Below are 72,089 nucleotides of genomic sequence, written 5' to 3'. Positions count from 1 at the left end.
GTGTGGCTGTGTCCATTTTCATCCCTGTGGCCGTAATCATAATCATCATCTTGTCAATATATTTCTACTTTTCAAGGTAAGTTGCAAAAATGTCTTAAAGTTTTTACATTTATTTTAAACTTTAAGTATATGTGAAGAATACATATCGCAAGTATGACTATTTATTTTTGTAATATGTTACAATTAAGGCCCCGTTTACACTAATACGTTTTAGTTTTAAAACGGCGTTTTAGAATGAAAACGATCCGCGTCCACACTAGCGTTTCACCTAGCATTTCTGAACAACTCTCCGTCTATATTACACAGCTGAAAACGCACCTCACGTGACCACATACACACACACTCTGACATACACTGCAGCGTGCTTTGAGCACATCTACCCATATGAGAGCTGTGCACCTCGGACCGTTCATCAAGGATCTACCACTTGATCTAATTTCATTATATTTGTTAAATGTGATATTTAATTCATCTTATTGTCTATATCTACTGACATATTCCCCACTTTGGTTTTTTGAATATATTACTTGTTCTCAGGTAACGAGTTTTGGCTGACTGCAAAGATAAGTTAATATATTAATTAATGTAACCTTTAATTAATGTAACCACATACACAGATTCTGTACATTTGATTAATTGCTTGCCTTTATTTTCTATATTGTATAAACTTACTGTACGGTATACATTTATAATGGCCGTTATTGATTATTAAAACTGATATTCAGTGAAAGGGTATGTTTCGTATTTTCAATGAAAATTAAAGAAGGCAGTGATGTTATAGGCTCCGTTTTGTTATAAATATGCATGAAGATGACGGTCATATAAATATGTAGATACATGATCCCTCAACATTTTTGGTGTCTGTTAAGTTGCTAATATCAAAATTAAAATAGGCAGTTCCTTATATCATGTTATCATTTTATTGTTAAGGTAGTGAAGCAACTTAGCCAGGGTATGTGAATGAGGTTAGAAAATACACTGTTCCCTTTGAAGTTTTACTGACGTGTCCTCCGGAGTTTGTTTTCCATATCAAACTTGCGAAGTCTGAACTTACAAGGAAAGGATGCAAGACTGAACTGTGTGTAGACTACTTAATATTGAGGAAAAAGCCCCAATCAGATAGGCGAATTTTCTGCAGCCCTGCCTCCGTTTTCAGATGTCTCCGTTTTCCTCATCCACACTGAGACAGAGCAGCAGCATTTTAGAATGAAAACGGCCTCTTCCGCATTTTCAAAACTCTCCGTTTTCGGTGTTAGTGTGGACAGATGGCATAACCGTAGCAAAACGTATGTGTTTTAAAACAAAAATGTATTAGTGTAAACGGGGCCTAAAGGGCCATGAAAACCCTCCTGTCTCAGCAGGGTGTTTTCACACCTCTAGTTTAAAAAAAGTCAAGAAAGTGGGTGGGTCCAGCTTTGTTTAGGTGGGAGTGTCGAGTGACGAAAGAGGCAAGGGTTTGCATGAAAGGGGGAGTTTCATTACGTGCACTACAGCTGATTTTCACACTGGCAACACAAACACAGACACAGGGGAGATAGACAGTGATTCGGAGAGCAGCATTTACAGTGGATCTGAGCGCTGTGTGGAATTGGAGGATTTTCAGTCCACAATATTGTAGTGATATTACTGTAAACTTAGTAACTAAACCACTTTGATTAAGGTATACCTGTAAGAGCTGAAAGAGTACTGCTGACGATACTAAGTAACTTTGGCATCTGAATAAACATAAACAAAGAACACTGACCACACTCTCACCAAATCTGTACACACCGGACAATCGACACAAACTACGTCTTCGGATTCGGATTTCACCATTTCCAGATTTGAAAAGCTCTCGGATACATTTTTTTCCTTACAAACATATTTTTGTCGCATGTTAGCAGACCACTCGAATCCACACATGTAAGTCCACACACAAGCTGTGCTCTCATAGCGGGGATATGGAAACAAAACCTTTGTTGCGGCACATTTAAAAACGCAACACTGACGATCCATGTCTCCGAGCATTTCTTTTTCCACTGCTTGTTTGAACTACGGTTGACAACACAACGTGGCGTCTCTCTGAACACAGGGAAAATAGGGGGGGTCTTCAGAGCTATAAGGGTCTTCGAAGCTATATCATGCATATTAATGAAGTTGCATCTCGTTCACACGCTGATTGGTTTGAACTAAGTCTTTCTCATGAATTAATAAACAGATGTGCTGAAAACTCAATGAAGTCACTTTGTACCGGCTGGTAGAGACAGCCAATCTCCACGCTGGAATTTACACAATAATCTCATCACTGTGACGTAGCTACTTTTTAAACCGGAAGAACAAATTTTCTCTAAACAATGCAAAAACAACCAATTTTCACTTTTTAGTCTTTTTAGTCTCATCTGTGTCTTAATAGTGTTTTTAGCAGCGTGGGACATATGAATGACTGTTAACATCTCAAAAAATGTGATTTGGTGTTTTGTGACCCTTTAAGTTGTTAAACATTTCTATAGATAATTCTGAGAGCGCAAATAAAAATAATGTTACAAAATATTTCTTAATTGTTTATTAATAGTTTGACCTTTTTATGTTTTGAGTTTTCATTTTTCTTCAGTTTTTTTTATGTTTTTTGGTTAATTATTCTATTTAACTTATTTATATTCAAATGTGCATACACTATAAAAAAAAAAGTATATATATATATGTGTGTGTGTGTGTGTGCGTGCGTGCGTGCGTGCGTGCGTGCGTGCGTGCGTGCGTGCGTGCGTGCGTGCGTGCGCGCGCGCGTGTGTGTGTGTGTGTGTGTGTGTGTGTGTGTGTATATATATTAAAGTATGAATACATGCATTTTACAATATTACTGTTTTTACTGTGTTTTTAATCAAATAAGTTCAGCCTAAAAATTTATATAAAAAAACTGCTTTCTCATTACATAAACCAATTAAATAATATATTGTATATATCTGCATTATATTAAAAAATATAAAACAAAATGGGACTTTTCACACTTTGTAAGTCAAAAATATTTGGACTTACAAAATTTGATCTCAAGTGTGAATTTAAGAGGAACTGAATTCATCTGTCCATTAAAAAAGTAGTCAGAAAAATGACATTAGCAATGACAAAATGTCGAATATTATTAATTTGCAAGTGCCTTGTGGCTTGACATTTTATTAAGGAATGCAGTGACATTTGTGACACTGGCCAATTGTGAAGATTACTTTAAATCTTTGTCCTCCAGTTGTAACCAAAGCAGATGAATTGCTGTTGTATGTTTGCTCTCAGGGTGCAGGGAAAGTCTCTCCGGATGTCCATGTCCACGTCGCCACAGTACGATCACATCAGAGGAGAGTCTGCTTTCGAAAACCCTATTTACGAGACCACGGTGAGTAAAGCAGCCTCCTCCTCACTTAAAAATAGTGCTGTTAGTTAATTAAAAAGATATCTTCAATAACTTCAATTTCAATAAATAAAGAAGCAACAAAGACAATATAATGTTTATAATATATGTTCATCTTTTTAATGACTGAAGGCCAGCAGCACTGATACTGATAATATCTCTTGGAAGAAAAGGGGATCTTTTTCTAATATTTAACTGCATTGACCATAGCTATTCAACATTATAGGCGAATTGAGAGCTATCAGTTTTAACATTTATTAGACTTAAATTAAAATAACAACAACTAATTCTGTAACACTTTATTTTGATGGCCCATTTGAGTATTAGTAGACTGTCTGCTTAATATCTGTTGATACTGCTCCTTCAACAGACATTTAACTGACCATAAGAAACTTTGCAAGTACATGTCAACTTACACTAACCCTAATCCCAACCTAACACTCTACTTATAATCTAATGAGAATTAATTGGCATGTAGATGCAATGTAACTTAAATTCAACAAACGGACCATCAAAATAAAGTGTGACCACTAATTCAAGTGAACTGTAAAAAATCTTGACAAAAACCCATTAAAATAAATCATATATACCTGTGCCCTTCAGCAAGTGAAACATATACAGAAATTAAAGGTTTTTAAAATGTGAGGCATATATACCAAGTACGTATATACATGCACAGTTTTAAAGCGTTTTTTTAAGCATCTTTGATATGAAATTTGGTAACTGACATAACAAAAAATGTTGTTATAATTTATAGTAAATAAGTTTTTATAGCATACTATAGTAAACTACTTGAATTAAAGGTCTCCTGAAGTGCATTGAAATGTGCATTATTATTGGATGCTTGACGTAATCTCAACTGAAACATTAATAACACAGAGTAACATAGAGTAGACCCTCCCCTTTAAAAAAACAGCCAATAGCATTTTGTTTTATCACAGCTCTGCCAGTGAGTTTTTTTTTACTCAAGTGCATCAAATGAAAAACAACTGAGAAATGTTTTGAAGGGAGCGTGACATGTCAGATTTTAGAGAGCATTTGATTGGTCAGGATTTGATGAGAAAGATTTGATGAGAAACTGAAGTTTGACGTGAAAATGAAAATCTGATCCATGGATGTTTATATCCGTTTATATCTTCTAGAGCAATGGTCTCAAACTCAATTCCTGGAGGGCCACAGCTTTGCACAGTAGCTCCAAAATTGTCTCCTTAAATGTCTCTAGTAGTCTTGAACAGCTTGATTAGTTGGATCAGCTGTGTTTGATTTTATAGATGTTATGAAAATGCAAAAATCGTAATATAAACAAATCACCCAATACTGTACTAGCATTTCTACAACTACCATATATGTATTATGTAAAGGATAAAGTACATCCAGGCAGTTGCTATCGTAGAATAGAGCCCGACAAGCTAATTATATAAGCTCATATTGAGTAAGAACAACCAACTGGATGTACTTTATCCTGTTTATTATACATCTACATGCCATAAAACATAAAAATTAGACACCAATATTGTTCTTTGCCATAATACTTTATTAATTCTTCAATTAAATGCTAGGCTGACAGAAACAAAAATGGTTAAATGCAGCAAATAAGCAGCAAATCAGTCATTTATTGAGCTAAAAGTCTTAGTTAATTAATAGTGGTTAGTTAATAGGTTAGTTAAAATTGAGAATTGTACCTTAAAATAAAATGTAATCAAAACAAATATCTAATTTTGATTGCACTTCTTATAACTGAGTCATATTCCCAGCAATGGCATCCATTTGTGGTGATATTTCATGGCAGGACTGAGAGGTACTGATGTGTTCAGTCTTACAGGTGCACATCTGCACTTTGAGCACCATCTGCGCTGCCATATTGTGGGTTCATTTCTGCTATCTAATTAGCTGTAAAGTGGCATTCTGGAGTTGAAATGAAGTGGCGCACAGAGCCACGCCCTCATCATCTCATCATTAGCAATCACAGGATTAAAAACCAGAGAGGAAGTGACACGCTTAACCTCATTATCGTAGAGTCTGTTGGCGTATCACCTGTCGTGTCTACTTTACCTGCTCTCATTGTTCTATATTCACTTTCTGCTCAAAGTGGTGCTTCACCGACATCTTCATATTTGCTCACTTTCATGTCAGTCCAAAGACATGCGGTACAGGTGAATTGATAGGCTAAATTTTCCGTAGTGAATGAGTGTGGATGTATCCCAGAGACGGGTTGCGGATGGAAGGGCATCTGCTGCATAAAACATGTGCTGGATAAGTTGGTGGTTCATTCCGCCGTGCTGACCCCAGATTATTAAAGGGACTAAGCCGAAAGGAAAATGAATGAATGAATGTTTTCTACTTATTTTTAAATATTCTTAAATAAATCAAAAAATTATTCATGGAAAATATATATTTCCATTCGGCGCGCTAGCCTTAATCAAGTTTGGTTTTTGGCCCTTCATAAGAAACAATTTTGTGCACCCCTGCTCTGTATTCACTGAAATTTGAAAAAAAAAATCATTTTCAAAGGGGGAGGGGGGGGGGGGGGTACTTATTTATGTTGAGCACTTTGATAACAAAATGTGCATTTTGGAGGGCTTTGAACTATCCTGGAATTGATCTAACACTTTTTAACCAACATTATCTTGCGTACTCACTTACATTTGCACTTTCCCTTTGTCTCTTTGCATCCCTGAAGAACAATGAGGTGAGATTTTGCCTGTCAATACTTTTACACTGATACATGGTCTTTTTTCCCCAGCCAGCTGTGTCTAGCATGTGTTACACACACATTATTCACACCTCTTATGTGCTGTGCTGGTGTCCCTCCAGATCTCATAACTCTCATAACCCATTCACTGCCTGCATGTACTAAACTGCTCAATAACAGTTATATCCTTCAGGAATGAGTGTGTGTGAGTGTGCGTGCGTGCGTGCGTGCGTGCGTCTTCTTCTATTAATACCCTGAACTCATGTTCTTGCATTAAGTGCGTTGAGGATGATTCAAACAGAGGATCACAAGTCTTGGTCTTCTTAAGACTGTGTTTACTAAAAGCAGAGCCTCAGAGTATTGTGCTGTGGGTATTTCATTTTAGGATTTTTTTTTTATTTCTTTTTCTTATTGACATTGTCTTGGCATTGTCTTTTTCCTTAAACATTAAATGGCTTGATAATACCCAGTTCATGTTCTGTGGATGCCCAAATCAGCTGAAAAAATGAAGGAAAGAACGGACAAATGAATGAATGACCTTAAGTTTCATATACATTTTTTGTTCATTTTTAAAAATTTGTAGTCAATTCAATTTATTTTCTATTTGTTCTTTTAGTTTTTATTTATTTGCATTAAAAACTATGAAAATAATTTGTAAAAATGTAAATAAATATATGTGGGAATAAATGCAAAAAGTAATTAAACTCATAATAAAACACATATAAAAGTTTAAAAAAATAAAACAATTTATTTAAAATAAATAAAGGGGATTCATGGAAAAATACTTTTAAGAATAAATTATTTATTTACTTATTTAGATTAATATAATCACATAATCCAAATGCAGGCAGTTAAATTCAGTTGTCTATTAACCTTTATCACTTATGTATAATTTTATTCTGTGCACAAATACACACTTTACCAAATTATGTGTGACAACCGCATTCAACTGAAGTAGACACATTTACAAAATTCTACGTGTGTGTGGGATCGAACTAATCAAACAATTAGCTGTCAATGATGTATTTAAATGTGTATCCGAAATATGTCTCACTTCAATGTGTGGAATAAAACCACAGTGAATAAGGTATTGTACAAAACATCACTCGTTCAGATCTTCATAGAAAAACAGTAAACAAAAAAAGCCTGTAATAACCCCCCAAAAACCTAAATACTTTACGTGGATACCAAGACACAACTTTCACCTGTTTTAATAGCTCTGTAATGAGCAAATAGTAAACAACAAACCCAAAAATGTCTGATATAAGAGGACATGGCAACCTCTCAAGAAAGTTTGCTCTGCAAAAACCACCTCTGTCAATAGTGGTTTTATTAAGGTTGCAGAACATGGAGTTCTTAGTACATGTAATGAATGGAAAAAACAAACTAAACTTTTAAGCCAGTTAAACCAGTTGCTGGTCAGATATAATGAAAAACATGCACTAAAACACTTAAAACTGTAAACCATATTGCATAATGCAATTCAAAAGTGGTCCAACAGCAGTAAATAAGAAGTATCTGAATAATATGTGTTCTTTTATCAGTTATTATTCTACACTTTAAAAATACGTTTATTCTTTAAGCTATGTATTTAAAATGAGCTGAAACAACACAATTCTTGAGGGTTTTTTGGAACAACATAATTGTTTTATGTTCAATCCACTTCAGTTTGTCAAAACTAATAAGTTAACTTAATTCCTTTATGTTGTCCCAACACAAATCGATTTTTTACAGTGCATATAAAAATATTCTTTTACATTTTTGGTAAACGTTTTGGTTTGACTGAGATTATTACTGGCAAATTATTGGTATTTCATGATGTGATGTAATCATGTAACTTTGGCAGTTAGAAATTAAAAATGTACTCACCCTCAAATGTCACGAACCTATAAGATTTTAATTTTCTGTTCAACACAAAAGAAGATATTTTGAAGAATGTCGCAATCCAGTAGCCATTGACATTCATATAACACTTTACAATAAGGTTGAATTAGTTCATGTTAGATAATGCATTTATTAACATGATCAAACAATGTGTAATTTATTATCTACACTGAAAAAAATTATTCAAAGATGATTCCTTGGATTTACTCAATTTTTTTAGGTTAAGTGGTTGTAAACAATTTATTTAGGCTGAATTTAAACAAACAAATTAAGTTGAACATTGCTCAATTTAATTTATTTGTTTACACTCAACACAAATCAATTGTTTGCAACAGTTTTGCATGCAACACTTTTTTCAGTGTAGTATTTATTGTCTTTATTATCCAGTATATATTATCTTTGTTGATGTTAGTTCATGAAAACACAGTTTGTTGTACTTCATGTTCAACAGTGCATTACATAATGTTAACAAGCATGAATTTAAGATTTTCTTTTCAATAATAGATATATTTTTCTTTTTGGATAGTTAGGGTAGAAATTGGGCCAATAGTATAGGTTGTTTTGCTTTATTTATTTCTATTGTTTGAACATCTCATCTCTCCATCTCTCCCATCTACTTGTTTAAACATTTTGTGTCCCGTTTGTTGTCTGTGATTTTCAATATATTTTTGTAAATATTGATTGCTCTATATATACACATATTTTTGCTCTTATTATCACTATTTTATTTGTAAATAAAACTCACTTTATTGCATTGTGGTATTTTGTCCCTCACTCATTTATATTGTGTGTTCGCTTATGTGTTTTATCCTAAATTAATGTTACTCTCCTCCCCCTTGACTGACCACCTTTAAGATTGTAATAAATGCAAGAATAAAAGTGTTATTTATTAATGTATTATTAAATAAATATAATTAATATTGTTAATACAGTTGCAATCAGACTTATTAAACCCCCTTTGAATTTTTTTCTTTTTTAAATATTTCCCAAATGATGATTAACAGACCAAGGAAATTTTCACAGTATGACTGACAATATTTTGTCTTCTGGATAAAGTCTTATTTGATTTATTTCGGCTAGAATAAAAGCAGTTTTAAATTTTTTTTAAAAGCATTTTAAGGTCAAAATTTGAAGCCCCTTTAAGCTATATATTTTTTGATAGTCTACAGAACAAACCATCGATATACAATAACTTGCCTAATTACCCTAATCTGCCTAGTTAACCTAATTAACCTAGTTAAGCCTTTAAATGTCACTTTAAGCTGTATAGAAGTGTTTTGACAAATATCTAGTCAAATATCATTTACTGTCATCATGGCAAAGATAAAATAAATCAGTTATTAGAAATGAGTTATTAAAACTATCATGTTTAGAAATGTGTAGTAAAAATCTTCTCTCCATTAAACAGAAATTGGAGGAAAAATAAACAGGGGGGCTAATAATTCAGGGGGTTAATAATTCTGATTGCAACTGTAAATGATGTACTATTATTATTATACATTAACTGACTTAACCTAATTCTAAACTGTGACCAGTGCTTTAAATAAAATGGTTATAAATAAAAAATAATGACTGCCAAACGTTGACATGAGAATTTAGGGAATTAACTCCAGGATTTAAATGCTGTTATCACTCCTGCAACTTTATGATTTCCAATGTCATATCCTAAATGACACTTCTTCTTTTTTTAAATCAGACTTTTCCTTTTTTTTTCACCAAAACCACCCAATGTTTTTTTCCCCCACCCTCCATCATGTTTCCATTGCTGATATTCATTTTATTTTAAGTTATTTTCATGCTTAAGCTGCATGGTATTTTTGATTTGTACAGAGACCTATGATTCAAAGCAGCCACCAGAGGTTCTCTCTAGGATTCTGTTGTAAAGAAAGAGCCTGTAAGGAGAGTTGATCAGCATGGACAAAGGCAAGAAGGTCTGAACCGCTGGATTTAGAGCACCTCCATCTTTAGCGTCTCTCTTTTGTGTTTTTGTTTCCAACATGCACTGGTTTTGTTACAGTACAATACATAATCCCACCTGGCACAAAATGCAATTAAATATAAACACGTGAATTTCTTGAAAATGTGAAAATGTGTTTTTTGTTTGTCTGATCCGCAGGATACGAGAGAATACGAAGTCTCCATTTAAATCAAACCACGCTTGTTTTAGCATGGAGGACCGCAAGCCTTTCTCTGCCCTGTGGAAGATCTCAGTTCCTCACACATCTTGTGTAGCCAACTCTGCTCTTAATCTCACCTACCTTCTCATCTTTTTCCCCCATCTGCTGTAAATAGCACCTCGCTTCTGAGGACTTCCACAAGCCAAGAGTGTGGACAACATGATATTATTTTTGTAGAGCTTCAATAGCCATGGCCTAGCAGACTTGCTTGTACAGTTTTTACCCGTAATTGAGCCAAATTCAATAAGGAATTGGAAAAAATGACAGGCAATAGGGGAAACCATGATATTTATGTGACTGATGTCTCTCTTTAAACACATTTTTGTCTTTTTTTACTTGACATTTTTTGACTTACAACAGCCCGAGTTGATTTGTGAGATTGAAAAAAAGTTGGAATTTGAGAAATGGCTGCAGTTGTGAAATATAAACTAAATGATGTCCATTCTTATTGAAAATGAAGCATTTGCACGATAAACAGTCACAGTTATGAAAAATATAACATTTCATTTTCTAGCGATAATGTTCTTCCATTATAATGGTATACACTACCATTCAAATGTTTGGTGTTTATATGATTATTTAAAGATGCAGTAGGTGATCTGCCAAAATGCTAACCATAAGCATAATATCCTTGAAACACAGTCCCTTTCCTGCCATCCAAAGCCATCCCTCCTTAAATCACGAACATACATTGTAAAGATGACAGCGGACAACCCACTAGATCATGTCATTCGCCAGTTAGAAAACTTTATAGTACTTTATAGTACCGAACAAAAAACTGTATTATATCTAGCACATTTTCAGTTGTGTTGCAAGCAAAACTTGTCATAATGTGCAATATTTTATGCATACAAGGATCGCTGGTTTCACTCTCTCACACGCTTTGTCCTAAAGCTACTATTGTTTGTTATTGTATGCTGGCAGCATGCAGAATTTACACTTATTACTAAGCCATACTTACATGCTATTTCAGAGCGAATATTCAAAGTAGCATGGTAAACAATATAGGGAACACGTCACAGGCTGTCATTGTTCAAAAATGAACCAATGTAAGTTCACCTCAGTAAAGCAGGCTAGGCGGAATAGGGCTATTTACTTAAGTTTTGTTGTTTAACTAAATAAACATTTTCGTTACCGATGCTGTAAAAGGTCCCTTATGAAATTGAAAATAGTCACATCAATCGTTCGCCAGAAGATTTCAGTGGCTGAACAACACTATTGTGCATATAGCCAATTCATAACACAACACAATCTACATAAGCTTTGCGTGACTATGTTTTAAAACATTAAATTATCTGTCTAAAAGAAATCCTTCAGCCATGGTATCATGCTTCCTCCAGCATGCAAATGTAACTCCAATATTGATTCAGGATTTTTAAAAGTTTTGATTCAGCATTTGGTTTTACTGCTGTCACTTTCTCTCGCTCATGGGCACATGAACTCGGCGGATCTGCATGAACAGGGTGCCCAGATGTACAAATATACATTTGTAGACAGACAGTTTGGGCTACTTATCAGAATTACGGGAATTTTCAGCCTAACCTTTTTTTTAGTTTTATGCCTTACCCAGATTATAAAAATACATAGAAATACATTTAGATCATTTACTTTAATCATTATTATTGGAATGTGAACAGACTTTCAACCAGCACAATAAAAATATTTCTGAAGTTAATCACCTACTGCACCTTTAATGTTTTTGGGGAGGAAGGTGTGTTATAAAGGGATAGTTCAACCAAAAAATGGAAATTTGCTGACTATTTACTCACCCTTAAGTGGTTTCAAACCTTTAGTAGTTTCTATTTTCTGTTGAGCACAAAAAAAATGTAATGTGAAGAAAGCTGAAAAACTGTGACCACTGACTTTCATAGTAGGAAAAACCGATAATGTTTGATGAAATTATGGTAATAATAACATTGCATGAATACAGCTGCAGTAATTTTTTTGTAAATACCTATATTTATTTATTTATATACATCAGTTTTTCTGTTGTTGCTGTCTTTTTGATGAATACAAAGTTTAAAGCAACAGCATTTATTTGAAATGAAAATCTTTTGCAGCACAATGAAAGTCTTTATTCTTATGTTAGGTCCATTTTTTAAAAACAATCCCTTTAAAAAGTATACATTTTGCACCAAACTTTTGAGTGGTAATGTATGTGGAGATTTTATTCAATTGCCATACATGTACTTAATATTCACCCTTTAATGAAACATTAAACCTAAGCATGGTCTACATTTCTTTTTTCATTTTTCAGAATTTGCACATCATGAAAATGAGATGTTTTATAAAAGCTGCCCAAAAACCCTCAGCCAATTTTATGAAGTGTTGTTATTTGCATGGCAGCTGGTACATCTGTATTCAGTGATTTGTAGTGGGTCCCTATTTCAATTGGTTGGTTTATAGTTACCTTATGACTCGCTTCTGTGTACAGTAACAAAAGAAAGACTGCTAGGGAAGAAATTTGACAGTAAAATTAATGTACAGTATGTTCTTGTAAATCATCCCTTCTTCACTCAATTGGCTCAGTTGTTTTTATTATTATTATTTGCTTTCAATTTATTTTTGTATGTTTTTATACATATTACAGAACAAAATAACAATACTCTTTCAGCAGGCACTCTTAATATATAAATAAGAATGTACATAAAATTTGTATTAGATATGCTTAAATGTATGTATATATAAGGTTTATCTATTATAGAATAGATCTTTGTTCATCATTTCACACTGTCAGTTAATATCAATGAAGACGGATCACTTAAAACAGTTCTGTACTTGGTCTCCATATGAATGTTGTCTGTATTATGGATTGAAATATTGTCATTTCAATGTAATTAGCAAAAGCTGCCAAAAACATCACAACTGGTCACTTGACAGACTTGCATCGTGAGTGTATGTTTCAGTGTGTCACTGTCTCTGAGTTTTCGGAAACCTAAGAAACAACATTTAATGAACGTCAAGGAACTCTATTTTGTCCGGACAACATTAATAAATCTGAAATAGTTGCAGATATTACATTCATATTTATTGAATTATAACATGAGCAGTTCTGTAATATGGAAGCGCTGAAATTTCAGAGTGGAAGACAGTAATTTATTTATTTATTTTTTGTTTGTTTGTTTGTTTTGTTTTTTTTTATGTTCAGGGCCCAGTTTTTCAAAAGTAATCCAGTAGGATTTTGCATCACGGATTGGATCAAATCTTGGAAATGGCTTTTTCAAAAGTAACAGAGGTATTTTGAATTAAGATCAGACCATGTACTCCAATCTTGCATTTGACTTGGATCAAACCTGTCCTTTGGGATATTCAAAACTTTGAACTCAGATTGGAATCTATTTGATCCCAAAAAAACATGCTTATCCTGATCCCAACCTAAGGGTGGATTCAGTTGTGATTTTTTTTAACCAAATAAAATAAAAAGGTTTTATTTTTTAAGTGAATAATCACAAACTTAGTGGTTACTGATGATATACAGTTGAAGTAAGAATTATTAAACCCCCTGAATTATTAGCCCCACTTTTTATTTTTTACCCCAATTTCTGTATAACGGAGAGAAGATTTTTCAACACATTTCTAAACATAATAGTTTTAATAACTCATTTCTAATAACTGATTTATTTTATCTTTGTCATGATGACAGCACATAATATTTTACTAGATATTTTTCAAGACTAGATTACTAGATATTTGTCTATACAGCTCAAAATGACATTTAACGGCTTAACTAGGTTAATTAGGCTAAATAGGCAGGTTAGAGTAATTAGGCAAGCTATTGTATAACGATGGTTTGTTCTGTAGACTATCAAAAAAATATATGGATTAAAGGGGCTAACAATTTTAACCTTATAATGTTTTTTAATATGAAAAAATGTTTTTAATCTAGCCGAAATAAAACAAATAAGACTTTCTCCAGAAGAAAAACTATTGTCAGACATACTGTGTAAATTTCCTTGCTCTATTAGACATCATTTGGGAAATATTTTAAAAAAGAAAAAAATTCAAAATGAGGCTAATAATTCTGACTTCAACTGTAGAAATTACTTCATAATTGAAGCAAGTCACACCTAATGAGATATGGTAAACAACAACAAAATAATATCAAAGCAGTTTTGTGTTAGAACAAACTAAACAATGTAAAATGTTTGTTGATTGCAGTGTTTCTGTTTCTTAGCATTGAAACAAACAATGGCTGTTTGTGGCCGCTAGTATTTTGACTGCCTGTTGTTTTTTGCTAAGCCAGTAGGCTACACTGTTGGTTCCATTTAAGCAGAGATGCCCAAACTATGGCCCGCGGGCTAAAGTTGGCCTATGGTAACTTTTGATTTGGCCCACCATCCCATCTGAGATTAGAGGAAGAATGATGGGGATGGTTTAGAGACTGTCATTTCAAATCTAATGTAACGTTTGTTTGTTTGTTTGTTTGTTTGTTTGTTTGTTTGTTTGTTTGTTTGTTTGTTTGTTTGTTTGTTTGTTTGTTTGTTTGTTTTATTGCTAAACGCTAACTGAGATTAAATGTTTCAATTAAATTTTGCAAATTAATCAAATTTAGTTTAAATGTCCATACTGTCACCTGACAGATAGAGGACAATGCAGAAATTGTGGTAAATCAAGGCAAAGGCAGATTCTTGACAAGTGTATTCAGCATTGAACCCCATTTTTCACTTTTGTTTTTATTGCAATCATTTTAAAAGTTATATTGCATCAGTTATTGCAATTTAAAGTAATGTTTTTTGTTCATTTTTAAATATAAATAAGTAAAGTTAAGAAATTACCCATGGCAACTGTAATGTAATATAGTTTGGCATATTTACCTTTGGCCCACAGCTCATACTGATATTTGGTTTTTGGCCCTTTATACAAAAAAGTTTGGGCACCCCTGCATTTAAGGCTCTGGTAAATAGGATTTGGTAATCCTGAAATTTGGTATTTGGATCACAATGATCCAATGTTCCTTTACAAGACTGTCATAAAAGAAAGATAGGTCAGTTAATCCCGGATAGCAAAACATGGGATTTCCAAATCTGGACCAATTTGATCCAGATTAATTTTTTTTGGAAAAACTGGGCCCAGATGACAGATATTAAGACTCCTCTTGAAAATACTCGTTTTTTTTTATTTACTAAAGTTTTGAGTTAAATCTTAATATTTTTTCTATAAAGGTCTGATAACATTTCTTACAAATTTCAAATACAAATATTGTCATTTGCTGCATTATTATTATTATTATTATTATTTTGAAATAAAATTACAGTGGGTCACAAAAGCAAATGTTTTCATTTGTTGCGTTTGAATCAGGGTTATATTTCAGATTTAGATTTCTTAACTCTTCAGATTAAAACATTGGTGTCTTGTGTTATATTATACAGGGTGAGAAACATTTGAAAGATTTGTCATCAAATTTGGAAGAAATGTCATTACTACAGGATAAAACATTAAGTAATTAAACTCAAATGCATAATTTTCAGCATTTTTGCTCTAAATGACAAAACAAACGTATATATTTTGATTCTTTTATTCAGTCATTGGATCACTGAATATTTCTGTCAGGCTCTTTGTGATTATCACAATTCTAAATAATGTATTTTATTTTTATTTACTTTGTCGCACTGTACTGTAATTATTACCACAGCATTGTCAGAGCATATCTCCAATTAAAAATGATATTCCATCACATACGCTGCTGTCGTATTTGTTCTTCACAAATCTTTATGGTTCCCTTTCTAAAAAAAAACCTCCACTGTGAGAAAACATGTCCTGCAGGCTCCAAGATCTGCTGTTAATCTGCCAAACTAACGCTAGGTGGCAGCCTTCTCCTCTCTGACTTTACGCGCATGCTCAGATTTCATTCCAACCCCACTAGAGTCGAGTCAGAGGAGGGCAACGCCAGCAGTTAGCATAGCTACTAGCAATGGCTTTTCATAACAACACCTCTGCTCTTCGCCGCTGTCATCTGAACACCATCTATGAGTTTTTCCGCGCATGAAGACATAATCGCCGACAATCAACCCAGCGGACGTGCTTTGCGACAGAGAGCGCTTTTTTCGCCAGTATGCGATGGGGACAGACAGCTGTGGATTTCTACACGCATCTTTGCTGGCGGCGGCTGCTGAAGCGGAGGATGCTGCTAGGCTAGCGAGCTAGGCCTTCACATCCCAACAGAAATCCTTCAATACCGACCCAGACAGCAACTTGCATTCAAAAAACGGGAACGATATTTGCACTTAAATGAGAGTTTGAGCATTTCTCCAGCTCTCGTTGTATACCGGAGCTTCGGCGACCTGTGCGCTTTTGTTTGTTGATAGCCGCTAGCTAGCCGAACATCGAGCAGCGGATCCGCTATCTTGCTTGATTATCGAGCAGTTTATTTTCTCCAGTACGGTTTTTAGGACAGCGGGTGAACCCCCCGAGTGGGTTCTGGGGAAAGCTAGGACGACTTCAGGGTTGTGTGTTCATGATACAGTTCGGCAGTGTGAATGTGGGACAAAATGGAGACCCCGAAGATTCTGTACGATTTGGACACGTCTGGGGGCCTAATGGAGGTAAGCCTGTCTGCCCTTCAGCTGTGCCTCAAATCACTGCATTATGAGACTTGCTTATTCCCGGACAAGGGATTAAATGGCTCGAAATCAAAATAAGTTGTAGAATGGAAATGAGGCAGAAATAAGTGTGCACCTTGTTGAGTTTATGTAGAGCTGGCCTGTTGAAATCTGACTGACTGCATAAGTAGAAACAAGGACAGAACTAAATATATGGATGCAGCTATTAAATGAGTAGATATAACATGGATTGATATCGAAAGTTTGGAAACAGTAACATTGGGTAATCTGTTTGAAAGAAGCATTTTCTATTCCCCAAGTCTGTAAGTTATTTGTGTAGTTAAAATAATTTGGTTTTAAGTAACTTTGTATGTGAATAAAATTTCTGTTTTTAATTAGTTTGATTTAAAAGCTGCATTGTCAGCCTCACTAGTACATTCTTCAGTGTCAAACAATTCTTCAGAAATCAGTTTAGTATGCAGATCAAGAAACAATCCTTAATATATATATATTTTTTATTGTGGGCCTAGCGTTATTGTGAGAAACATATCCTAGTACCGTCCAAAGGTACTATTAAATCTTTTTTAGTAATATATTTGTCTATTACTAATATCTTTATTTTCATTATTTTATTGTTTATCTTTTTCAATCTGTAAATGATTATTAAATTTTTTTATTAAATATTCTCTCTCTCTCTCTCTCTCTCTCTCTCTCTCTATATATATGTATATATTTGTATGTGTATATGTATATATGTATATATATGTATATATGTATATATATGTATATGTATATATATATATATATATATGTATATATATATATATATATATATATATATATGTATATATATATATATATATATATATATATATATATATATACATATATATATATATATATATATATATATAAAATACATAAAAACTGTACCAATGCTACTATGAATAATAAAATTCATAATCTAGCAGCGAATCGGCATGGGCCAGTATAAAATTCTGACAGTATGATGACCTTGGATTAAAATATCACAATTTCACGGTATTGTGATTACTGCTCTAAAATATATTCTTTTTAAATGTCTTGATAAACTACTTTTTTCTCCCTTTGAACACTGTTTTAAGAAACATTTAAAATATTTTGGAGCGGTAAACATACCAGGCTAAATAATTCAAATGAATCATTGACTTCTGCTGTCTTCATTAGTTTCTAAAACACAGATTTCTTTGTAATTTAAAACAACATCTTTAGATATCTTTTCTGCTGGAGATACTGTTGTCCCAAATAAAAATAAATAAAAAATCGTACACGTATTGTAGCAATGGTGTAATTTTAAAACCTTGACTTTTCCAAACCACGGTATACTTTAAAAATGGTTATCGTCCCATGACTAGCTGCGAATCATCATTGCAGAATTATTTTTGAACGGAATCATCAATGTGACATCAACGACTAGTAATAATATCTGGTGAAAATTCAGCTTTTCGTCACAGGGAATGCATTTTGTTTTAAAATAAGTCTGACATTAAGAGTATGCTGTGTTTAGGCATGGGCCAGTATAAGTTCCTGGCGGTATGATAACCTTGGATAAAAACATCATGGTATTGTGATTACTGCTCTAATATATATTCTTTTTAAATATCTGGGTAAAAAACAACAACTGTTTACCTTTTTATACACTATTTTATTTTAAGAAACATTTAAAATATTTTGAAGCAGTAAACATGTCAGGCTAAATCAATAAAATGAATTATTGACTTCATCAGTCTTTATCAGTTTCAGATTTCTGTACAATTTAAAATGCCATCATTGGATATATTTTGTGCTGGAGGTACTGTTTGGCTAAAAAACTTTTTTTTTTTTTAATCTTGCACGAACCTCAGGATTGGTATAGCAAAACATTTGGGTAGTTTTAAAACCTTGACTTTTCCAAACCACTGTAAACAGTTGAAACGGTTCTCGTCCCATGCCTAGCTGTGTTATGGTTGGAAACACCAGTTGAATGTGTGAAGGCACTTTTAGACTTTCTGTTTTCTGATCTCTCTCATTTCAGGATTTATTTCTGCAACTACATTCATGCATGTATTTGTAAATAAAAACTATTTTTGCCAATCTGTTCCAGCAAATTCAACAGCTCCTCGCACCTCCACGCTCCGAGGATGGAGAAAAGAGACGCAAACCCGAGAGGGAAACTAGAAGAGGAGGCCGAGCCACGAATCATGACACCTGTGACAGCTGCCGTGAGGGAGGAGATCTGCTCTGCTGTGATCACTGTCCCGCTGCCTTTCACTTGCAGTGCTGGTATGTTTTCAGCGTGTTTTCATAGCATTTGGACTTAACAATAATGGTCCAGGCCAGTTGACTAAACTATGTAAACAAATACATTTATGTATGCATGTGTGTTTATGCTGCTGGTTCGTAAATGGATAGTTCACCCAAAAATGATTACAAGAGTTTTGAATTTCCTCCTAATGTTGAACACAAAAATGTTGACGAAAGCTAAAAAATCTGTAACATTGCCATCTACAATAGGGAAAACAAATACTATGCATGTCAATGATGACAGGTTTTTGAATTATTTTTAAAAATATCTTTGTTTGTGAAAGAAACTTCTAAAGGTTTGAAATAAGTATAGTGAGTAAATTGTGAGAACTAACCCTTCAAAAGGCGCAATAGCAGTTATTAGTTTGGCTGTGTTTAACTTTTCCTTGTCCTCCCAGGAGTCAGAGGCTGTTTGATGATTTTAACTGTATCTGCTGAAATGGATTAAGATGCTGATCTGGAAACAGTAGTTTACTGTTTAATCATGGATTTATGCTGCAGTACTTTTTTATAATTTTCTAGCAATTTAAAGCTGTCAATTTGTAATGTAACTTTAAATAAAAGCAACATGCGTTACCATTAAAATGTTAAAGAATTTTTAACTTTCTTTTTGGGCTATATGTATTTTTTATATATATATATCTTAGATGAAAAATATAAATATTTGTATAGTAAGTGTTGTTACTTTGATCAGTGTAATGTGTCTTGCTGAAAAACAGCAATAATTATTATTTATTATTATTATGCATTAATTTATTATTATTATTTATTGTGAGAATGCCAGTGAAAATATTATATTCAATATAATAGTACACATGCTAAAAGCATTTTAATCAGGGGTTGTCGAGAGTATAGACCTCTAGGGGGTGCTATTGAAGATGTTGAGAGAAAAATCACAATATAAAAAAATTATTCTACATAGTTTAATAAAAAAATTATTAGAAATAGCAGTTAAACAGCATTATAGCTGATTATTTATACTGTTACATTGTCAGAGTATAAATAAATCCTTCATACCAGAAACCATATATAGGCGTGTATTCGTTTTAGGATGGGGGTCTATTTGGGGTTCTGTGGCATCTAGATGATTTAAAACCACCGCTTTAAAGAACAAAATTGTAGTACATAATTGCTGTACATTTTATGACTCTTAACTGTACTTTTTTTTTTATCCACATCACCACCAACTTGTCCAAGAAAAAGTAGTTTTTTTCTCTCTACTGCTTAACACTGGCTGCCTGAGCTTGAGCTGAAGTATTACCACACATTTATTCTTCTAATGGAGATTTTGGTTGATGGAATTACTCCTGCCTCATTTCATTTGATAGCTGTTTAATGTTTGTTTTCTGCCATCTCCTATTAAGCAGACTTTTACTGCTGTTGTCCTATGTTCATCACTAAAGGGGATGTAAATGTATTGTTGTTCAACAATTCGGTCCTGAGGGGAGATTTGTTTGCTTGTGCTTCGCATTAAATCGATCCAGCCTTTCTCTTGGCTGATGCAATATAGAGCTAGTTTACACTGAAACAAAAAAGAATCGCTGTTGCTTCTATTGTGGCATATCAGTAGCATTGCATCATTTGTGCCATGCAACCTAAATATTGCAATAAGTCCTTCTGGTTCAGCCTGTTTTAACTGGAAAATTTGATAAACTATGCATTGAGACGTTTACAGTTTTTGTGTGTGTGTGTGCGTGCGTGCGTGCGTGCGTGCGATTGCGCCATTGTGGTTTTCTTTGCATGTGGCTTATAAAGGGAATATTTAAGCTTTCACTATATTTTTGCAAGTAGAAATTGCTAAAGTATTTTACAGGAATTTTAAATGTGTGTTTCTTAGCATTAACTATTATGAAAAATTGATTTGATTCTTCACAGTAATCCACCTTTGAGCAGAGAGATGTTGCCCCCTGGTGACTGGATGTGTCATCGCTGCAGTGTGCGCAAGAAGGTTGGTCAAGTTTGCCCTTGATGTGCATTTCATTTGGAACCATACTATTCTGTCCTCTGTTTAACTATGTATTTCTTATGGGGTCGTTCAGTAAGTATTCATTATTCTATCATCAGTTAAACACCCTCATGTCAACCAACTCCAATAGCAATTGAATAAAACCTGAGAGGTTTCTGTGAAGTAAACAAAACTAACATTTACCACCAAAAAGATAAATAAATCGTCATAAAATCAATAAACCTCAATCAAGCTGGTTTTAAGTTTCAACACAAATAAACAACAACTCTAAAGTAAACCAGAGGGATAAGAAAATTACAAAACTCTATTCCCATAACACCCTACCCACCTTGGGGATCATGCCACAAACTTAAATTATGCAATTAAGATAATGACGATGGGGAACCAAATCTTATCAAAATGATCCGGTGTCCTGAGATTTTAATCTGCCTTTCCAATTGTCCTACCACAACTTCTCTATATTTCAAAATTGCGCTGAACAACCCATAATTGTTTACTTCTTGCTCAACAAACTCTAACTTGGCAGTTTTATAAGTATGTCATCAGAACTCTAGTTAAAAACATTTTTCTACTAGTATCCATTTACTGTTGTTTCTACGACAGGTCTTTTTCCAGATGTTTAGTATTAGTATTTTTTGCAACAAAACACGATTGGACTACTATCTACTATCATTGATTATTTCTTTAAGCCTTTCAATCTTCATTTGTGTGTGCAACGTCTGTTGGTTTTATAACAGCATAAAGATTAGTAAATGAGCAAATAAAATATTTAGCCATACATATTCTTCTTGCAAAGACACCAGATGCATGCCTTTTGTGCAGATATTGCATGTTCAGTCTTTAGGTATGTGCTAGTACTTGTCAAACAAAATTGTATGTAGTAGTAATAAAAACTATTGGCCTGGCATGCACAAAATATTTAAAGTAGTTGTTTGTAGCTAGTCATTTTTGCTGATCTGTATGAACCAGGATCATTTTGACATTATTTTTGCGAAATATAATAGATATGAGGCTCCTATAATATAATAAATATTGAGTCATTAAAAATGTGTGAAAGTTGTGCACACATTAGGATTGCTGCCGATTGAGGGATAAATTCAGGACATATTTTATGTGCACTGCTAGTTTAAATTTTGCATTAAACAATGAGGTTTATGCTTGGAAAATATACAGTAAATGATAAATGTTGTTTATATTGAATACTACTGTCGGAATGTTGTTGTTTTTTTTATTAAAAAGTTTCAAGAACAGAACTATAATGTATAATTTTCATCTTTTCTAGAAGCGTGAGCAGAAGGCGGAGCATGTAAACGGAGCATTGGAGCGGCAGTTATCCAAACGGTCCTCTTCTCCTGCAGCAGAGCTGGAGCTTGGAACCCTGCGTCTAGACGGCCTGCCCTCAGCTGCATCAGGAGGTCTCCGACTCGCTGTTGCACAGGTCCGTCTTCTGGAGCGTCGCACAAGCAGCCGTCCTGGAACACCCACTTCCAATGCATCCACTGATACACCTACACCCTCAGAACACAATGACGTGGATGAGGACCTGATGGATGTTGAAGAGGAAGTGCAGGGCTCTGAATCTGAGAGCGCCACACCTCGTCTGAAAAAACCCTTTCAGATGCTGATCGCTGCCGCAATGGAGAGAAACCCCACACAGTTTCAGCTGCCCAGTGAGCTTACGTGCACCACTTCACTGCCAGGTAAGACTCGTCCAGACCTTTGTGCTTAGTATGCTTAAAGTGTGCATTGAATAACTCGTTGTGTGTGTGTGTGTGTGTGTTTATCTACAGGCAGCAGTAAGCGCCGAAGGAAAGAAGAGGCAATAGGCAAGAATATGAAGAGACCACAACATGAGCTGGATCCCAGTGGGCTGGTCCCTCTGCCAGTGAAAGTGTGCTTCACCTGTGGCAAGTAAGAGCCCAGATATATTTGACACCATCAGAAACATTGATTTTTGGGCAGAAGGGGGGTGGGATCGGAGCATTTGCTTTGTCTATATAAAATGTCAAATTATATTGAGCAGTGAACTTGACCAGAAATGTAAATCGCAAACATCTACTCATTTTTTTCATACAAATCAAACTAATGGAAGCTTTTTTTAGTCTTTACTGAATTACATTTTATTATGAGTTGCTGCACCATTAGAAGGTAAAATAAACCGTTATTATATAAGAGCACTAAACTTGAGTTTCTGGAGCACCACACAGTCCTCAGACTGCTTTTTATATGATTTGAGAAAGGCTTTTTGATATAGACATAGAATGACCTCTAGCTAACTGCAGTTTTAAGACAAAGTCCCCTGGATCTTTTAATACGTAAAAACAAACAATGAGGCATAGTTCCTTCGATATAACACAACCAACACTTGTTTGATCTTTGCAAGAAAACCGATATACTTTTATTTCGATTTCTATATTTATTTAAAAGGATAGTTCACTCACAAATTCTGTCATTTACTCACGTTTCAATAGTCACAAACTTGTTTTATTTTCTTGTAATATTGATCACAAAATAATTTATTTTGAAACATGTTGTAAATGTAATTGTTTTTCATGGTGTTTGCTACATGGTTTTTCTACCATTGAAGTCAGTGATTGGAGATTTTTAGCATTTGTCAAAATAGCATCTTGTGTTCAACCGATTTAAGGACCTCATAAAGGTGTGTAACCGAATAATAAATACATTTTGGATGAACTATCCCTTTAAAGATATAATGGTAAAATCAAAGTTTGCACTAATAAACTTAATGACATGTTTACGCTTTGGAATGGAATTTCATCCATTTTGTTACATGGACACCTAACTAGCATTTCAATAAAGTATGTTTTAGCAAATGCGGCAATGGGGCACATAATAAAAAAAAAAAGAATGATCAGTTTTGAGTTTAAGGAGACTTTAAATAACATTAGCCTAAATGCAATCTTAATAGAGTCTCATGGCTATCAGTATTGTTGCAGAGTACATCAGGTTCTTCTTTCTTCATAGGAGCTGCAGGGTGGCTCCTCTGATCCAGTGTGATTACTGTGCGCTTCTCTTCCACATGGACTGTCTGGACCCCCCTCTCACTGCCATGCCCACTGGGAGATGGATGTGTCCCAACCACGTAGAACATATGGTGGTGAGCGTCTGGCCAGATTTTGTTTGTTTCTTCAAACACACTTTACTGTTTTGGAAGCAATAAAAACAGCTTGTTATGTACATCTAAAATATATTTTCACAATTAAAGGTACCCTGAAGCACAGCCTTCTTTGTTTTTGTGATTGCTACACTAATCCTAAACTTACGGACTATAATGTGAAATATAATTGTTCAATTTCGTTCTAGCTAAACCAAAAGAACGTGACCCTCAGCACGCGTTGCCAGGTCTTTGATCATTTCCAGGACCGATTGTCACAACATGCTGTCAAAGTGGACTTCCTGCGGTGGGTTCACCGCCAGCATCATCCCAACCGCAGGGGTGTTCGGCACATCAAGAAGAAGACATTGAAGGTGGGTACTTGACATTATTTTTAGAGTTTTATTTGTCTTTGAAAATTGAAATACACAGCTCATGTTGCTCAGTTCTAAATTATTGATTTGGCTTCAAGTGGCTTGTTATCTCTAGAAAAATTCATCCAAATTCGTTCATTCATTAAATTACTCTTAACAGCAGAATATTTCAGGAAAGGTTTACAATCACAGCATGTTGTTTTTTTTTAATCTGTTGCATGGACATGTTCGTAGGTCCCCAATGCCATTAAGAGTCACTACCAAAATCCCCCTCTGCTGATGGATCAAGTAGGCATTCGTAACGGTGAGCTGGTCCCAAACGGTTTCATGGAACGAAAATGTTCTTCATCTACCCAACATTTAACCAGTGAAGAGGAGCAAGAGGAGGTAAATTTATTGCATGAATTGATTTTAAAGCAGATGTGACCGTAGTAGTATAAATAAGACTAATTCTGTATCTTTTTTTCCTTTTTTCACAGTGGCTTCGTCATGTCATTGCACTTCAGTGCAGTATTATGAAACATTTATCTGCTAAGCAGATGTCATCTTCAGATCTATCAGATGCAAAGACGCAGGAGTGTATGGAGACACAGGAGCTCAGCTCTCAGGACTCTGATTGCTTGCAGAGCAGCAGTAAAAAAGTTGGCCCCCAGGGGGCTCTAGTGCTGCCCTCTATTGCTCCCAAACATCCTGAGAGCTGCAATGAACAATCTAGTCAGGGTGATGCTGACAGTCCAACAGAGAAGGGCACAGGAGTGAATGGGCCGGTGGCATGTGAAGGTGACACCTGTACGACAGCTGAAACCTCACACAAGGCCAGCAGCCCCTCTAGACGACAGAATCTTGAAGCAGCCCTGCCCAACCATGTAGACATAAAGACTGAGAGCAGCAGTCATTTCAGCTCCTGTATGCAGAGAGATAGTCCATCTACCAGCCTGCTATCAGACTCGCCTGCCCGTCATCACAGCTCAACTCTTGGGAACTCTTCCTCAGGGCTGAACAGCAGCTTGTCATCTCAATCTAAAGGTATTAAAGTGCATATATATGTTTACATCATTCTGTCATAGAGTAATATTTTTTTTGTGCTCTGCTCTAGACTTAAGGGATAGTTCACCTATAAATAATTATTTCCTACTTGCTTTGAGTTTGAAGTTTTTGATTTTTGAACAGAAAAGAAGATTTTTCACTGAATGTAATAAACCGGTAACCACAGACATCCCAAGTAGGAAAAACGGAAATGTAAATCAATGGCTGCTGTTTTCCAACATTTTTCAGAATACCATGTTTTGAGTTCAACAAAAAAAAAATCTAACTGGCTTGTGACAAGCGAAGAATGAGTAAATGAAAGTGTCTTTTCATTTTGGGGTGAACTATCCCTTTAAAGTCAATGAAATATTCATTGTTTTGTATTAAAGTACAAAACTTTTTCCCCGACAAACAATAGATATATTTATCTTTATTGAATTACTGAATTATTACAATAATAAATTATAAATAACTTTACTGACCCTTTTGAACATTTATTATTCATATTGTCCTTTATGAATGTGTTTATTATTCTTTTGTTTTATTTATTGTGCCCTTGCTCAATGTTAATTTTTTAAAAATAAGAACTCTTTAAAACATAATCTATGTATATGCTCTTTTTATAATCGTTTATTGGAAATATTTACCAGATTTTTAACCAAATTTGTTAATTAATTGTTAAACTGTCATTTACTGTATTGTGAATTTAGGTAAAATGTGTAATTCCAAAGATCTGTTGTCTAAACTGAGACTAAATTGTAAGTTAGTTTTTCAATCTGCATAAATTTTAATATTTCATCTTAATTTTAATTTTCAGAGAACAAAGTGAGTCCTGACTTAATGTCTACTGGAAAAGGCTCAACGCTCCCGTCTTCAATAGGCAGCTTATACAGCTACATCAAGAATGTGGTTCAAGGCGATGCAGGTGAGAAATCAACATCAATCAGAAGTGCCTCACTATATTTTGCATTTGCTTTTCACAGCTCTATTAGAACTTGTTTAGATAAATCAAACCATTCAGAGTAGTAATAATAACAAAACATTTGTTTCCAATGTATAGAAGTGGACATGAATAAGCTGGATGAGGAGTTGATCAGACTTCTGGCTTGGCAGAGGATCCAGCAGCTGTTGTCTCCCAAATCACTTCAAGCCTCGAGTAAATGTGGGACTCCTCCAGCCGCCACTGCCTCTCTGTCCAAACCCTCTCCGCATGCAGACGGTAACAATCCTCTCATTCTCACTCTCATGGCGAGGCTGTGCTAAGTGTCCCTCCAGTCATAATGTATAGCATTCTTTCTGTCTTTTTGCAGCACAAAAAAGGGACGTACAAGCTCGAGCAGTACTGTGTCCTTTAACAGGAAAGGGGGCAGCTATCAACATGTGCTATAGAACTCTGTACATAGGAACAGGTATGGTTTACTACAAGCAATGTAATGCATTGAAGGAATTTAGCTAAAACACTCACTGATATGTTGCACATGGTATCATTAAAATGCAAGCCTTAGGTTGCATTTTATTGGCCACAATGTTGCCTAGTGAGATTACAACAATGATCATTTTCCGCTCTTATTTTAAAGTTTGTCTAAATTTAATTTAAACTTACTTTGAATGTGGGACTCTTATTTTAAAAATGGGAGACACAGCAAAGACCCTTTGAATAAACCCAAAGTCATCAGATTGGTTTGGATATTTCCCACTCCAATCGCTGATCAGAAGGCAAAATGTGAGATATTCACACTATACATTTAGTTTGCACCACCCTGAAAAGGCATAAGGCATCTTTAATTGCATCTTTTGTTGTGTTTATTGTGAAATTTGCCATGTATGTTTCTAATTAGGCAACAAACTTGTTGCATTGTGCCATTTGAAGCAGGTGTGAAAGAACAGCAATAAGGACCCACTAATTCTAGGGATATATTCTGGGGAAATAAATGAGCATGAAAAAACTTTGAAGAAACCATCAATGTTGACATAAAGCAAAGAAAAATTTTGACTATACTTTTAATCTATTTTCATTAACGATAGGGCTTAACGATTGCGATTAATCGAAATCAAATCACAATCGTGATTTGAAATGTTGTGATTAGTGAATCGCAAGAGGCTGCAGTATGAAATATGGATTATTTAATTTTCCCCGCCCAGAGCAAATACTTGCATGTGACATTCTTACTAACCAACCGAGTGAGCACACTTTCGTTCTGCCCAATCAGAATTGCGCAACCAAACTTTGTGGAATGCCTACAAAAACACATACAGGAAAGCGCGGATAAGTGGGATGATGGCATCTGCCACTTAACAAGCATTTATAGATGAATTAATATCAAAGAAAAACAGAGCATTGGTAATATGGGAATATTTTGGTTTCAAAGTCACACAAAATGAAGTTTAATGTTTTGATAACTTCACGTGTATTTCGCATGCATTCACGGCTCGCGATGCAGGTATGTGCGTCGTCTGGAGTGAGTGACTGACTAATGTAGTATTAACATTTAATTTGTCATTTCATTTTCATAGGACAGTTCAATATGGATGCATTAGTTGCAGAATTTTTAAGTAGTTTAACAATTTAAATGCTTCTTATTGGATATTACGTCATTCAATGTGACTACGCATGACTTTACGGAGACCTACAGTTTGCTTTGAGAACATGCTAACACATTTAGTTACAAACTAGCTAGTAGTTACAAAGCCCCTAGTGTGGAGTTTACCTTCCAGTTTAGGAAAGAACTTACAAACAGCTGGTGTAACTAGGAGATAACTAATGCCATAACGCACTACCCGCTAAAGGCACGGTGCCTTTTAATGCAGTGACCAAAGAGGGATTTTAAAAAACGCATCTAAATGCAGGATGGGAGATATACACTTCCGTCTCGCACCTATTTTAGTAATTTTGGAGTACCACAGCTGTTCTTTTAACGTCATGATATTTTGTGTAGCATCAGTGATAATTATTTTGTTTTAGACAATATAAGCTACAGAAAGGCTCTTATCAGCCATATTAGTTTGCGGAGTGTTCTGTATTTTTATAATTATTATTTTTATGTTTGTATAATAAGCTACACTATCTCCCTAATTTGATTTCAACTTGTTTACAGAAAGGAAAAGTTATTTTATTTTTGTTTACTGTTTGCGCTAGAGAAAAATGAGTGTTTAATTTCTCAATATTTAAAAACAAATTTGAATAAATGTTTAACTTGATGTCTTTTCAGCTCCTTTTTTAACTAAGACTCACTACATTTTAGCAGTAAGAAGTTATGATACAGATTATTGAGCTGAAGCTTGACTACAAAATTAAATCTCAAATCGAATTTGCAATATCTGTCAAAAAAAAAAATCGCAATTAGATATTTTCCCCAAATCGCACAGCCCTAGTTAACGATACTGCTTGTTTGATGTAGTTAAGATATTGTAATGTCGAACATGCATTACGATGTAAAATATATAAAATTATGCATTGTTATTGCAGTGTACATTCTTTTTTTTTGTACAATATAAAAAGCACTGTTGTTTGCAAACATTAATTTCACTGTTATGTAAAAAATATCAACTACTGATTGATAATGAGTCCATTTCAGTGATGCCTGAAGAGTACATTCAGGAAAAAATAAATTTGGTGGGAGCTGGAAATTTATATAACATGCCTAAAACGTTTTGTAAATCCATTGCATGCCATGCTTGTTCCAGACCACAAATAAAAAAAAGAAACATTGATATTTACTGAAGTGGTGGTGATTATGTGAAATCACAAGAAACAACCCCGAACTCCCTTTACCTGGTTGTTAGAATAGAATGACCATGTCTTAACCACTTCAACTGTGCCCTATTGATGTTTTTTATATGTTATCCAGGTGCTGAAATGGATGTGTGCCTTACAAACTACGGTCATTGCAATTATGTTTCTGGGAAACATGCCTGCATCTTTTATGATGAAGTGAGTGTTATCCACTAATTTTGTCTCATTAAAGGCACTTAGGAAGCTCATTTTACTTAATTGTCCAGATCAAGTGAGATGAATGTTCTGAATGTAATTTAATCTCTTGTAGAACACGAAGCATTATGAGCTTCTGAACTACAGTGAACATGGGACAACTGTAGATAATGTGCTTTACTCGTGTGACTTCTCCGACAAACCAAACATCACGTCACCTAGTGCACTCGCATCCAAAGTACAAAACAGCATCAGTGAGTACCACCCACGTCCTGTTTTCAAAACACAAGCAAATTAGATTCTCATAATTCATCATACCTTATTTGCTAAATCTGCAGGAGGCAACAAGTCAAGGAAGCCGCTTGGAGAGGTGTCTGCAGAGCCTGTGCTGGTACCCACAGATAGCATGATGAGCAGCCTGGCTCAAGGAGGACCCAAAAACCCTTGCAACTGTAAAGCCAGCAGCTCAAGCCTGATAGGGGGCAGCGGAGCCGGCTGGGAGGGCACAGCTTTGCTTCACCACAGCAGCTGCATCAAAGTGGGATGCTTGCAGTTCCTATTCAGCATAGCGGAGTTTGCTGGGAGCCAACCCAAAAAAGAGGATACGTCCAGCACCGTTAGCCAAGAAGAGACTCAAGTGGTTGACGTACAAACTCCTAAACTCCACCAAATGCCAGTGCTACAGTCTAAGTCTGTATCATAGCCCATTCTCTTTTATATATATTAAAAAAACTACTATGGACTGCAAGTTTGGAATAGAACATCTTTGATAAAGCGGTTATTTCATCCGTTCGTACTGAGGTATTTTGGAGGATGGGTGTTATGGACAAAGTGTTTGCACATTACATTTCTATCATTTTTTTATGCAAAACCCTTTTGACTGAGGAGCAGATGATCGTCCTATAAACCTCACTTGTCGACACCACACCCTGTATATTTTGTGTCGGTACAAGGGGTTTTTATGTACTCTTTTGAACAATATATTTACTCCAAAATATTTTATTTTGTTATAAAAATGTATTGTTCTTTTTTCTGCAGATTTTTGCACACTAGGTAACTATATGCAGAAGTGCATACATGTGCAAATACCATCGTAGGATTTATTAGCGGAATCATCGAGCATTCTGGTTTTCCTCTGGAACTGTCCATTTCTCTGTAGTGTTAGAGCCTCTACAGCCTTAGTTGTGAAGTTCATTTGTGTATAAAGCTAGTCGTTTAACTAAATTGTCTCTTTTTGGTCATGTACATGTGACTAAAGTGTCATTTTGTCAGCAAGAAAATGTCTGACATGTATGTCATTACATTGTAAATATATAAAGATTTTTAAATAACAGACCATTCTATGAGTGTTTATAGCTGAGCCAAAAAAAAGAGTCATTTACACACCCTTGCATTGTTTCGTGGGTGTATAATTTTCCTGTGAGCTCAGAAACGTATTTTGAAGAATTGTACTGTTATAGATAAGTACATCTTAATTTGTATCGGCAACAAAGTAGTCATCTCAAGATGTGTTCGCTGGATATGAAGGTTTGGACTTGGTCAGGATTAGTAGACGGTTGGATTGTGGCCTTTATCCCCACACCATTATACCACCAGCAGCATGAACTGTTGATGAAACGTAGGATGGATCAATGCTTTTAAGGTGTTTACACAATTCTGACCCTATAATCCAAACGTTGCAACAAAAGTTAAACAAGCTGTTAAACCTTTGTAAATGTATTCTGTTTTACACTAAAGACATTCTGAAGAACTTCTCTATCTATCTACCACCCCCCCCCCCCCCGATAGATAGATAGATAGATAGATAGATAGATAGATAGATAGATAGATAGATAGATAGATAGATAGATAGATAGATAGATAGATAGATAGATAGATAGATAGATAGATAGATAGATAGATAGATAGATAGATAGATAGATAGATAGATAGATAGAGATAGAGATAGAGAGATAGATGGATGGATATATATATGATTTTTTTATAGAAGTTTTGGGTGAACTATCCCTTTAGTAATTATTTCCCTACTGAAAAAACCAGCTTAAACCAGCCTAGGCTGGTTGGCTGGTTTTAGCTGGTCGACCAGGCTGGTTTTAGAGGGGTTTTGGCCACTTCCAGGCTGGTTTCCAGCCATTTCCAGCCTGGTCTTAGCTGGTCAGGCTGGGAGACGACCAGCTTGACCAGCCTAGTCAGGCTGGGAGCCAGCCTAAACCAGCTATGTCCAGTTTAAACCAGGCTGGTCAGGCTGGTTTTAGCTGGATTTAGCTTGTCATTTTCCAGCCTGACCAGCTAAGACCAGGCTGGAAATAGCTGGAAACCAGCCTGGAAATGGCCAAAACCCCTCTAAAACCAGGCTGGTCAACCAGCTAAAACCAGCCAACCATCTTAGGCTGGTTTAAGCTGGATTTTTCAGCAGGGTTATCTTGCTGCTTCCTTTTTTATACATTGTTATCGTTAAATACTGGATATTTGCATCAACGAAAAACTGAAACCGCCTACCTAATGAGGGCTGTCAAGTGAGTGGTTTTTCTCACGCCAAAATAACTTCGCGGAAGCGTTTGTGATGTGCTCATGATCTTTGTCACTATTTCCCCCTTTTTAGGCAATATTATTAAAAGACGACACATTCAGCAACATTGAAGCAGTAGTCGTACGACTCGTCAGTAAGTATCCTAATGTATTCATTTCAAAAAAGGCCCAAATATCAGAGAAATTCCTTCACTATATGACATAACAAGACATTTTATTAAAAAGCACAACCGGAATGCTAATCGCTGAGGACAGAGCAAACATTACCAAACCGGCTGATCTGGTTTGTCAAAACGGTTAGCTCCGGAACCTTGCTTGATTTCTTTTTTTGCTCTCTCTTGCTTTAGATTAAAGATGTTTGAAGAGACGTTGCTGATCGTGGGTCTTATGTCTGTGGTGTTTATGGTGATTCGTGCATATGTACGTGGAGCGAAATGTAAAAGTAAAGTAAAACTTCATGGCAAGACCGTCATCGTTACAGGTAAACGATTCGATTTGTTGTGTATTTTTGCATTTAGTTTTCTGTGCCAAACAAGGTGCTTGTCCATCATTTAAAGCATTTCACGTTGGCGGTGTGTAGGTAGCAACGTTGGCATCGGAAGAGCCACAGCGGTGGATTTAGCGCGCAGAGGCGCGAGGGTCATTCTGGCTTGCCGTAGTCCAGTGCGGGGCGAGGTTGCTGTGGCGCTTGTTAAGAGAGTGAGATCATTGTCCTTTATTTATTTACTAAGTATGTAATGATTGTTGTGTATCTTGTAAACATTCTGCGTTTGTTTGTATTCAGGAGAGTGGGAGTCAAAATGTGGCGTTTATGCAGCTGGATTTGGCGAGCTTGAAATCAGTGCGCTCCTTCGCAGAAACTTTCCTCAAAACAGAGAAGAGACTGGATATTCTCATCAACAATGCAGGTGCTGTTTTGTTTAACCCTTAAGGTTATTTTGTAATTTATATATTCTTATTTTATTATTATTTACTTTTAGGTATCTTGCATGTGTTAATACAAAATTATGTGCTTGGTAAATGTTAAATATTTAATTCTAATTTCCTTTTATTTATTTTCCATAAATTAATTTTACCTTAGGCCTCTCGATTCTAATGTGCGTATGTATGTGTGTGTATATGAATGATATGAATGTTTTTAGAAACATCAGTTTTAAGTTTGAAGTCAATTTAGTGTTTTGGTAACACTTTACAATGAATCCATTTGATAACTAACATTACAATCTCTGAAAAAAGTAACCCTGTTTATTAATAATTAAATTGTTAAACAACTATTGCTTGTTAATGATAGCAGTTACACTAAATAGGCACTACTATATTCTTAAAATGTTAAAAATGCAATTGTTAAGGTTGATGCAGTAAGAAATGCTTATTGTAAAGTATTACTTTTTTCTGTATTACCTTAAATTAAGATTTATTGCAAGGTTTTTCTCACACTTTGTGAAATATACGTAACAAACTTTTCATAGTTTGGCCTTATGCCTGTTTAACTGATTTAGTATATAATTAAAAACCTCAATATTTATTGTTCACATTGTATTTTATTGCATCTGATATCATGATGCTAGTTTGGAAAGAAATATTTCACCAAAAATCAGTATTTCATATAGAAATATAACTCTATATATAATGCACATCATCATCTATATTTCAGGGATTTGTATTCAGGGCACTACTGAAGATGGCTTTGGTCTTATGTTTGGTGTCAATCATCTTGGCCACTTCCTGCTGACTAACCTGCTGCTGGACAGATTGAAAGAGTGTGCCCCAAGCCGGATTGTCACACTTTCATCGGTTATGCATAAATATGGTAACCTTGACTTTGACACTCTTCGCACTCACAAAGAGTTTGGAGTAGGTAAGACTTGTGGGAGCATCTTCTGGATTTATGCACACAGCAAACTGTGCAATATTCTCTTCACTCATGAACTCGCAAAAAGACTACAAGGAACCAACGTCACCTGTTACAGCCTCCATCCAGGTCTGTCTTTACAACATCATACTAATACACTTAAATGATTTATTTACCCAATATGAAAATTCTGTTATTAATTACTCACTCATGTCGTTTCAATCCCCTAAAACCTTTATTCATCTTAAGAACATAAACTATTTTAGAAGTTCCCTCATCCTCCATAGACAGCAGTGGTCCCGATATATTTAAAGTCCAGAAAAGGAACCACTTTTTAAAAATGTGGCTTCAGTGGTTCATTTGTAATCATGTGAATCTTCAAGATTTTTTTTGTGTAAAAAGAAAAACTGTAAAAACGACTATATTTACTTTTATCTTCACTCCTGCATTAGTTTAGGATGTGCATTTAGTACAGGAAGTGTGTCGTATTGCCATTAGAGTCAACAGCACAACATGTAAGCAGACTTAGGTGAGCAAACTTGTTTTTACAGTAAGTTGTTGGGGCACACACAAGTCCGATTTATTGCCTTTAAGGCTGCACAATATATAGCAAAATTATTGTTATTGCAATAATACTATATGTATCGCAGACATGTACGATAAATTTATTTTCTGCATTGGTTATCTACATTTGACCAATCAGATGGCCTTACTATGCTTATCTCCACCTCCCCAGTAGTCAATGGTCTACTATTGGCTGGAGCAGCTAAACAAAGGTGAACCCAAAGCTGACATTCAATACGGTAAGAGTCGAGACGAGAGGGGCAAAACAGCCAATCAGAGTCAGAATATCTGCTGAGGTGTTCGCTTGTTTCTAGTGTTTTAAAGACTAAATGTTAGCACCTTGACACAGTAATTTTGGCTGAATTAGAGTTAATATTGCATGTTTTCCCTGTATCATGCAGTCCTAATAGCTTTATATGTTTACAGTTAAGCCACTGAAATGTTTTGACAGTATATTTAAAGGTGCAGTACAGAGACTGTAAAAAAAAAAAAAGTATGGATTACGCGACAGCCCCTTTTTCTATTAAATGCAAAACGCCTGATGATTGGCACAAACTGTTAAAAAGAAACTGCTGAAAAACAAGACTGAAAGATTACACGATGGAGCTGGAGGCAGAGCCGCAGGATCAATCCTCCAACCAAGCGATTGTACGTCAAATCAACCACACACCACCCAAACTTGTAATTTGATTGCCCGCATCTGCACTGTAACAAAGGCTTGCAAAAATAAATATCAGCACTTAGATTTAAAAATACATAATTATATACAATTTATTGAAAACAGTGTGATGTAAGCTGTTTTTAATCATTTAATAAAAACAATACATGTTGTACTGCAGAAATAAACAATCTTTCATAGACCCTAGCCACAAGTTATGGCGAGCACAAAAACAAATTCTCTTATAATGGGTTGTTGGTATTTGTCATCTTCATAGGGGTTGAAATAACAATTGTAAAATATGAAAAATTAACATATAAACAACACATATAATTTTTAGAAAGGTTTTTATTTTTCATTAACAATCAACAACAATCTCGCCTTTATATTAGCAAAAGATAAAAAGACAGCAAGATTTCTAAATATCAACAGGATATTTACACATCCCATCCCTGCACTATATAAAATAATAATCCTTATCACTTGGTACAATAAACTTCACAGTATTAATACATCAAAAAATGTCCATCAGCTGCTGCAACGTTGCTTGTATATTGTTTACTATTTTTTTTTTTTGCCTTCGTTTTTATGCCTTAATTATAACTGAAAAGAGGAATTTACATTCATTTTAATGTTTATTAGGTGTTTTCAAATAAAAAGCCTACGGTAAATGTTGTATGTAAATAGTGAGACTAGCAGAGAGCGTTCAACCTGTGGTCTGTATGGGTCTTACTGCCCAAGTAAATTGATGGGGACTTGGTGAGCACCATCTTTCGGGTTAGACGTAAACCATGGTCCTGACTCTCTGTGGTTATTAAATATCCCAGGATGTCCTTCAAAAAAAGAGTAGAGGTTTAATTGGCATATTGGTCAAATAAGCCCACTGGCCTCTGTCCATCGTGGCCTCCTAACCATAACACAGAAATCAAACTTCAATCTCCTCCTGTAGCTCAGACAGTCCGATTAGAGAAGCTGTCAATCGCAACTGTCAATCGTGATGACACGCCCCATTTTCATAGCAGTAAATTACTAGTTAAAAACGTACCGTTTATAAAAATGAAGATCTGAACCTATATCAGCATGATAACCAGTGCCTCAACTGACCAAAACCATCTTTCAGAAAAAATTAATTACAAGTGTAATTAACTTTATTTTATTTAATTTTTTATATTCAATATATAATGTTGAAGATAATGCAAGAAGGAATATGATAATGACAAAATTCTAATTTTACCAGTGAAAACAAATGGTCTAATAATGTTGTCAATAACAGGTGACAAGCTTGCGTCTTAAACATAATAAATAACTTATGTCTTAAACATAATAAATGGGTTTCCTCCGGGTACTCCGGTTTCCCCCACAGTCCAAAGACATGCAGTACAGGTGAATTGGGTAGGCTAAATTGTCCATTGTGTGTGTGTGTGTGTGTTTGTGTGTGTGTTTCCCAGTGATCGGTTGCTGCCGGAAGGGCATCCGCTGAGTAAAACAAATGCTGGATGAGTTGGCGGTTCATTCCGATGTGGCAACCCCGGATTAATAAAAGGGACTAAGCCGAAAAGAAAATTAATGAATGAATGAATAGGCTAATAATAAAATAACATTTATTTTACATAAACAGAATCATGAGAAAATCGTGATCTTGATTTTAAGCAAAAAAAAAATTGTGATTCACATTTTTGCCAGAATCATGCAGCCCTACTACTTCTGGGTTCAGCAATACTGCCGTTGTGGCAGATGTATTCTGGAAAATTTTCTTACTCCTTGGTTACAAGTGTGGTCCTGAAAAATCTTTGTTCGAAGGCCTATCTAGCCCTTCCCCTTAGCCCTATGCCTTCAAGCTAAAGAGAATTGGGACACCCCTACCCCTTGGCATGAATGCGCAAAACGAGGGGTAGGAGTAAGGGAAAGGTCTAAGGGGTAGAATTGGGATTGGGCCTTGGTGCAGTATTTAGTTTGGCACCCAGTGGTTGAACTAGGTATTGCACTCCTGGTTCAAAACATTTTCACTCAGCCCTTGCCCTGACGACTCCACACGAGCAGGATGCCAGATTGACAGCATCAACATGAGCAACCCAGACTATCAAGCCTAAAGGCTTATATAAATTATGTTTCAATTAAAAGCAACGACATGCGATAGAAGGAATATTTTGTATATTAAAAGGAGTTTTTATTCTAACCAACACCTGATATTTATATTTTACCAGAACCAGACGTGAGTTTCTGCAGATTTTGTGTGATACAAACATTTCGAAATGAAACTAAATAGATGGTTATTGTTTAATTTGAAAAGAGTGAAATGACTTGCCTTAAAGGGACTTTGTTAATAGCCACCTTATGTAGAACTCTGAATCTGCATCTCATTTCAGAGGCTGTTACAGTCCACCAAAGGTCGCATTTTCAGTTGTGGATGCGTGCTTTGAGAGACTTCCTGACTGACTGAATATGCTGTTTTCCATCAAGGCAATCCAGGCTGCCAAAATATAATTGGGCAAACTGGCTTTGGGGCTGCACGTAGGCGCAGTGGGTAGCTCGTTTGCCTCACAGCAAAAAGGTTCGAGCCTCTGCTGGGTCAGTTTGCGTTCTGTGTGGAGTTTGCATGTTTTCCCTGCGTTTGCGCGGGTGTCCTCCCGGTGCTCTCGTTTCCCCCACAAGTCCAAAGACATGTGATAAAGGTGAATTGGGTAGATTTCATCTAAAATATCTTAATATTTGTTCTGAAGATGACTGAAGGTCTCAGGGGATTGGAACGAGTAATTAAAAACAGAATATTAATTAATAAGTGATTGTTCTCTTATGTAGACACAAGGATCTTAGCATTAATAGTCACATTTTATAGATATATACACTAGATATCGCATACGGACCCTGAGCATGCGTCAATAGCACCGCCATATTTGTACAGTGCTCCCAGGACAAGTGTCATTCAACCGCACTAGTCAAGACAGTGTTACTACGTGAAGATGCTGGACTTTAGCGCTGTCTACGGGTGTAGTTACAAGCAAACAAAGAAAACAAAGCACAAAGGCAAAACATTTTGTAGGTAAGATTTCGTTTTTTACGTTTTTGTATGTTATCAATGATAATACAGTCACTAGTGCATTCACCATAAGGCAAAGTAGCACCAACTCGCACTAAATACTCAGCTTATGCTAGTTTTGTTGAATAAAATCAGCAAACAATGCAAAAGAAATATGACAACTAGATGCTGCGGTGCCAGAAACTTGTATTATTGTCGGCTAAGTGAACGAGTCGTTCATAACGCAGATTCATTCACAAACGAATCGCTCCCTCTGGAGAGGGGTTGTGTTTCATCACACAGATTAACAGGGAGGGTGGATAGTACATTTCCATACACAAACACATGCTTTTTGTCAGGACTGCCTGTGCGATCACTTATTCATCAATGTAGAAAAGTGATGTAAAATTATAAGTTTTGTAATTTAAAAAAAAAAATAAAATACTGACCTCCGGGAAAACTCCTGATCATAGATATATGTGTATATCTCTGGCTCTGGGTGGCCACAGTCCTCCACAGCAGCTTGGTACCTCATTCATTTCAAAGGAGCACTACCCTGTACAAAAATGGCGGCTCTATTCACGCATTCCTTCCAATAGACAACAACAGGGTAGGCGACGTCTAATGTATATATCTATGGCCACATTTTAGTTAGCATATTCTGCAGTGCTAATCTTCCATATTAACACTTTTGTTTTACCAGGTGCTGTAAACTCCGATTTTACTCGCAATCTCAGCAAAATGACCAGGAGGTTAATAAAACCCATTACAACCCTGTTTTTTAAGGATGTAGAGGCCGGTGCGCAGACAAGTGTGTACTGTGCCGTGGAGGAGGGCATTGAATCCCTGAGTGGCAGGTATTTCTCCAACTGCGCCGTGCAGAAAGTGAAGCCCAAGGCTCAGGATGATGCTGTGGCCAAAAAACTGTGGGAAGTGAGTGAGACACTGAGTGGCCTGTCTTGAATCCACCCAGGCCCTCCCATACAGCATTGTAGGTTTAATAATGTGAATTATATTTCTTTCTTACTACAGTCATTTGATTTGTGGAAAGAAGGACATACAACAATTCTGTATTTACAGTGGGTTTAGATTGAGTACCAAACTTTGTTGTACACAATCATCCATGTTTACTTGATTATGTTGTGTTAAAATAATAAAATAATTTGGACTGACCTACACAGCCTTATTACTTAATGTTTATTTTACCTTCAAAATAGTGTCTGCATTTGGAGTTGGAAGCTGGTTTACAATGTTATTTTACAATCATTAACAAGTTTTGCAGTATTGACTAAAACAGGGGTTTTCAAACTTTTCAGCCCGCGACCCCTAAAATTACAGCACCCACTCGCGACCCCCTCTATGCTCGGAGGTTGTTATAAGCATAAAAATATTGCACACAATGATGCACACACACCAATAGGAACTATACAAACAAGCTTATTGACGACACAAAAAAGTGCAACAGTCTATTTTTTATAATCATTATTCATTTGTTTAATGTTAATCTCACTTAATGAGAGTGGTGAGCACAATGGTCATAGCACAAGACTATTCTTGGTTTAATTTTGGAGACTTGGAGCCACTTGGAGATCATCCTCCTTGTTCAGTCGTGGCCTTTGTTTTTAATGTATGCCAGTGCCGTTAAGATGTCAAAGTTTACATTGTACTGTAAAATTAATCTGCTGCAACTAACACTATTGCTGTGATGTTAATCTAGCATAATAACCCCAGCGGTCGCAATCCAATGGAGAAAAAAATTTGAAATGCTGATGACTTTTTATTTGCATGTTTTTTTATGTAACTTTTAAATATTAAATATAAGTTAAAACCTTTTTTGTATTCTGCAGGTTATGGATAAAATATGATAGTTCTAATAGTATAATAAAATAAATGAGATTTTTGGAAATCGCCAAACGACTGAACTGTAAAAATACTCCAAAAACTAAACTCCTCTTCTCTATGGTAGTTATGTATTCCCTCTCTTGTTGTTGGTTTGTTTTTACTCTCCTTCTTTCTTTTTGTTATTTTACTTGCATGATTTATGCTAAAATGTGAATATCCTGTAAGATTTGTTATGCATTTGATTGAAAATGTTCAGCAAATATAATTTAAAAAAATTAACTCAATGGAGCTAATGACGTCACTTTGAGGGGTAGGGTTAGCGGTGGGCTTAGGGGAGGAGCCCATCAAAAAGCATTGCATGCAGCTCAGATTGCATTTGCACCAGGTATGCATCCAGACCCCTTTCCTTTTTTCACACACAAAAAGTATGATCTTTTTAGGGCTGTACGACTCAAACGAAAGAAAAGAAAAGATGGATTGAGTTCATTGGGAGGAAGACTTAAGATTATGGCAGGTCAAAGCTGAATAGTTTATATCTCAATGACAGATTTTTAAAATAAGTACTAGTACCTTATGAAGAAGTACTAGTCCCTATTAAATAGATACTAGAATCTAATGAATAAGTACTAGTATCTAATAATAAGAACTAGTGTCTAATGAGTAAACACTAGTAAATTTTTAAAAAGCACTAGTATCTATAGAGGAATTACCAACATTTGACACACATGACGTCACACGGGTCCCCGCTTGCAAAAAGAGACCAGTTGCAATAGCAAACATGTCATGTTGTGTGGTAGGATGGCAAATTCGGAAAATAGAAAACTTACCTTTTAACATACACCACACTGCTTTTAATGCCAACCGCAGACGTCTTTGGCTAAAAGGGAGCTGAATGAAGTGACGACCTAATCAATAATGCTGGACTCGGCAGTTCTCATTTCTTATCAGGTAAGTTTACGCTATGCTGAATCATACACGTTACTTGTTTTTGATCGCAGCAATAATTTCAGCAAAAACAGTTACATATGGTCAATTAAACTGCGGACACTGAATGCTTAGAATAAAATGTGAAAGTGTAAGTTCACATATCCTGCAGTACAGGTGCAGTTCACTGTCAGAATGCAGTTGGTTTGCTTATTGATGATTCCCCAGGCTGTATAGTGCCGCGTCTTTTCCTTGTCTTTGGCAACACTACAAAGTTTTGAATCTGGCAATCATGGAGCATTATTTCTTGCACATGACCACACAGAACAGCATTGTTGGCATCCAAAGACTTGTAGGCCTTTAACTTCTCTTTTGTAAAATCACTTGGAGTTTCATGAGAGATATATATTTGGGGCTGGATGCTTGGCCATTTCGTCTTATGCAATATCCATTGGGAGGGTGCTATCGCAAATGGACCTGTCAGACGAACGCCGCTCACTTTAACGCTAATTTTGCCGAATCACTGCTTATCTCTACAAGCTGTTATAATACGCTGAAATTGAAATTACGCTGATTATGTAAATAATATATATAATATGTAATCCATATAACTTATTTCTAAGACAACAAACTGTACCGCATCGTATGTCATTCCTTCGCTGTAAATGCTAGCGCTCCCGTTTTTTTTCTGCAACCTCGCTGGGCGCGCATTCTGGATGTTTACAATATGGTAATTTGTCTATTGAATAAGCACTAGAATCTAATGAATAAGTACTAGAACTTGATCGAAAAGATACTAGTATCTAAAAAATAAGCACTAGTAACATGAAAATACTAGTACGGGTTATTGATTTACATGTCAAAACGGCTTGCCATATAAGATGACAGGTGAAGTGAGCTGTAGCCTAATAAGCAATTAATCTATCTTCTTTGGCTTAGTTTTTTAATTTGCCCTTGGCAGCATTGTTGTATTGTCTTTTTTGAATGAATTAGTATATCCCACTCACTGGACTAAATGAAATCGCTCGGAAAAGGAAAAGGTTTGTTCATATTGCTGAAGTAGATCTCTGAACTGCTTGCCGCACATCTCGATCGCCCTCATGTGGAAACGTAAAGGTGGATCTATGTTTGTTTATTTCTCGCGAGACTTTCGTGAAACGAAAGAGAAAGTATGCTACATGTTTACATGGCCGTTTCAAGACGTGTGGGCTTGTTGTCCTTAGGACAAGATTATGTTTTGGACTTTTGCAGGCCTTGTTCTAGCTCTACTATGCTTAGGTATTTATCATTTAGAGTCGTAATGATGTAGACTTATTTTAGTCCTTTTCTTTATGTAGGTTACTCGTCTAGTGCATTTATGGTATACGAAGTAAATAAATATAAAAATTATAGAATTAAATATCTATAAATGTAGATACAAATACATTTAAATACATAAATTAGTTTAGAAATACCCGTTGACTTGTTGTTTATGTGAAGTTGTTCAGATATCGTCTGTTTGCTTGTACTATGTTTAGTTGTTTGTGTTTTAATTTACAATAAATTGCTAATTGGATTTATTTTTCTGATTTAACCAGGTGTAAGTGGATCACAGTCTCTCCGTGATGTGCAATGGCTTCGTTGCCGTTTTATGGATGAGAAAGTTCATCTAAATGAAGAGGGCCACGTAGAAACTGAGTATATCCACAGAGAGTCTGTACTTCAGTTTGGTAAAGATGGAGACAGTGCTTTACACCCCGCCATTACCTTGCTCGTCACAGGTGAGAAAAATCATCATCAGTCATTTGAAAATTTTGCCTTATTACAGTTTTTCTTCTTTAAATAATTAATACACGTTCCTTTGCTTCAAGCAGGCTCTGAAGTGGATATGAGACATTATTTGGAGGGAAGTGTGGATATGATACAATGTGAGATCCGTAGATACAGCACTGGAGGGATAGTAATGCGCTGGCCTGTTGCAGGAGCACAAGAGTATGACGTCTGGTTCACCTGTACATTACGTCATACACAAGGATTGGTCATCACCACCTTCCTCAGACACACACCTGCAACTCCTGCTCAGGGAAAATTGGACTTTCTACAGTGGATGAAAATCAGTGATGGGGATCTTCTGACAACATCAGGTAACACTGAAGCAGGAGCATTTCCTTCTTAAAAACAGGAGAAAAAAAACATCAGTTAACTAATCAAATGTACATGAGATATTAACAACGTGTTTTTATTAAAAACTTTATATGTTGAGAATAACATCACTTGAAAAAATAGAGCATGAATTACATTCATTCATTCATTCATTCATTTTCTTTTTCGGCTTAGTCCCTTTATTAATCTGGGGTCTCCACATCGGAATAGACCACCAACTTATCCAGCATATGTTTTTCGTAGCGGATGCCCTTTCAGCCGCAACCCAACACTGGGAAACACCCATACACTCTTGCATTCACACACATACACTAAGGCCAATTTAGCATATTCAATTCACCTACAGTGCATGTCTTTGGACTGTGGGGGAAACCAGAGCACCCAGAGGGAACCCATGCAAACACGGAGAGAACATGCAAACTCCACACAGAAATGCCAACTGAACCAGTGACCCTCTTGCTGTGAGGCCATCGTCCTGCATCAATTACATTTTCAATGTAAAAGAAAAGGTTGTTGCCTTTATATGAACAATCATTGATATGCAAGTAATGTTACTAATTTATCCTTAAAAAGATTGTATTCTTACAGTTATTACTTTAGAATAAGTATCAACATTTTGAAAAGGCTCTGTTTTGATGAGAAGTATAGTTGGTTTTAATGAATAGAACATTGATAATATTGATATTTTTTCTAAAGTACAAAATAGATTTGGCTGTTGTCATTTTTTTTCTTAATAGTGTAACTAGTTCAATCAAACTTGTAAAAAATAATTTATTTCTTGTAGTTATCATTTTTGAATTAATATAAACACAAAAACATTCTCTAATGAACAGAACATTATTTAAATTTTTTTTAAATAATACATAGATGAATAGAGGGGAGAGAGAGGGGAAGGATCGGCATAAACTCTGGTTGCTGTGAGCACCGAAGTGCATGTGTTGATGCACTAACCACTATGCCATTGGCGCTGACAACATTATTCACATTTTGAATGCAAAAAATCGAATTGGTTGTCGTTTTCTTAATTTGGCAGTAGTTTTTTTTATTTAGCTTGTAAAATACAGAAAGATTATAACGTTCTTTGTCATATTTAGGCAGTTGTATATTGCTTTTTTTTTTAGCAAATCAAAAAAGCCTGAAAACACTACCTTGATGAGAAATATTCATTCATTCATTTTCTTTTCGGCTTAGTCCCTTTATTAATCGAGGGGCCCCAGTGAAATGAACCGCCAACTTATCCAGCATATGTTTTACACAGTTGATGCTCTTGCAGCTGCAACCCATCACTGGGAAACATCCACACACACACACACACACACTCATTCACACACATATTCTATAGACAATTTAGCTTATATAATTCACCTATAGTGCATGTCTTTGGACATTTGTGGGGGAAACCGGAGCACCCGGAGGAAACCCACGCCAACACGGGGAGAACATGCACTCCACACAGAAATGCCAACTGGCCCAGCCGAGGCTCGAACCATCAGTCTTCTTGCTGTGAGGCGACTTTGCTACCCACTGCGCCACCATGACGCCCTTGATGAGAATTTAGTATTTAATGGGAGATTTACTTAATTTTTATTAATTTATTGTCATCTTGTCATCCTTATGTTTCCAGCTGCAATGGTTGTTTTGACCCGTACACCCTCTGTTGAGGTGGGATTCTTAAAGGAGCCAGAGCTGCACTGTCAGTTTGCAGTGGATGATAAACTGCCTAAAGTAACAGTGGAGTGGAAACTGCAGCGTCATGGCAAGCACATAAAGCTTTTTAGCTACTCCAGCCTCACTGGAAAGAGTGAAGGCAGTGGAGTGACTGTGAAGGCCATTGAAGGTGGAAATGCATCACTTAAACTTCAGCCTACCAGAAAACGCAGTGAGGGAACGTATGTCTGCTCTGTGAAGATTCCTCCACTCAACGGCAGCCATGATATTCCTCTTAGCATAAGTGGTAAGATCAGTTTTATCAATAAATGTAACATTTAATGGTATGTCACTTTTTACTATACCAATATTTCAGTGATGGAAAAAAATAGCAGTGCCAAGTTAAAATTTTTTTAAGTCATTGGACTTAAATGTTCATAATAAAAATAAATAAATAAATAAATAAATGTCTTTAATTTAAAAAATAGACTTGAATGCATTCAATTTAAAAAGAAAACAATCAATAAATATGCTCTGCTCAGGCATAACATTATCTACATACAGGAATGCTCAAACTAGGGTCCATTGGCACATGATAACCTTTGATTTGGCCCGCCATCTCATCTTAAAAGAGCGGGAGAATAATGAAGATGGTTTTGAGAGATATTTTGGTTTAAAGAGTCATTTATAATTTAATGTAATCTTTTGTTTGTTTGTTTGTTTGTTTGTTTGTTTGTTTGCCAAGCTACAAAAAGCTAATGCAAATTAAATGTTTCAGTAAAGATGAATCAGATTTTTACAAAATGTACATACTGTCACCCGTTGGATAGAGGAAAATGTAGAGAGACATCAGTGAGCAAATGAAGGCACAGGGAGATTCTCATTGACTAGTATATGTAGCATTAAACTGTACTGTGCTATAAATGTGATTGTTTGTTTAATAAGTTATAAAAATATGTACTGCATAATATACAATTTAAAGAAATGTTTCCTATTTATTTTTAAAAAGTATATAAAATAAGTTAGGAAATGACCTATGGCAACTTTAATGTAATATAATTTGGCATATTTACTTTCAGCCCATGGCTCTCAATGATATTTGTTTTTTTGACCCTTCATACGAAAAAGTTTGGGCACCCCTACACATTTCAAGTGTAATCGTGGAACATGCAGACATAGTTGATCCTTTGAGCGAACAGATCTCAGGGGTTTACGTAGACATATTGGGTCAGAAATATACTTGGGGCCAGGTCATGAATAGATTTAAAAATATATAACAATAATTCATACTGAATTCTGAAAAGGATTGGTAACCAATGTAGTGAAATCAGTACAGGTGTAATAAGGTCACTTTTTTGTGCCAGTTAAAAGCAGCTGATATCTTTAATAGCAGCTGACTTCTGGACCAGCTGCAGGCCAGAGAAAGAAGTCGGATTCACTTCCAGATACAATGCGTTGCAGTAATCCAGACGAGTAGAGATGAAGGCATAAACAACCTTCTCTAAATCACTGAAAAAGAGGCAATAGATCTAAGAAAAAAAAAAAAACTGCATGTTTAACAAAATAGATCAGTTGAACTAAGATAAAAAAAGGGGAAAAAATCCTGCATGTTTAACGAAACTCAAATGTATAATTTTATTTAGATGAGTTTTTTGTTTGTGTGATGCCAATGCTTTATCCAGTTTATATTTATTGTTGAAGTCAGTGCCTTTTACATTCGATACAACATAAATCACCTAAAAGAAAATGCATTTTCAGATATTACTAAGTATTTATTCACTTTTATATTAAACCCAAATTTTACATTTGTGTGTGTGCGTGTGTGTGCGTGCGTGTGCGTGTGTGTGTGTGTGTGTGTGTGTGTGTGTGTGTGTGTGTGTGTGTGTGTGTGTACATGTTTTTGTGACATATCAGGACACAAATCTGTATAATGACATAGGTATGACACAGGTATTACAAAAAGGAGGTGAAATATGAGGACATTGGTGACGTCCTCATTTCTCAAAAAGCTTATAAATCCCACAAGATGAGTTTAATCAGAGAGTAAATCTGCACACTGTCTCCTGCGATGGTTGGGTTTAGGGGTAGGGTAGGGTGAGGGCAATACAATATACGGTTTGGACAGTATAAAATGAATGGAAACCTATGTAATGTATTCACTTTTCACAAACGTGTGTGTGTGTGTGTGCGTGCGTGCGTGCGTGCGTGCGTGCGTGCGTGCGTGCGTGCGTGTGTGTCTTTTACTCTACAGAACAGCCTCGTGTGTCTCTTAATGTACCCGACGCCTTGTCTATGGCAGCTGGTCAGGACAAGAAGGTGATCTGTGATGCAGAAGGCTACTATCCCCTGGATGTAAACATTGAGTGGTATCTTGAGAGACACAGAGAAAACCCTATGCCTTCGTTTCTGAGTGTTCGGCACTCCAGTCATCGACTTAATCAAGATGGCACATATTCGATCTCAGCTTTCCTCTATCTAGAGCCTGGCTTGGAGAACTCTGGTTATCAGTACACCTGCAGTGTTTCCCATAAGTCTTTGCTCAACCCAATCAAAAAGAGTTTTTTCCTTATAGTTACAGGTGAACCTGATTTATTTGTTCAAACGTAAAGTCCCTAAAGGTTCTTTATGTTAAATATTACAACTAACCATTAGGTGGTAAACCTAATATACCATTATATAATATTTACAGCACTATTAAATACAGCATTTTGTTTTTTGATTACAGAAACTGACTCTACTATATGGTATTTTACAGTCATTGGGTTTATATTGTCCATGCTGTTAATGATGCATTATGTTCCACGTTTTCTTGCAGGTAAGAAATTAATTGATTACAAATTACTTTATTATGCGTCACCCATTTTATATTATGTTTAATGTTACATTTTCTTTCCTTCTTTACCCTGAAATAGTAATTAATAGCAAACCAAATAAGATCCAAATGAGAGAACAATTTATAAACCCTTTTTTTTTTTCAGAAAATAATGTAGACTTTGTAGTTTAAAGCAATTTCAGTTATTGTCCTATACCAAGGGCCAGACAGAATCTGTGAACAGTTTTTGCTATTTCTGCGCAGAATTTTGTTAAAATCTGCAGATTTATGCGAAATGATTTTGGGAGTATCATAACTAAAAACGTAATATATTAAATAAAAAATAATACCTTTTAACTTTTATTTAATGTTTACAGTGCAAATCCAATGAGATCCACTTGAATTGCTAAACAAAGCAAGTCTTTTATATAATATATCTACTAAAATACAGAAAGTATTACTGTACAAACTGTATTGTAAAAAAAAACAAATTTGAACATTTTCATTAGTCAATAACATTACTGAAATTCATTTAAAAACAGAATAAATTTAAATGTACACACATTTACACATGTAAATAAAGAAGCTCAATGATGGGCTAAAAAGCTGTGGAAATCTGAGGATTTCTGCGCGCACAGATTCCGTGTGGGCCTACCTATACCACGCTAGTGTAGCAGTGTTTTTACAAAATAACTAAAACCCTATATTTTGTGGACAACACAGTAATACAAATTAGAGAACAGCAATGATTTTAGATCAAATATTACAACAAATTACTGAATGTTACAGCAGTTAAAATATTAGTAGAAAATTTACTTCAGTGTGACTTCAGGATATCACTAGTTTGATGCACTCATTTGTAACTTTGTTTATTACAAACAAAGATACAAAACAAAATTTAATAACATTATAAAAATAAATGGATTATTAAATATAACCAGATATAACTTTAGAGTTTTTTATTGCTTAATATTTTTTGTAAACATTTTGTAATATTTGTATTAAAATAAATTAAATTTTACAAAAAGTGCATTGGGAAACTTAAATTTTAACTTCATTCTTCTTTGTAAAACATTTTTTGGCAAGAAAAAATCGATTATAAAAAGAATCGAGAAAGATTCGACAATCAATAATGAATTTTAATAAAATGTATGCATTAATCAACATAAACGTAAAGATATCGTTCACCCAGAAGTGAAATTGTACTCGTTATTTACTCACAAGTGGTTCCAAACATGTTTGAACTTCTTTCTTCTGTTGAATATTTAAAATATTGTGAAGAAAGGTGAAAGTCCATAAAAAAATACAAATACCATGGAAGTCAATGGTTACAGGCTTTCAACTTTCTTCAAAATATTGTGCTTGACACAAGAACGTTTTGTGAGTAAATGATTTAATTGAAATATTAATCTATAATAATCAAATTATATATTTAACTTATTTACTGATCACACATGAATTATTTCCTTTACCTGAGCCATGTCTAATCTTCTTAACATTTTCTTTTATTCTAGGTCGAAAAGCAGCAAAAAGGTGAGGCATAGCTTTGAAGAACAGAAGCATCTGTATGTGACTTGAATATGAGGGATATATATCTAGTCCTGGAGAGTTTTCCTTTTAATCAAACAGACCTAAACAAGGCCAAATCAAAGCACTGCTTATTCATTGCTCCAGTATCAAATGCTTCATGTTTACACTTTTATTTTGTGCAGATTAAGCTCTTATCTGGGGATTTAAAGTACAGCATTGCAGAAATTGACGTCACATCCCTCCTTTCCTACATCTGCCTCTCATCCTGATTGCCTCCTGCTGCTGCCTCCACAAAGATCCGGTGATCTACATGTGAAAATGGGGAGTTTCTGACAGGTGTTATTTCAGATATGGACATTTATGCAGGCCCGTAGCCAGGGGGAGGTGACGTTGTTCGAAAGACCCATCCCTCACTGACAAAGTGCAGAATTTGTATAACTTAAAGAATTTGCATAACTTTTGAAAATTTCTGATAGAAGAAGGCAATATTAAGACATATTTAATTTTTAATTATTCAAATTTAGAAATTCTGACTGGAAATGAGCTGGCCAGTTTGTTATTTACCTACAGGCTACAGTTTGTAATGTTTTTTTAGTTGTTTTTTTAATCGAACAGATTCATCATTTATTTTAATCATGCTTGAAAATAAATTTGTATTTAAAAATAAGTATTTTTTCATACTTTATTAAAACTTTTAAATTAAAAATTCTAATCTCATAACATTATTTATAAAACTGTAATAACTTACTGTTTAAATGCACATTTCTAAATAAACATTTTGTGGTAAAATACTAGGGTAAGCACTTTGGCAAAATTGTTGGAAATTTTTTGTTGCATCAAAAAGAATGGTTATGATCACCATCCGACAAGCTAATGCAGCAAAGATTAGTGCTTAAAATGTCACTAAAATGCAATATTTGACCCTCATAATTTAATAGAAATTAAGGAGAATAACTGCAAAAAGCTCCACTTTTGAAAAAAAAAAAAAAGAACCACCCCATTTAATTAACTGGCTACGGGCCTGTTATGTCTGTGTGTACAACAGCTAATGAGGTACTGCTCTCCATGAACTGAAGCATTTACTGTATCATTTTTGTGTCTATATAATGAATATAATAACTGTTTGGAAAGGAATTCATTAATGTCACTGTTAAAGATGAACAGATCATCTGCATATAAATCATAATTAGATTTTTGAGTTACTCTCAAACTTGCTCAGTACTTCTCAAAGTGCCTGCTGCATCATGCTCAAAGAACGATCATTTATGAATAAATCTCCATCTTGAATGAACGATCATGTGACATGTCCGCAGATGATGATGCAGCAAGTATAATCAAAATGATTTTGCTAAATGACACCCTGAACCAGTTCACAAGATTTCCATGTTCCCAATCATTACGCATCATAGCATTAGCTATTCAGTGCTTCCTGTGTCGTGAGGTACAAATAGTTTTTTAATCAACGATTAAAAGAGCCACAGTGGTTTTGCTGCTTACCCAAACATGGTAACTAAAACTTTCTTGGTATGAAAATAAATACTATGGATGTCAATGGTTACCATCATTTTCCAATAGAATTTGTTTTCAACTGAAGAAACTCATGTTTGAAACAAGTGAATGATGACAGACTTTTCACTTTGCATGAACCATCCCTTAAACATATACCCCAGTTTCCCAAGAAATGACTTATTTTCTTGCACACCAGGGTTGGGATCTTTACTGTATTTGCAATGTATTAATGTAATATCATCATTTTGAAAACTTTGGATGGATATGTTTGATGATAAAAGCCTAGTTATTATTCTAGTGAACTTTAAAGGGTTGCGTAATATTTCTTATATGTGATTGTATAATAAAAAAAAAAACTTTTCATTCAGTTGCAGTTGTTTGCTGTAAAAGTCTTCAATCACTGTATTGTCTTACTTTATACACATAAATAGTAGTAAATTAAAAAAAAATTTCATGAACTAAATGTGAGATAATAATTTTACATCAGCTACTAAACAATATTACTATTTACCTACATTTCTGTTGTTTAGTGTTAATTTATCATGAACAAACACAAATTAACAGTAGCATAATTATAAACAAACAGTAAATTATTAAATGTTAACTAACCTTAATGTAGTGTTAGCAAATAGATAAATAAAAAGTATTAAACCACACATCTGCCATGCACAACTGTTTATTTCAATTCCTTCTGTGAAAACCAAAAGAACAATTTCAAACTTATAGTGTGACTGTGACACATTGAGTTGCAATATCAGATGGTGCAGTATCATAACTGAGCTATCTTCTGGTGTAGAACAGCTTTCATGTCTGCACACTGCAAATTATCAGCGATTGTAGTGAAGAAGTGACGTGTATTGAGTCCCTGCAAGGCAGTGCAGCTGTCAGGATATGCTGAGAGCACAGACTCATATTGGGTCAGAATCTCCAGGGCACATAGGAACAGCGCCTCTGGCTGACCAGGTATCATCACCTGCACATGAAGCACATGACAGAAGAGCTGAGTCAACACGAACAGAACTTCCTGACTGCAAGATTCAGAGGTTTTCCGGGATGCCGTGGTGGACGGCAGGGAAATCTTCTCAGCGACTGAGCTGATAATGCTCCTTATTGCATTGGCGTAAAGCCGCCCGGTATACACCCAGCCTTGAGGTGGCAGCCAATCAGAGCAGCTGGAACTGCAAAGCAGCTGAAAGATTCGCAGAAGAAACACAGAAAGGCGCAACTCAACAGAAAATGAACGTAGGTCAAGTAAGGGAAGGAAATCAACATATTCTAAAGAGTATGGCACATACAGTTTGCTTGAATGTACAAGTTCTTGTAAGACTTTCAAAAGTCGTTCCCATTCCCCAGATGTGCACCATGGGAGGAGCTGACACACTGCAACTAACAGCCCCTTGCTGAACATGTTGACGTCATCAGGTTTCAGCAGGTTTAGGGAGAGAGATTCCATCATTACCTCGCGGACACTTTCTGACAGAGCACAGCACTCCAACCAGGCCACAAGTCCAGTACCTTGTCCATACTGCGGCAAGTCCAGGCCAGACCAATCCTGCTCTGGAAGATCACAAACTGCCAACAGAGAGTTTGGAACTTCATACTTGAAATGTTCTCCCCACACATCTTTCAGGTAAAAACGCACAGTCCAGTCCAGTTTCTCCACTTTACTATAGAGCCAAAAGAGAGCTCTCGACCAAACATCAGGTGCACGAGCCACTTCCTTCCCAACGATTGTCCCCATTCTGTGCAGTGCAGACAACAGCAGCTCTTTGGTCTCCATGGACATAGGCGTCTCACCCTCTACTGGCTGGTCCCAGCACCTACTGCACTCATTCAGGAGCTGAGCAAGACAATATAAAGATGGGAATGGAGAGCAGCTCATTATCCAGTGTGTTGTGTCACTGCTGGTCTCCTGGCTCAGCGTGCACTGAAGAAGTCTTAGACAGATCTGCAAGTTGCTTGAACCTGGAGTTGTTGGTATAAGGTATGGCTGGACAAACGCATGCAAGACTTCTTCCGGAGAAAGGAAGCTCAGCTTTTCTCCAGTGCATCCAGAGATGTTGCGCTTCATCAGCTCAGCTAAGAATTGCAGAAACTGGTTCTCCTCCTGAGGTGAGGATAACTTGCTCCACACAGTGTCCTGCAAGCATCTACCCATTAGACTGCCGTTGTGAACTCCCGGTAAAGAAATGAGACCTGGGAGTTGCTGGAGAATCTCAGCTATCAGAGTGTGAGCTCCAAGGTTCACAACAGCCATGTGGCAGCATCGTCGCAATGTGGCTTCAGGGTTCTGGAAAGCCACTCGTGCCACAGCAGTGACAGCTGCATCTATGCTGCTGTTGGCACCACTCTGAATGATACTGTTGAAGGCCAGATTGAGCTCATCAGAGAAGCCTTTAGTTACAGAACAGGGAATAAATCCATGAAGACCTTTCCTGGACATGGAAAATAATTCTGAAAGTGTAGCATTTCGGTCAGATAAGGGCAAGTGGGAAAATATGTCTACGATCACATCCATTAATCTTTTGCAGTGATCAACATCAGCATCACTTTGACATTTATGTGTAAGTGTGGAGATCAATGTCATCAGAAGGTCTTTGGTTTGAAACACACTTGCATTTCTCTCCAAGCATTGAGTCCAATCCGCTTCATTGAAATTTTGACTTAGTTTGGAGGCAAACAGTTTAGGAAGGCCTTCAAATCCTTCAAGATGATGATCTAAGATGGTCATACACAAATTTGCTATTTCTTCTGCAGAACTTTCAGGAATGGTAAATGATAAAGATCCCAACAAGCCATTTAAACTCACTCTCAAGTTATTTAGAGTCTGTCCATTCCCAACCAGGTCTTTAGCAAGTGATGGTTGCTCCAGAGATGCCAGAACTCTATCTAGGCTGTCTTTCAGACGTATCCCTGTGGCATGTGGCTCATTGCTGGGTGTCTTTAGAAGACCCATCACCTCCCAGGAGCATATAACCTCAAGTGCGACCTGCATAGCCTGTATGAATGTCATTCCACACGGCTTGGTCTCTGCAGGAATGAGAGCAGCAGCAAGGTCTCTCCGAGCCTCGCGTATGGCCTCAATCAGACCCAAGTTCTCCATCTTTTTACCATTTGCCTTAAGACTCACTGCACGAGATATCTGCTGAAGTTTAATTTCTATGGGGAGATCAGTAGCGCCGCTTATAAGGTAGCTGGTATACAGCGTGTCCAGACAATTAGAGAGAGCAACATAACACAATTCAGAGGAGGTCAAATGCTCTTTTATTTTCCTCAGCCCCTCAAACAGTATGTTCACCATACATGTAGATGTGGATTCTGGATCAGGCTTGAATCTTTTTGATGCCTGTGGTGATGGTTCAGTAGTGGACAATGAACGTAAACACTGAGCTGTAAAGAGCTGATCTAAGGCATCTTCACATCCTCTCTTCCCTTTCAGTAGCTCCCACCACACCTCCAGCAAAAGCTTTACATCTGCCTCTGAGCTGCTACTTGTCACATGATCAACCAACAACTTGAGCTCTTCGCACCGTTCAGATGGTTGAAAGCACAACAGCAGCTCCACGTAGATGCTAGAAAAGCTCATGGATTTGATCAACTCAAACAACACGGGGTGATTAATGTCAGGAAGGCTGTTCTGGACATCAAATAATGGGTCTTCCTTCCATCTCGTATCAATGTCCTTTCTGTTCCCCACATCTAAGATCTTGCTCCACACAATACAGAGGATCTTCTTCTTCCAGTGTTGTCTGTCTTTGGAGTCTTTAAGTGAGTGTTCACATATCTCTTTGACCGCGTTAACAATCGGAAGTCCAATCCGATCCCAGTCTTCTTTTCTCAACGATGACAGTGGCTCAGGTTGGCATATCTGACTGGCCAGAAGGAATCCTCCCTGTAGCACAGCCGTCTTCTCACAGCTCAGCCATGACTCTAAAACAGAAGAACGGTATCAGGTATTGCTTTCAGGTATGATAAATGATCAATTTTCCACCAAAACATCAGTTAATTGCTGTTATTGGACACTAGATGGGAGTGATGGACTGTGTAAACAGGTCGCACCGCATCTGTTTATGTTTTAGCTGCAGTGACTCCACACATTATTTACCTCCTCACGTATTGTGGCTGCTGTAGGCTATGTATAATATATGGGAGCGCACGAGTGTCTTCCTTAAACAAACGCCTGCGATTGGTTCATGAAATCGACCAGATTGGCGAGTACCGATCGAGTCAATAAATGTGATTATCGACCAATAAGGATCTTTGGCCGATCGATCAGAGCAACCCTAGTTATTGATATTACAGCTGATATTGTTTAGGGATGATATGGAAATGTGACCAATAAAGATAACTCTTAATATTTGAAAGCAGATAACTGATCATGTATATAGGCCAATTAATAAAAAAATATGGCTTTTCTATGTTTGATTACTAAAACAAAATGCAAAGAACACAAAAAAAAAACAATGGACAATTGATTTTAATTTAGAATCTTAAGTATAGTTAAGAGACTTAAAACAAGAAGAAAATTGAGGATACATCTAGATCTGTCTTTTCCCAAATAAATTACAAATTGCAATTCTAATTTCCACATTGTCTGAGTGAAAAAGTCCCACAATGCCAACATCTTGTCTTTGTTAGTGTATCCTGTGTGCAAAATGTGGCATCATGTGGAAGGCACCAATAAAAGTCTAACACTTATTTATTTATTTATTTATCTATTACATTTTAATCAAACCCTAATGGGTCTACTACATTCTACATTTAGAAATTTCTAAATGGTATCTTTTTTTGGATAACTGTATAGCAATTACTAAACCTAAATTATAATAAGATCACCTTAACACAGTGTAAGGACTTCCAATGTCCTTCTGTAAATTGAAGTAAAGTTGGTTTTATATCCACACGTTCTGTCTTAATCCGTAATAATATATTTTCAGAAAATTATTCTTTGCAAATTGTAAATATAGGGAATATTATATAATAGGGGATATTACCATCCAATAAATAACAAAGTACAATATTGTTCACTGTTCAAAAACGATTGCTAATGTTGTTTTGAAGTCATACTTACATAGGACTTCAGACTGAATATTCAAAGTACCATGGTAAACAATAAAGGATGCATGTCACTGAACGAATGTGGGAATATAAAACCAATTTTACCTCAATCTTATGTAATTTTAACGATAAATGAGACACTTGTTTTTAATGGCAAAAAATGGCTATTTGAAGTCATCATTTACAACAATAAAACTACACAAACTTAATGAAATATTGTTAAACGCAGACAACTTCAGGCACAAAACACTAGCGTTCGCCTTACCAGTGTAGAATTAACATCTAAAAGACATAAATAATAAAATAACCTACTTTTGCAAGTTTAAACAAGAGCATTACCTTGATCCATATTTGTTGTGAATACAAAGAAAAGTTAGCAGCTGCAGTAACTCATATCCGCAGGACTGTGACAATATTGGCGGTTCTTGGATATTTATTAAGGAAAATCAGATATACATTAGTTTTGAATGGTTGCTCTCAACACGTTTGCGGCTAAATGCAGAGCATGTGTTTACTTCCGCGTCAACGTGTATGGACAGAGAAGGAAAGGGAGTTTGAGTTCTGCTTCCCGCGATTCTCTGTCGCCCTCACACGGACGAAGATGTAATTGATTCATTTGATCTTCCTCAATGATTTGAATCTTTTGAATCGGTTCGACAAAAATCTTTTCTTCAGATTTATTTTTTGACGCTTGTTGACATTTATCCTTCTCTTAAATTATTCGTTCACAACAGATAAACAATTCATTCATTAATCTAAAACAGATTAAGTGAACTCGAATAACTAGTTCATTAAAAGATTTGTTCAGAATCAGATTCGAAAAAACCGGTTGGTCAAAGGACAGTTTCAGTGAAACGAAAGAGAAAGTAAACTACGCGGATTGGGTTTGCATGGCGGTTTTAGGAAACAGGAATGATTGTGCCGAGGACGAGAATACACAATATGTTTTGGACGTTTTGTGGATTTATTCTAGCCCTTGTTTGCTTAGGTATTTATAAATGAGCCGTGCAACGATATTCCTGTTCTTATTTGCTTACTCATGTAATGTTGCGTTATGCCAAAAGCTGTGTGACAAACATTCAACGATCGAATTAAACATAATTATTATAACATGTTTAATAAAACTGTGAAGGAAATTACTATTTGAAGACTTTTAAATCCCTTTAAATATCAAAGTTGCTTAAATCGGGAACTTTGCTATGTTTTGTGCGTTTGTTTGTTAGTTTACAGTTACTTTGTACTGTTGTTGCTATTGTTCTCTGTAACCTATTTACTGATATGTTTAAACCAGGTGTAAATGGATCACAGCCTCTTCGTGATGTTCAATGGCTTCCTTGTCAGTTTGTGGATGAGAAAGTTCATATAAACGAAGAAGGTCACGCTGAAACCAAGTATATCCACAGAGAGTCTGTACTTCAGTTTGGTAAAGATGGGGACAGTGCTTTACACCCCGCAATTACCTTCCTTGTCACAGGTGAGCAAAGGTCATATGAGTTCATTCATTCATTCATTTTCTTAGTCCCTTATTTATCAAGGGGTCACCACAGCAGAATCAACTATTCCGGCATATGTTTTACGCAGCGGATGCCTTTCTAGCTGCAACCTAGTACTGGGAAACACCCATACACTCTCAAATTCACACACACACTTATACACTACAAACAATTTTAGTTCATCCAATTCACCTATACCACATGTCTTTGGACTGTGGGGGAAACCGGAGCACCCGGAGGAAACCCACACGAACACTGAGAGAACATGCAAACTTCACACAGATATGCCAACTGACCCAGCAGGGACTTGAATCAGCGACCTTCTTGCTGTGAGGCATCAGTGCTAACCACTGAGCCACCAAGCCGTCCCTCTTATGAAGTCATAGATTTATTATATCCTTTGCTCTTAAAACAACAACTGTTTGTTCAATCGCTGTGTCTCACGCAGGTTCTAAAGTGGATATGGGGCGTTATTTGGAGGGAAGTGAGGACACACTACAATGTGAGATCCGTAGATACAGCACTGGAGGGATAGTAATGCGCTGGCCTGTTGCAGGAGCACAAGAGTATGACGTCTGGTTCACCTGTACATTACGGCATACACAAGGCTTGTTCGTCATCACCAGCTTTCTCAGACACACACCTGCGGCTCCTGTTCAGGGACAGGTGGACTTTCTACAGTGGATGTCAGTCAGTGATAGGGATCTCCTGACAACATCAGGTAACCCTGAAGCAGGTGCATTTCCTCCTTTAAAAATAGTTTAGAAGATAATCCACAGTACAATAAAAGTTTGACTTATATTTCTTTGAGTTATGTCATGTTAACTAAACAGTTAAAACAGTAAAAAAAAATGAACTAGTTAAAACTAAACAGACAAACAAAGTTTATTCATCAGGGATCGCCACAGCAGAATGAACCGCCAACTTTCATTCATTCATTCATTCGTTCATTTTCCTTTAGCTTATTCCCCGCCAACTAATCCAGCATATGTTTTACATAGCGGATGCCCTTCCAGCCGCAACCCAGTACTGGGAAACAATTATTTGAACTCAAAACACTTAAAAAATACTGTGTCATTATAACAAGCCCTATTTTAAAAAAGCCATATTTATTGTCTTATACAATATGCATAACTGGTTGTTGTTGTTGTTGTTGTTGTATAGACAGTGTTGGTAGTATTTATTATTTTATTCCACAAAATACAGAAAAATGACTTACTACACGATAATGAAAGTCACATTTTTGGAAATAACTTTAATAAACAGAAAATTTATCACATTATTAATGTAAAGAAAGCAATGTAGAAGTGGTTGTTTTGTTTTTTTTCTTTTGAGTTTTCAAAAGAAAATACATATTTTACATAACAACTTACATAATCTCTCATACAGAAAGAGACTTACAGATCTTACATATGCTTTGTATTTTCTTCTCTTTAACAACAACAACTATAAACAGTAAAACCTGGGGAGCTACAAATCCTTTAAAATATTTCCTTTTAAGAAGAATATATATATATATATATATATATATATATATATATATAGACATATATAGACATATATATATATATATAGACATATTTTGTGTCTATATATATATATATATATATATATATATATATATATATATATATATATATATATATATATATATATATAGACACAAAATATTACATTTAAAAGTTACAAATCAAGAAAAATCCGGGCTTATTGGTGAAATATACTCAATACATTTACTCCAATTTAGAAAAACTATTCAGTCTGTGTTCTTAATGAAAAAGATACATGACATACATAGTGTGCACTGTATCAATCCATTCTTCAACTATAGGTGACTCTAATTTTAACCATTTTTTGTACTTACTTTTTTAATGGCTGCCAGAAGAATAAATAACAGTTTCTTGTCTTTATTAATCAATCCATCTAAATTTATATTACCTAAACATAACGATTCACAAGTGAAAGCAAGCTCTACTTCAAAATAGCATCTAAATGTAGGTTGTTGTTTTCTTTATAGTGTTCATTCATTAATTTTCTTTTCGGCTTAGTGCCTTTATTAATCAGGGGTCGCCACAGTGGACTAAACCGCCTCTTTATAGTGTAATGTTATGAAATTTTTTGGTTGACTTTGCTTCCTAATTTTGGAATACCACTGCAATCAAGGGACTGTCATATTTTCTATACCATATCATGGTTTTTCCTTGCTCGAAAGTGGTATCCCGATTTTGCATCATTCTTGTAATTTTATCAAATAAAATATATTTACAAAGGCTAATATTAAATGCATGACCAGGGCTTAAGCATGACTTAGGGTCTGGCCACCTCGTAATTCTCTTTGCAGGATAAACCCTGGATATTTTAAAGTGTCTTCCTTATGTGTTTTCCAGCTGCAATGGTTGTTTTGACCCGGACTCCCTCTGTTGAGGTGGGATTCTTGAAAGAGCCAGAGCTGCACTGTCAGTTTGCAGTGGATCATAAACTGCCCAATGCAACAGTGGAGTGGAGACTTCAACGACATGGCGAACGGACCAAGCTTTTTAGCTACTCCAGCCGCACTGGTAAAAGTGAAGGCAGAGGAGTTACTGTCAAGACCATTGCTGGCGGAAACGCCTCATTTAAGCTTGAACCAACCAGAAAACACAGTGAGGGCACATATGTCTGCTCTGTGATGGTTCCTCCTCTCTTTGGCAGCCATGATATTCCTCTTAGCCTAAGTGGTAAGAAGACATATATAGATATTATAGAATAATAATGTTTTATAATATATATTATGCAATTCATTTAATTGAAACAAAATACATTTTTTAAGACTAAATATTAAAAATAAATAACATTTTTTTAATATAAACTTTTTGATTTAAATTTAGCACATATTCATTGAAATAATCCTTTATATAATAATGCCTTCAAAATTATTTCAAATAAATGTTTAATCACTCTCATACTATTCCAAATCTTCTGTGGAAAACAAAAAAAGATATTTAGGGGGGGGGGCTTTCAAACAATGAAAGTCAGTGGACTCAAATGTTATTTTGGACCCTACTGACTTTATTGCATTGGCAAGAACAGCCAAAACATCCTTTAAGTTGTATTTTCAGAGAAAATCATACAGTCATAGAGGACTGAATGAACATTAGGGTCCAAACAATGACAGAAGTATACTTTTTTTAAGTAAACCATCACTTTAATGCCTTTTTTGTATCTGTTACACTACAGAACAGCCCCGTGTGTCTCTGAACGTGGGCTCCACCTTGTCTATGGTAGTTGATCAGGACCAGAAGCTAATCTGTGAAGCAGAAAACTACTATCCACTGGACGTAAACATTGAGTGGTACCGTGAGCCACATGGAGGAAGCCCTACACCTTTGTTCTTGAAGAACGTTCTGTACTCCAGTCATCGAATACATCAAGATGGCACATATTCGCTCTCAGCCTTCTTCTATCTACAGCCTGGCCTAGAAGACTCTGGATATAAATACACCTGCAGAGTTTCCCATAAGTCTTTGCTCACCCCTGTCCGCAAGAGCTTTTACCTTGTAGTTACAGGTGAACCTGATTCATTTGCTCAATTGGAAAGTCCCTGACTCCCTGTCTCCATTATAGTTAATACTACAACTAACCACTAGGTGGCAGGCATTTACAGTATGTCAGATTTCAGCACTCAGACTTTTTTGCTTTGTATTACAGAACCTGACTCTACCATGTGGTATATCGCAGTCTTTGGGTTTATAATCGCCATGCTAGTAATTCTGTGTTATATGCTGCCTCAGTTTCTTGCAGGTAAGCCGTTTGTTTATCACAAATCACTGTTAGGACAATCACACTGTCAATCCCTCATTTAAAATGTTTTTTTAACACTATGGACAATTAAGAGCAAACACTATGCCTGTTATTTTGAGTATGACCGTATTAAGATTTATTTTTATTTTAATTAATTGACTTTTTTAATTTCATTGTGCATTAGATGGAAATAAAAACTACATCGTAATTTATCTTTGTCATAGGAAGACAAGTACTGTAAGTTTAAATAAGTTTATATCCCGTCATCTTTAATCTCAGCTCCAATTAACATATTTTTATGCAATAGTGTGACTGGTAATTTAGAAAATGATCAAGGCAACACTAAAAAAAAATGTTGACTTAAAGATGCAGTATGTAGGTTTGACACCCAGTGGTTGAACTAGGTATTGCACTCCTGGATCAAAAAAAACGCAAGAGCAGGTTGTTAAATTGAGGACAGGAGTGAGTGAATTAAACAGAGTTCTAAATAAAAGTAACGGCACTGGATAGAAGGAATATTTTCCATATTAAAATGAGTTTTTGTCCAAACCAACACCTCGAATTGATATATTAGAAACAGCTTTTATTTCTCACAGGTGAACAACAAAAAACTATTACAATGATCACCTCAGGTACACCTCGTGTGCTTTATTCAATGTTAAATGCTAATAATGTGAGCTTGAATGACATTTAACGTGACATTTATTGCCATAATACTGAAAGCAGCAGCAGATAGTTCACCTCAGATCTTGAAAAAAAAAAAAAACGTTTGAAAATTAAACTTTAGAACTAAATACACATCAGTGATTCAGCATGTACATTTAATAATGTTAAAGAGTGTTAATATGTATTAAATAGATTCTAAACCTTACCGCTTCATGAGTGCATATTCTGTGCTTCTAAATGGCTGTATTTAAATTTCTGTCGTTTCGTTAAAAGCTAAATTGCTCATCACTGCATATCTCGTCACATAGCGTGTTGTTAGGACACGGGGGACTCATTTCGGAGTCTGCTACTGTCCAAAGGAGGTCGCATTTCGGGCACGAGTACATGCTTAGAGAGCCGTTCAGAATGAATGAATGAAATATGCAGTTTTCCTCCAAGGCAACCCGGGGTGCTGTAATATAATTGGCTAAATTGGCATTGGGCAGGTTAAAATGACCAAAACAAAGACAGATGTTCCAGCACGGAAAACACATTTTCAACTTCAGGATTGTTTTTCAGATAAACAAATATGTTCACTTAGCATGTTCCTTACATTTCTGTAAACATATTATGGTATTTTTATGCTTTAGAGGAGTCAAAAACTTACATACAGCACCTAAATTGAATCAACATAACTAAATCTTTTCAACTTACATCAGTTACACATTAAGTTAAAAATATTATAACTTTTTTTAAAGTTGAAACCTGATTAAGCAGGTTAACATAAATAATCATACATTGCCATGACTTTTGATCAAATTTTTTTTTTTTTACAGTGAATCTGTTTATCACAAATTAAATGATGTTAAAAAGCGTTGTTTTTCTTTCATTTACTTGTGCCAAATCTAATGCTCTTACCATTTTTCTTTTTTAGGACGAAGATCAAAAAAGGTAAGAGACCAATTTAAAGAACAGAAGCATAACAATAACATTTCTGCCAACATCTTTTGTGCAGATGAATATGGACACCACCTGTATATGAGTGAGATGAATAGGCTGTCTGTACTGTTTGTGTTAGTGTATGTGTGCATGTCGTGTGTTTTATATGTCTACATGCAATTACTGGCATGTGTGGAAGTGTGACGTAAGTGTGTGCGTCTATTTGCCATATGTCCAGTCTCACACACCATATGTTTACACTGTGTCTCTTATGTGCAGATGTTTTGAGAGCCCATGCCTGAGGATTTAAAGTACAGCGTCATGGAGACCGTCAACACATCCCTCTTTCTCACTTTCTGTCTCTGCTCATCCCTGCCGTCTCTTCCTATTGCTGCTGCCTTCGCCAAGATCAGGTGCTCTTCATGGGAAAACGGGGAGTCGCTGAAAGGTGTAATTCCAGAAATCATGGTTTATGTCCTTGTTTACAATGGCTGATAAGGTACTTTTGCTCTCCATGAACTGAAGAATGTACTCAGCTTTACGGCTGAATTATTTTTTGAGGGTTTTTAAATCTTAATAATGACAGTTTGGAAGGAAATTCATGAATACACTGTTGAGTTTTATAATTTTAAGTTAGAAATGATAAAATAATGTAATGAATTGACAAAAATAATAAAAAATATATATTTTTTAGCTAAATTATGAGGGAAAATAACGGGAAAATATGTTTTAAAAAACAGTTGCTAAAAAGAACAAAAATATTTTGATGCTTGAAGTAATGTACTTAAAGTTTATTTGAACAAAAAAAGTCAAATAAAATGTGTGTTGTTCCGATTGCTTCACATTGAAATATATATACCAGTTTGTGTGATGTTTGCAATGCTGTTTTGCGCTCGCGGTGAAAGCCAACACCGGTGGCGCTCTGAGGCCTGTGGGATTTTGAAGTATTCTTGGCTAAATGCTCATCTCTGGACCACACGAAGCCCCCCTGTGAGGCATCTCCCTGACTCCCTGTTAGCTACACTATAAACACTTCACTCAGGAATGGCAGCTGTTCCCAAATGGCACTTGGTACATTCCCCTTCTCCTGCAGTACCCTCCTCATCTCTGTCACTCACTCAAGGCCTCAGTATACTCAAACTTACAATATACTTTATTTTTCGTTTAGGGGTAAAAGAAGTTTGATCTGCCTAAGCAGCTATATATATATATATATATATATATATATATATATATATATATATATATATATATATATATATATATATATATATACAGTTATAGTCAGAATTATTAGTCCCCCTGAATTATTAGCCCCGTTTATTTTTTTCCCCAATTTCTCTTTAACGGAGAGAGGTTTTTTTTCAACACATTTCTAAACATAATAGTTTTAATAACTCATTTCTAATAGCTGATTTATTTTATCTTAGCCATGATGACAGTAAATAATATTTTACTAGATATTTTTAAGACACTTCTATACAGCTTAAAGTGACATTTAAAGGCTTATGCATTCAGTGATCATCTTGACTATGCCCACAATGCTGAAAGCGATGTTTCCACTTTCCTCTCAGTAACAAAATAAACAATAGTGAAAAAATAGTTAAGAAAGCATCTGATAATACCAGTTAGGGTGCATATCACTTCACCTCACGTTTATTTAAATTGTCCTTTATACTAGATGGCTTGAAAGAAAGAGATTATTCAGTTACATTGCTCAGCATAATTGAGTATAGCCCATTTTGAAAATGAATATTTTAATCCATTTCTCAGGGAATATAGGCAATGTATTTTTTCTGCATTTTAAACAAAACAGATATATTTATTAAAATAATATTTTAGTCACCGGACATCTTTAGAAATTGAAAGATAATACAATTAAATTCAAGAAAATATTGCAAAAAAATAAAAAAAATACAACATTCAAAGTCTCAACTAAACAAAAAAAAATTACTTCTTGATTTTTCTTCTTTTAAATTTGTATTTATTATTGTTCTCTAACATACATTTGGGTGTACTCATTTTTGGATCGTTATCGTAAATCATTTTGTTAGATAAGCTCCAGATGTGGCTTCAGTACTGACTAATCTAATGTATATGCACAAATACCTGTATAATAATTGTATAGCTTCCTATTAAAAATATAAGTTTAAAACATAGATTTGCGAGGGGTGTACTTATATATGCTGAGCACTGTTTTTAAACAAACAAAGTATTAAGTATTAAACAAGTATTCAGTATTAAACAAATCACATCTAATTATTCAGCATTAAACAAACACAGGTGTTTTGTTTTCAATTAGAATTACGCTCCATTTTCTACTATAAAGCAGCTCTTCGATGTTTATTTTACCTGTGGGCATCTGATTTAAAAAACTGAACAAAGCCAATAAAGGGTGAGGCAGTGGCGTGGTAGGTAGTGCTGTCGCCTCACAGCAAGAAGGTTGCTGGTTCGAGCCTCGGCTGGGTCAGTTGGCGTTTCTGTGTGGAGTTTGCAGGTTCTTCCTGCCTTCGCGTAGGTTTCCTCCGGGTGCTCCGGTTTCCCTCACAGTCCAAAGACATGCGGTACAGGTGAATTGGGAAGTCTAAATTGTCCATAGTGTGTGAGTGACTGTGTATGGATGTTTCCCAGATGGGTTGCGGCTGGAAGGGCATCCGCTGCGTAAAAACATGTGCTGGATAAGTTGGCGGATCATTCTGCTGTGGCAACCCTGGATTAATAAAGGGACCCAGCCGAAAAGAAAATGAATGAATGAAAGCCGATAAACTAGAGGAGCTCAAAAACCTACAGTAGTACAGGGGTAAGTTGTGTGTATCAGAAGGGGTGTATCGGTGCTCTTTGGATATGGGAGTCTTTTAAAATCAAATCATCACTCCAAGGCGCTTAAAAAACTGTGAAAAAAGTTTGTAAGACCTTATTAACATGGCTTATATATTAAAAACAGCACACATGCACCAATGCATTGTGGCATTCACATGACACAATCACCTGATTAGATCTCCAATCAGTAAATAGAAAATTAACTCAAACAATAGTTTCAAATGAATTTAAACTAAATAAAAAAAACTTTAGGCTATTGGATTATTGGTTATTTGATTAATTGTGAGGGGAAACTATTACAAAATATAAAGACTATTCCATTAACCGATCTTTACTGAACTTCAAGACTTGGACAATAGAAATGAATGAGAGATTTCCATACCTTCAAAGCCACACCTATCTTCTATGTAATCATCATATGCCAATGATTATTTAAAAGTCTTTACCTTTCTAAATGACAAACTGTTTCAAACTGCACAATGGCCTGATTTTTGGCCTGATTTGGTTCAGAATGACGTCACAACAGTTCATTCTTTGACTTTACTTGAAGTTGCCCAGCTTCAGCGTCTCCAAATGTACAATGGAGCCATTTATATGTAAATTCAGAATCCCTAATTTCATTAGTTGCATTCTTGTGCATGCATTGATCAAGAGAAACTATAGCTTCAGCTTGATTTCTAGGTTTTCAGCAGTGATGCTCATTGGAAACTCATTGGCGTGCCTGGTGGGTCAGCAGCCAGAGGAAGGTCAGCGTTCAGCCAAGCTTTGCAGTTCTACAGAAACAGCTGTCTTGGGACTGTATGAGGCTTATGCCTTGAGAAATCAAGAGTCTCTATTACAGCAACTGCATAAACGACGGGCCGCCTGCCCGTGGCTCGTGATCTGTTATTAGCCCCGTCAGTTTCCATTCGACCCGTTGACATTTCAAACAACATGCGGCTTTGGCTTGTTTTATTTCGACTAATGTGTTGTGGAAGTTAGAGGTATTTTTCTAGCCCAAATTAACAAGCTGAGCTGAACTGAACAATGCTTGGAGTTTATTAACCCTCTGTGTGCGGCAACAGGCGACCATGTGGCCCTGCTTTCACCACAGATGGGATTTAAAAACAAACAGGCCTGGAGGTGGGCAGGCGGTGCAGTGTAATTCAAAGAGAATTAAGGGGAACGGCTTGTTTTGTTTCTGAAGCCCAGAAACGCAGAGCTATGCGACTGCTGATGGTGGTCAGTGCTCTGGGGAAATCAATAATGGCTTAGCTGATGATTCATAATTGATGGATAAATATTTGTGCTAATGGACAGGGGGCCTCATTGATAACTTGAGCATACACACAGATGTGATCATAGAATATATATTTTTTTCCATGCTCATGTTCAGATTTATAAAAATGGTCTTTCAGGTGGAAAAGTCAAGAGTATTTTAGCAATACTTGGAACCATGTTGTTCTCAATAAAAGATTTTCTGGTGCTCATTTATATTCAAATTCGAATGCTATTTGTCACATACAGAGTCATACAAAATATGATATGCAGTGGAATTCCAACACAATCTCACGGCAATTCGTAACTTTGATTTATGGCAATGATGAAAAGTAAATATATAAAAACAAACATAAAAACAGATCAACTGCTTGCTAGGTCGCTATCGAAAAATCCAACATGTAATACAAATTTTAAAAAAGGAATATTATACACAAATCGTCTACAAGGAAAATTTTACACAAATGGTTTTAATACAAATCTTTTTTTATTACAAAAACTCAAATGACATGCATGCGTTTTATATGACACGAATGCACGTTGAAAGAACCGAGAAAAGAAAAAAAGTATGCTGGATAAGTTGGCGGGTCATTCCGCTGTGGACACCCCTGATTTATAAAGGGACTAAGCCGAAAAAGAAAATCAACGAATCTATCCATAAATCTCTGCACAAATAAAACAATAAATAAATAAAACAATAAATAAATTAAAAAAATCCACAGATCCCTGCATAAATAAATACACAACTAATTAATAGTGCAAGCTGATAAATAATGAAATAAACTACACCCGTGTTGGGGGAATAAGAACATGCTAAACTGAAATGATTAGAGGCCGGTGTGCCATCGTTGGTTGATGGCTAGAACAATTTTGCAATGTATTTTTTGGACTGGCTACTGATGATTGCCAGACAGCCTCTTTCTTGTTTCATTTTCTATATTTTCCTATTTCTCCAACATTGGTGTAATATACTTTATCATTTATCAGCCCGCACTGTTAATTGTTTCTATATTTATTTAGAGCCTCACACTCCCACGTCCGAGTAGTACAGTGCATAGGGTATATGCCGAAGCATGCCAATAGGACTTTGAATTTGCCAGCAACCTGGGTTAAGCGCTTCCGGTCAATTGTATGCTGATGCAAAAATGGGCGCATTTAAGGTAAGCTTTTTTTTTTTTTTTTTTTAAATCAGCGATCTTCACTAGCTGAGTGATATCTGATATAAAGTGGGTCTCAAATTGTACACGAAGCACTGCATTAAATAACATTTCCCCCGCCATGTCTTTATCATATGAGCATTTATTTTACCCCATTATATTCAATGGAGCTTCTGCGCTAGCCTGCCGATTCTGACAGTCGCGTGCGAGTTAACATCTTTTTGTCGCGTTTTACGCTTGAACAATTAAATGAATGCCAACGTTTATTCAACTGAATGTATTTTACTTACATTACAACATCGTTGCTGTAAAAGGAACCGTATAAAATGGAAAAAAAAAACTCACAATAACAGGTCACCGGAGGTTTATCAGTATGGGAAAAATACTAGCTCGGCATATACCCTATTGTTTGGCGTTCTCGACATTATGTCCACGCAGAGAGCGGAAAAGACACGCGTGGAACGCAGCAATCCCCTTGATTGGTCTTTCGTTACCGCAATGCATTGTGGGAAGCGCACTTTGCCCTTTAAAACGGCTACAAATACAATGAAAACAAAGATTTCAACGAGCAAAATGACAGCACGTTGCTCGAAGAGCTGTGTAGAGTCTACGCTTGCAGTCTAGGCGACAGTTGAAAATGAGGCCCACCGTCGAGGAGAAACAGCGCTCCTATCGTCAACATAAAACACAGTCGGCGAAGCAGCTAGTTTACGTATCCTGGGGCTGCTGCCTGGGGAAATTCCAAATTTGAACCAAAACAACCCATATCAATTGGCAATGAAGATTGGCAATAACAATTCGGACCATTGCAGCCAGCGGCTCCTGGGAACATTTTTCTCTTTTACACTTGTACATTTTGTCATCGTTGACCACAAGCTATGGTGGACCAAACCTGCCAAAACAATGAAGAAGAAGAAGAAAAAAAAACCTGTTAAATAAAGGGATACGTAAGCAAATCTTTGCAGGGTCAGGTGGCATTTCTGTCTGGAGTTTGCATCTTCTCCCCATGATTGCGTAGGTTTCCCCACAAGCCCAAAAGTCATGCGCTAGAGGTGAACTGGGTAAGCTAAAATTGGCCATAGTCTATGTGTGTGAATGCCTGTGTATGGATGTTTCCCATGCAGTGATGGGTTGCAGCTGCGTAAAACATATGCTGGATAAGTTGGCGGGTCATTCCGCTGTGGACACCCCTGATTAATAAAGGGACTAAGCCGAAAAAGAAAATCAACGAATCTATCCATAAATCCCTGCATAAATAAAACAATAAATAAATAAATAAGCACATACATCCACAAATCCCTGCATAAATAAATACACAACTAATTAATAGTGCAAGCTGATAAATAATGAAATAAACCACCCGTGTTGGGGGAATAAGAACATGCTAAACTGAAATGATTAGAGGCCGGTGTGCCATCGTTGGTTGATGGCTAGAACAATTTTGCATTGTATTTTTTGGACTGGCTTCTGATGATTGCCAGACAGCCTCTTTCTTGTTTCATTTGCTATATTTTCCTATTTCTCCAACATTGGTGTAATATACTTTATCATTTATCAGCCCGCACTGTTAATTGTTTCTATATTTATTTAGAGCCTCACACTCCCACGTCCGAGTAGTACAGTGCATAGGGTATATGCCGAAGCATGCCAATAGGACTTTGAATTTGCCAGTAACCTGGGTTAAGCGCTTCCGGTCAATTGTATGCTGATGCAAAAATGGGCGCATTTAAGGTAAGCTTTTTTTTTTTTTAAATCAGCGATCTCCACTAGCTGAGTGATATCTGATATAAAGTGGGTCTCAAATTGTACACGAAGCACTGCATTAAATAACATTTCCCCCGCCATGTCTTTATCATATGAGCATTTATTTTACCCCATTATATTCAATGGAGCTTCTGCGCTAGCCTGCCGATTCTGACAGTCGCGTGCGAGTTAACATCTTTTTGTCGCGTTTTACGCTTGAACAATTAAATGAATGCCAACGTTTATTCAACTGAATGTATTTTACTTACATTACAACATCGTTGCTGTAAAAGGAACCGTATAAAATGGAAAAAAAACTCACAATAACAGGTCACCGGAGGTTTATCAGTATGGGAAAAATACTAGCTCGGCATATACCCTATTGTTTGGCGTTCTCGACATTATGTCCACGCAGAGAGCGGAAAAGACACGCGTGGAACGCAGCAATCCCCTTGATTGGTCTTTCGTTACCGCAATGCATTGTGGGAAGCGCACTTTGCCCTTAAAAACGGCTACAAATACAATGAAAACAAAGATTTCAACAAGCAAAATGACAGCACGTTGCTCGAAGAGCTGTGTAGAATCTATGCTTGCAGTCTAGGCGACAGTTGAAAATGAGGCCCACCGTCGAGGAGAAACAGCGCTCCTATCGTCAACATAAAACACAGTCGGCGAAGCAGCTAGTTTACGTATCCTGGGGGCTGCTGCCTGGGGAAATTCCAAATTTGAACCAAAACAACCCATATCAATTGGCAATGAAGATTGGCAATAACAATTCGGGCGGCTCCTGGGAACATTTTTCTCTTTTACACTTGTACATTTTGTCATTGTTGACCACAAGCTATGGTGGACCAAACCTGCCAAAACAATGAAGAAGAAAAAAAACAGTTAAATAAAGGGATATGTAAGCAAATCTATGCAGGGTCAGGTGGCATTTCTGTCTGGAGTTTGCATCTTCTCCCCATGATTGCGTAGGTTTCCCCACAAGCCCAAAAGACATGCGCTAGAGGTGAACTGGGTAAGCTAAAATTGGCCATAGTCTATGTGTGTGAATGCCTGTGTATGGATGTTTCCCATGCAGTGATGGGTTGCAGCTGCGTAAAACATATGCTGGATAAGTTGGCGGGTCATTCCGCTGTGGACACCCCTGATTAATAAAGGGACTAAGCCGAAAAAGAAAATCAACGAATCTATCCATAAATCCCTGCATAAATAAAACAATAAATAAATAAATTAGCACGTACATCCACAAATCCCTGCATAAATAAATACACAACTAATTAATAGTGCAAGCTGATAAATAATGAAATAAACTACACCCGTGTTGGGGGAATAAGAACATGCTAAACTGAAATGATTAGAGGCCGGTGTGCCATCGTTGGTTGATGGCTAGAACAATTTTGCAATGTATTTTTTGGACTGGCTTCTGATGATTGCCAGACAGCCTCTTTCTTGTTTCATTTTCTATATTTTCCTATTTCTCCAACATTGGTGTAATATACTTTATCATTTATCAGCCCGCACTATTAATTGTCTCTATATTTACTTAGACAGGAATTTAAGAAGTCGTTGATCATCCCTCGTAGCCGCCGTGTGGGCAGGGATGACTCTATAAAAGCCAAGGATTTTTTCCCGCGGTCGCCATGGCCGCTCAATGGCTCAGTAGTTAGCGCGTTCGCCTCGCAACCAGCAGGACCCGGGTTCAAGACCTGGCTCGAGGCCTGCGCTGTTGCGCCCTGGCTTGACGCGGGGACCAGATCTCTGGACTGTCGCTTTCATTTAGCAATTTTCTTTTTCCTTTTCATCATGTCAAATTTCTAAATTTGTCTTCTGAAGGTTGGAATGGCAGGAGTGTTAGTAGTTCATGACAGAAGAATTTTCACTTTTGACTGAACTAATCCTTTATGAAAACTGAGGGGGCACAAATTCTTTTTCCTTTTGCCCTCAAATTTGACACGTGTAATGGCAGTGGCTAAATAGTGGCTAAATTTGCTAAATAGCTTATTTCGTGGTCACATGTATGCATGTTTAAGAAATGATATTAAATGAACTATAGGACAGTAAAAATGACAGTTTTTCTTAACATTTTAAGTTGTTGTAAAATATCGAAATATCGCCAAAATATCGAAACCGTTTCTGCATTTTTTAAGCAAGTATTTTACAGTGCTTTAAAAACACTCAAAATGTCTCTGTAATTGTTCTCAAGCTATTATATTTAAGTTATCAAAATCACACAAGTGGCAATTTCACATCTGGCAAATCCGTAATGAAGCTTTTTCCTTATAGATGCGAAAAATGTTAAATAAAACAAAATCAATCGTTTTTGTTCTATAGTGAGCCAACTCTTATCCTTTTGATTAGCGTTGTTTCTTTTGGGTTGTGCGGTTTCATTCAAGAATTTCTACAAATGTTGTATACTGTAAACTTTTTTCGTCACATCCATAACGCATGTTTATTTTCTTCATTTGAATTCTAAAAATTTTTTACAGATTGATAGTTTTCTGATCCCATGCCTCTGTGGTAAGTTGTTTTGGAAAATATAAACAGATATTTCAATATAATGTCAACATGTATACTTTCTCTGTGAATTTTATCTTCAGTTTAGTTATTAAGTATAAGTCAGAATTATTACCCGTTGTTTAAGAGATTTTTTCAACATTTCTACACATATTAGTTTTAATAACTCATTTATAATAACTGATTTATTTTATCTTTGCCATGATGACAGTAAATAATATTTGACTAGAGATATGTCAAAACACTATACAGCTTA

General features: G+C 36.0%; 6 protein-coding genes across 7 annotated transcripts in view; 5 read left to right on the top strand and 1 right to left on the bottom strand.

Moving 5' to 3' along the window:
• Positions 1-6,199, top strand: part of sez6b (seizure related 6 homolog b) — a 320,673-nt gene extending 314,474 nt beyond the window's left edge. The window contains exons 15-17 of the mRNA XM_056474148.1: positions 1-76; positions 3,262-3,361; positions 6,191-6,199. The exon at positions 1-76 is cut by the window's left edge and continues 33 nt beyond it. Of these exons, the coding sequence (XP_056330123.1) occupies positions 1-76; positions 3,262-3,361; positions 6,191-6,199 (185 nt within the window). The remainder of the gene's footprint in view (positions 77-3,261; positions 3,362-6,190) is intronic.
• Positions 6,200-15,991: 9,792 nt separating this feature from the next.
• On the top strand, positions 15,992-30,732 carry phf12b (PHD finger protein 12b). The gene is made up of 15 exons (XM_056473221.1): positions 15,992-16,671; positions 18,791-18,969; positions 20,866-20,938; positions 22,239-22,656; positions 22,747-22,867; positions 23,942-24,074; positions 24,281-24,445; positions 24,680-24,832; positions 24,925-25,471; positions 26,289-26,396; positions 26,532-26,690; positions 26,782-26,880; positions 29,320-29,402; positions 29,515-29,653; positions 29,738-30,732. The coding sequence occupies exons 1-15, from the start codon at positions 16,606-16,608 to the stop codon at positions 30,100-30,102; spliced, it is 2,808 nt and encodes a 935-aa protein (XP_056329196.1). The 5' UTR covers positions 15,992-16,605; the 3' UTR covers positions 30,103-30,732.
• Positions 30,733-31,949: 1,217 nt separating this feature from the next.
• dhrs13b.1 (dehydrogenase/reductase (SDR family) member 13b.1) lies at positions 31,950-39,191 on the top strand. The gene is made up of 6 exons (XM_056473222.1): positions 31,950-32,062; positions 32,276-32,409; positions 32,509-32,627; positions 32,713-32,836; positions 33,583-33,909; positions 38,722-39,191. Exons 2-6 carry the CDS (start codon positions 32,283-32,285, stop codon positions 38,979-38,981), a joined length of 957 nt encoding a protein of 318 aa, XP_056329197.1. The 5' UTR covers positions 31,950-32,062; positions 32,276-32,282; the 3' UTR covers positions 38,982-39,191.
• Positions 39,192-41,963: 2,772 nt separating this feature from the next.
• Positions 41,964-49,293, top strand: si:ch211-108p6.4 (tapasin-related protein). 2 transcript variants are annotated; one of them, XM_056473713.1, is made up of 8 exons: positions 41,964-42,062; positions 42,362-42,544; positions 42,638-42,907; positions 44,551-44,880; positions 46,825-47,151; positions 47,329-47,388; positions 48,900-48,918; positions 49,098-49,293. In XM_056473713.1, the coding sequence occupies exons 1-8, from the start codon at positions 42,017-42,019 to the stop codon at positions 49,120-49,122; spliced, it is 1,260 nt and encodes a 419-aa protein (XP_056329688.1). In that variant the 5' UTR covers positions 41,964-42,016; the 3' UTR covers positions 49,123-49,293. The 2 variants fall into 2 exon arrangements, with proteins under 2 accessions (XP_056329688.1, XP_056329687.1); XM_056473712.1 differs by having other exon boundaries at positions 47,299-47,388.
• Positions 49,294-51,084: 1,791 nt separating this feature from the next.
• gemin4 (gem (nuclear organelle) associated protein 4) lies at positions 51,085-55,998 on the bottom strand. Its single transcript, XM_056474274.1, has 2 exons — positions 55,822-55,998; positions 51,085-54,354 (listed from the first exon to the last, which is right to left on the bottom strand). The coding sequence occupies exons 1-2, from the start codon at positions 55,829-55,831 to the stop codon at positions 51,194-51,196; spliced, it is 3,171 nt and encodes a 1,056-aa protein (XP_056330249.1). The 5' UTR covers positions 55,832-55,998; the 3' UTR covers positions 51,085-51,193.
• A 342-nt stretch (positions 55,999-56,340) lies between these two features.
• On the top strand, positions 56,341-63,193 carry dhrs13b.2 (dehydrogenase/reductase (SDR family) member 13b.2). The gene is made up of 8 exons (XM_056473500.1): positions 56,341-56,470; positions 56,774-56,956; positions 57,424-57,696; positions 59,363-59,692; positions 60,192-60,521; positions 60,663-60,755; positions 62,335-62,351; positions 62,619-63,193. Exons 1-8 carry the CDS (start codon positions 56,395-56,397, stop codon positions 62,625-62,627), a joined length of 1,311 nt encoding a protein of 436 aa, XP_056329475.1. The 5' UTR covers positions 56,341-56,394; the 3' UTR covers positions 62,628-63,193.
• The last annotated feature ends 8,896 nt before the right edge of the window (positions 63,194-72,089 follow it).

Source organism: Danio aesculapii, chromosome 15 (assembly GCF_903798145.1).
Source record: "Danio aesculapii chromosome 15, fDanAes4.1, whole genome shotgun sequence".
In the NCBI taxonomy this organism is placed as follows: domain Eukaryota; kingdom Metazoa; phylum Chordata; class Actinopteri; order Cypriniformes; family Danionidae; genus Danio; species Danio aesculapii.
This window is presented reverse-complemented; position numbering and strand designations above follow the sequence as displayed.

What these genes read in the sequence shown, in the direction of transcription:
- dhrs13b.1 (XM_056473222.1), top strand. Translation starts at nt 32,283, where the DNA reads ATGTTTGAAGAGACGTTGCTGATCGTGGGTCTTATGTCTGTGGTGTTT. An exon ending in TATTCTCATCAACAATGCAG is followed by an intron (nt 32,837 to 33,582) that starts GTGCTGTTTTGT and finishes TCTATATTTCAG; the next exon opens with GGATTTGTATTCAGGGCACT. An exon ending in CTGTTACAGCCTCCATCCAG is followed by an intron (nt 33,910 to 38,721) that starts GTCTGTCTTTAC and finishes TTGTTTTACCAG; the next exon opens with GTGCTGTAAACTCCGATTTT.
- si:ch211-108p6.4 (XM_056473712.1), top strand. Translation starts at nt 42,017, where the DNA reads ATGTTTTGGACTTTTGCAGGCCTTGTTCTAGCTCTACTATGCTTAG. An exon ending in CATTACCTTGCTCGTCACAG is followed by an intron (nt 42,545 to 42,637) that starts GTGAGAAAAATC and finishes TGCTTCAAGCAG; the next exon opens with GCTCTGAAGTGGATATGAGA. An exon ending in GGATCTTCTGACAACATCAG is followed by an intron (nt 42,908 to 44,550) that starts GTAACACTGAAG and finishes TTATGTTTCCAG; the next exon opens with CTGCAATGGTTGTTTTGACC.
- phf12b (XM_056473221.1), top strand. Translation starts at nt 16,606, where the DNA reads ATGTGGGACAAAATGGAGACCCCGAAGATTCTGTACGATTTGGACACG. An exon ending in GCTGCAGTGTGCGCAAGAAG is followed by an intron (nt 20,939 to 22,238) that starts GTTGGTCAAGTT and finishes CATCTTTTCTAG; the next exon opens with AAGCGTGAGCAGAAGGCGGA. An exon ending in CTTGTCATCTCAATCTAAAG is followed by an intron (nt 25,472 to 26,288) that starts GTATTAAAGTGC and finishes TTTAATTTTCAG; the next exon opens with AGAACAAAGTGAGTCCTGAC.
- dhrs13b.2 (XM_056473500.1), top strand. Translation starts at nt 56,395, where the DNA reads ATGATTGTGCCGAGGACGAGAATACACAATATGTTTTGGACGTTTTGT. An exon ending in TATTCCTCTTAGCCTAAGTG is followed by an intron (nt 59,693 to 60,191) that starts GTAAGAAGACAT and finishes GTTACACTACAG; the next exon opens with AACAGCCCCGTGTGTCTCTG. An exon ending in CTTTTACCTTGTAGTTACAG is followed by an intron (nt 60,522 to 60,662) that starts GTGAACCTGATT and finishes TTTGTATTACAG; the next exon opens with AACCTGACTCTACCATGTGG.